Below are 72089 nucleotides of genomic sequence, written 5' to 3' on the forward strand. Positions count from 1 at the left end.
CCAAGTGGGTTTTGTTGTCATCAACTGATGTTTGCTGAGAGCATGCTTAGAGCTCTCTCATACTTCTAGTTTTTTCATAGAGGCTTTTCTCCACTTATTTGTACTGTTCACTTCTTGTTACAAAGCAAATGGTTTTGAATATCTTTGATAATTATTTTCAGAAAGTAATTACAAACTTGCTTGTTTCTGGTGATTTTCATATTTTCAGTCTGTGCCTCCACAGGAGCTTTGGTGCACAAAAGTAGCCTTCATAGCCAAATGTGCAGAGAGAGCCTCTTCACAGTTTTTCACTTTCATTACTCCTTTAAAGATTAAATAAGCAAAACATATTTTATAGAAGGATTGTACAAATGTATCTCTGATAAAGCACATATTGAGATGCAGATCATTTTTATTGCTCTGTATCTGAAATTGAGCTGGATTAATTTTGCAATAAAAGCAGGAGAAAGAGAACTTGGAACCATAAAATTGGTTTTTCAAGATTTGCCCATACCAGGCTGTATGCGTACAGCATTCCTGATTTTCTATTTTTACTTATAAATTCCTAATTCTCTCCTTTGTATGTGTAGACACAATTTAAAAGAAAAGTTTCTTATATGTCAATTTTTAAATCCCCAGCAATCAGGAAAGGGTTCTTCTTTGTGACTTAGAAACAGATCAGGAGCCGGTGCAGGTTCCTGTTCAGCTACTTAATTGTAAAGGGTCTGCGCAATCTTCTTTATCACTAGAATATATTGCAACACATGCTTTAACTGGATTCAAGGTCTTGTCATTTTGAACTGTTTCCAACAAGTTCCTACAGTTTAATTATACAAACTTCACCTGACACAAAGCTGATACATTTACAATTATTTATACACAATTCCTACAATAAAATAATTAAAATACTGACAAAGTGGGGGATCATACTTTCATGGTTTATTTCACATATACATATTCTGATCTGCACACTATATCCTACATTTCAAACATTCTTATTTAAAAAGTACAAATTATACTACAGAATCACTGGAAATAAAGATTGCAGTTTAAGAGATATAAAGCAAAGAAAGAAGTGTAAATGTTTGCTTTTTTTTAAAAAAAAAAAAAGAGAGAGAGAGAGAGAAGTATAATTTTTAATATGCAAAACATAGATTTTTTTATTCTTCTTTTCTTTGTTTTATATGACACATTTTATTCCTCTAGTTTACAGAAGCCTGAATGATAAGAAGATTCTTTTAAGTACTAGATAAGAACTTCAGATAAACTTTATTATGATGAATGAAGAACTATGTTGTCTGCTTATGAACAGTCACATGAAGCCAAGCAAAAAGAATTAGACGCAGAAAAGAAGACTTGGATCATCATTTCTTTTATTCCTCCCTGCCTCAATAACAACAACAAAAACAGCATCCAGAACAATTTGACTTATTAGTTATGATAATATGTAATACATATATATATAAAGAAATATCAAATGTTACTGACAGCATGTTTATTTCTACTCCATTTACATTATTGAAAGTACATTTTCTAAAGATATTGCAGAATTTTCAGTTACATTGATTTCTGGTTGATGGAAAAATAAAAAAAAATCCAGTGAGATATGCTGAGGTTGATTCTAGGATAAGCTTTAAAGGCAGATGTGCAAACTTTTATAAAACACTGATCTGAGGCAGATCACTAAATATTAAAATAATTTCAATGCAGTATTCTATTAGGAGTGTGGTAGAACTATCAGATTTATTTGAGTAAAAAGGTAAAATAAGTTAAAACTCATTAAAAAAAAATCCATACCTTTTACTTCAATGATACCAAAGGATAATGAAGTAAAATGTACTGCTTTATTGTCATTAGAGAGTTTTCAAGTTTCCTACAGACTCCATGCCTGTGAAGTTTGACAGCAACAACATATTGGGAAAATTACATCTTCAAAATGCAAGTGCAAAATCAAAACCATATTTTCTTCCAGTGCCAACAAAGATCAGTAGAAGGTGTTCTTATACATAAATCAAAAAAATTGAAGCATTCAATACTTACCATTGGCCTTCTCCACTGCTTCCTCTCATCCTCTCTCACTTCCCTGGGTAGACCATTTGCAGCTGATAAACATTTTATGTAGAAACAACATAGCAAGAGAAAAACAAAATAACAACTGCCACTGGGACAGTATCTAGAATAGGATATGCAGTCTACCTGTATACATATTTTCTTATGCACACCATTTTAAGAAAAGCTGTGGAACAAGTGTACATATTCAGCATATAAGATTGTCCATGACTATACATTCCTAAATCTCATGTAATTTATCAGTTAAATTTTATTTGTTATACTCAGTGCTAGACTTACTTAGCAAGCAGGAATGTTTCCATAAAATCAAAGGCAACAGAGAGAAAAACTGAGAGCAAGATTTTGGCAGTTCTTAACTCAGTGGGAACTTCACCTCTGTGTTAGACAGGATTTCACCCCTATTGTTTAACACTCTTTAACAGGAAATATACAGATGGTCACCATAAACAATACTATCCTGAAATTGTAATACATTATATAGTTTCTTGGCCATAACTTTACAAATTGTACAGGTTTTAAAATCTACCACAATACCAAAAAGTATTCAGGAGATACCTGTTTTCAATAAGGATATTGTTTCCTATGAACAATGATAAAATGGCTACATATTGAGGCATTTGATTAAAGAGCTTTGAAAAACAGTTTGTTAGAAGTAGAAATCTGATGCTGATCCAGTTCACAGTGAGAAGCATATGAATTAGCAAACAGCACCAATAGAGAAATAAATTTTTAGTTACAATCATTTTTTGGAAGAAAAGCAAGACAAAAGCAGAGCCATATGGACTTGCTTAATGAGAATTTTTGGTGTATAATATGCTTCTCTGATTATCTGTAGCTTATGTGACCTTTATTTTTTTTTAATCTAATGAATAATATATATATATATATATCACTCTCACCATCTGCATTAAGGACCACACCAGCAGAAGTGCTTCAAAGCTTCATGCTGGCTGAACTTCTTATAAAATAGGGCTCTAGTGATTGTCTGTTATACCAACAAATATAAAGAATTGAAAGGCACATGAGGAATTTTTCTTTCATGCAGGTGAAATACTGGCTAGCAGTATGTACTTTTCACAGTTGTTTGAAAGAAAGATATTTCAAATATGACTAGGAATGTTTATATTAACCAACAGTAATGGGGTACCCATGCACAGTAGTCATGATTATAACAAAGAAATATCTTCAGCAGTTGCCTTCTCATTGACTTTGACCTACCTTGCCCATAAAATCTCTGGAAGCAGTGACAGATTTTAAGAACAAAGAACAATGCAGTCATATGCCATTTACAACTGAACAGTTGTTCAGCAAGGTGTCCATGAATATTTGTTCAATTTAGCAGATAAAATTGCATGCATCAGTATTAATGACCCTTTTCAATTATGTTATCTAGGCTCTTGAATTCTGTTAACATAGCTCTGAATGATAAGCAAATGTTTTAATGCTTTGACCTTCAGCCTCAAATGATACAAATGCAGGTGACTCTCTCAACTGGAGGTTACAGATCATGGGAAAAAGGAAGTCTGTAAAGAGCTTGTGGAGCTAACAAGGTGAATGTAAAATCACTTGCTTGATCTCATTCCCTTCATGACTTTAGGCAAATCTTCCAGGTGAAGAAGCACAAAAAAGAATTTAAGTACATATAAAGGCTTTGGTCACTAATCTCTTTGTCACTTTGGACAATTCTGTAAACTGGAAGTGTTCTATGCCTTTATCTCACAGGAATTGTTGTGTATGATTAAATAGAGTATAAAAGAAGATCAGGTTTACATACACCAATGAGAAACATGAAAACATGCAACAAATATGGAGAGATTGGATTGGTTACTCCTTTCTCTAACTTTGCTTAGTCTGTTTACTTTGTAAAGCACCTGCATACATTTCACTCACACAGCAACTTGTTAGAAATTCTGAGCCCAGCGCACTAACCAGTATAGCAAAATGACCATTTCAACCAATTCCTCTAATGACAAAATGTATCTTTGAAAGCTTACTGGCGATCTCACTTATTTTAAAGCTTTTCAGTGCTTACAAGGTTTTTAGTCAGCTTTCAACTACCAGAATTAGGACAGAGATAAGTGCTTAAAAAGGGCTATGCAGGAAGAAGTGTGCCTCACTCTCCTCAGATCTTTTGAAAACTGACTAGATGTTTCCAAAAAGACAACAAAGTTTGACTAAATATGTGATGAAAAGTGGAAAAATTTACTTATTAGTAATAATCATATATTCAGTGGGAAAAACATTGGAAGCATAATAGTGCTCTAAAATGCACCAGCAAGCAATTAATATAAAGACCTACGCAAAGTTAAATGATATAGATGTATACAGTTCAATCATTCAACTGAATATCTAATTTCCTATCAAAACAATGTATCTGTAAATTCATATCACGCTGTCTTCTTTCTACTCTTTATGCCGTTGAAGAGAAAAATAACGAGTGAGTTTCCTTCATATTCATAGAGAAAACAAACCACCACTGTTCAGTTGCTTTCATTTTTATTGATCCCTTCTCAATACTTTTTATGCAAACAACTGTTTACCATACTATTACAACAGAATACAACCTTACATAGCACCTTTTTAATTACTGCCTTTTTAAAAAAAATCTGTATCATATAAGTTACCAAAAAAGAGACATGAATCAAAATCACATTAAAATGTACTGCTTTGTAGATATTGAACAGTCAACAGCAATTTCTAATTTTCAGTTAAATTTTATTTGCAAAACACCAGAATCAAGTTAATCCTGAGTACAAACACTTTGGATGGAAAAATGAACTTATCCTATTGATTGGAACAAAAGAACTTAGCCTTTTGTAGAAATGCAAGACATATCTCTCATTGCCCATTTCAAAGATACATTCTCACTTACAAGCACAAAGTGAAACATATGCAAAATAAAATTCTGATCCTTTCAATCTGGACTTTTTAAAAATGTGTTTAAAATGAGCCATTATGAAGGACTGCAAAGAGTTTAGGGGAGCCTATGACATTAAGAAAAATACTAAACAAAAATCAGTGGCACATTTTGTAAACAGCTACAATGTATTGCAAAAAAACAGAACCTTACTGCCTGGTGAGTTCAAATTTGTGAAAGAAATTCTGCTCCTGGCTTTGCTGAGGTGTCATTTCCATTCAATTTAAAGAATTATAAGTTTACTTTTTTCTAGCCCTAAGCTGCTGTAGATGTGCTATGATGTTCCTTCTGTCTAACTCATCCATCGGTCTCAGTCACCACAGGATAAGATGGGAGGGAAAAACCTATTGCTAACAGAAAGAAAATAGCATTTTGTAAGGATAGCAAAGCTGTATTTAATGGAAGAGTCACATAAACCTTTAAATTTCTTTATTTTATTTTGTTTTATTTTATTTTTTCATTTTTATTTTTTCTCTTCTGATCAGCCTTCTAAGGAAGTACAATTAGAACTGTTATTAAAACTATAAGCGAAGTCATCAAGATTTATCATTTTTTTGTTGAATAACCTGTGTAATGAAGCACTGAATTGTAACATAAGTTTGGGATGTTCATACCTGCAGATAATTAAATTACCGAAGAAGGGATGTAAATCTCTATTCAATTTTAATGGACTTTAGAGACTAACTTATAGAGATTAAATCTGGTTACATAACTTCACCAAAAGGTTCCCACTGGGGAAAAAGGTATTAGATTTCACAAACTAACTGTATATAACTGACATCTATATATGCAGCTCTTTAGGTTAAGAAAGTCATTCCAGTTTGAATACATAAGCTTAAAAAATAATTGCAGGGAACAGAAGTAATTTCTGGAGCTTTATTAATATCAGATTAAATATGTTGAAAATGAAAAACCAACACACAGGGAACTCCCCACATTTCTTTTCTCATTAGATCATTTCAATCTTTACTGTAGGTTACTGTAGATATCCAAGATGATCCCTGCAATCAGGAAAATTCTAAAAATTTGGGGAATGTAGGTGGAGTCATTTATGATTTTTAGATCATTAAGATTTTAAAATATTGATATATATGAAGAAATGGTGGTGATTAACTACTGAACAATATTAGTTAATGGTTCAGCATGCAGAGTAAAATGAAATTCAACATATAATATTAGTATATGCAGGATTTATGGTAGTAAATGTAATCTAATAGAATACAATTATGAATCCTTACTGGAGACTTATGATAGAGTCATAGAATCAAGTAATATTTTGGGTCAGAGGGGCCATTAAGATCACCTAGTTCTGATCCTCCTGCTGTAGGCAGGGACACCTCCCTCTAGATCAGGTTGCTCAAAGCCCCATCCAGCCTGGCCTTGAATGCTTCCAGGGAGGGGGCATTCACAGTCCCACTGGGCAACCTGTTTCAATGTCTCACCACCCTCACAGTAAAGAATTTCTTCCTAATGTCTAGTCTAAATCTACCTTCTTCCAGTTTAAAGCCATTTTCCCTCATCCTACCACTACATGGCCTTATAAAATGTTCCTCCCCAGCTTTTCAGTAGGAAAAAGTATGCAGTACCCTTCAGGTACTGAAAGACCACTATAAGGTCCCTCAGATGCTTCTCATCCCCAGGCTGAAAAGCCTCAACTCTCTCAGCCTGTCCTCACATGGGAGGTGTTCCAGCCCTCTGATTATCAACTAATTATCTCAAAGTGAAATCAGCTAGAAGGACCTTCTGGGTTTCTTGGATTTTGGATTTGCAATTTTGTTCTAGTCATCTGAGAATAATTTATTTAAAAATTTGTCTATTCCACTAGATGAAGTTCACAAATTCATCCATTAAGTTCATTAATTTAATACAAAATAGTCACCTTCAATGCTTTAAAATAATGTCACTAGCATTAATTTTGTTTTTAGGGTAATAATATGTGAGTATATTCCTTTCAAATTCTTTTGGCATTTTTCAGAGAAAAATCAGTGTTAGAATTAAAGAATTTGTGATTTCTAAATCTAGTCTATAACACATTGTAACCTACGAGATTGTATGTATGTATGACCAGCGACAAAGACTATCATCAAAAATCTTGCATAGTATCTGGTTCTTAACATTGCCATACAGTCTTTTAAGCATTTAAAATAACCTTAAACATGGTGTATCCACTGAGTTTCTCAGTGGCACTAATTTGTGTCTAAGTCAGTAGGTATTAAGTATCTGATAGACCTAGTTTTCATAAAATTGTCTTATCTTTTTTGAACTGTTGATAATTTCAGCCCTTATATCACTTTTTGGCAGAGTTCCACAATTCAATATTCTGATGTACGAAAATCTTTCTTCTGTTGTTTTTCAGCCTGACATCCAGTAATTTCAAATATTGTCCAGAAACTTTTTCCAATATGAGAGAAAAAGTCTTAAGGGTAATCTCTTCTCTCACTTCCTCTCATCCTCTCTCTTCCCCTCATTTTTTAATAGAGTAAATAAAATCTATTGCATTGGTATGCAAAGACTGCAACTAATACTTATCGGTACAACAAAAAATGCTATGGAATACTGGGTTGAGATTGTATTAGATCTAGCTGGGATATAGCTAGCTTACTTCACAGCAGCCTGTATGGTGTTGTGATTTGCATTTGGGACAAAAGCAGAGTTGAAAGCACACCAGTATTTTTTTGCTGCTTTTTAACAGTGTTTACAATGTTGAGGTTTTCTCCCTTCCTTCTACATTCCCCTTGTCCTGAGCCACTGGACTGGAAGTGGACTGAAAAATGAGAGGGGACAAAGTCAGGAGAGATGATTTAAAATGAATAAAAAGATATTCTATAACATACAATTGCATGGTCTGCAATGAAATCCCAGGGAAAGATAGAAATGATTAACATAGATATGGAACTTACGGAGCTCTTACGCTTGCTGAAGCTCTGTTCCCCAGTAAGGAGTTGCACATTTTCCTGCCTGTAGGAAGTAGTAAATGAAATTCTTTGTGCCTTGCTTGCACATTTAGCTTTTGGTTTCCTTATTGACCTGCCATTTTACTCAATGCACCAGTCTTCTCACCTTTCTATTTTTAACTGGCCCTACATCAGAGAGGAGGGAATGAGAGTTGTTAGGATGAGTGCCTGTCTGCTGGCCAGGGCCCTCCCACCACCATCTTTCAAAGAAATATTTCAAAAGGTGTTTCACAGCCTCCGAATGATCATATCATAGAAGAATAGGAAAATCCTGTAATAATTGCTCTCATAATCCTTGAAAAAAGAATCAAATTTCCTGAAACAGTTGCATGAGGGCAGCAGCTTAGTGAGACAAAGGACTTAAAGATCCTTTCTTCCAATCTTATATAAATATATTCTGTATTTTAACCCTAATGATTTCTTACCAAGGAAGAGTTAAGTGTTTTACGGTTTAATTTAATTGCTAAAGTCTTAAACTTTCCATGATAATTTCTAAAAGACAAAAAGCAAATTCCACTCTCCTGGGAATTCTTAATTCCCAGTTTTGGTGGCTTTTAAAGGGCAAGTCTTACTGGAAGATTTCCTTAATAAAGATCACTAAATTTTATGTCAGCTATGATAGTCTCTCTTTTTGGAGTTATCATCCCTCAAAAAGACCTTGGAAATATCTTTTGAAAGCATCCACTTTATTCTCAGCCCTACTACAGTGTTAATATTAGATATATATGGAAGTTTGTATTGCACAGTTAAATATTATGCCAAGAACTTAAATAATACATTTTGATACAAAGGATATGCTGGCCATTCTAGAAGTTTCCATCATCAGACCTTTTTTTATCTGACCTGATATCTTTTTTTGACAGTTTTCCTGTATTCTGGCCTGTTAATATTTTCCTATCTGATGTTCTGCCATTCTTCTATTTCTGCCAAGCAAATTGTTATTGATACAATTTCTCTGAAACACTGTGAAGACATGACAGGAAAAAAAAAAAAGAAAAAAAAACAACCACCACTATAATGTATGACGCAGTCATGCAAAATTGTCATAAACATTTACTAGCACAGGCAAAAAACTGACGTGCTTGCCATCAGTAAAATGATTGGCAATAATTAAAAAGGCAATAATATTTTGCCCAGAAACATGCTTCTATGAGGAAAAGTTGGTATAAATATTTAGTCTCTCAAAAAGTGAATGAACAGAAGAGATGTATGTGAAAAAAAAAAGAAACCTAACGACATTTTGCTTTTCAAATTTCTTTATGAGCAGTCATTTCTGCAGAGACAATTATTGAGCCTCCTAACACATAATAAACAAGTATTCCATATTCAGTTTTAGAAAAGGAATTAAGGACTTGTTCAAGCTCACAGTACATGTCTATCACCTTCTAAGCAGTAAATTGTCTATAATATTCATGGTAAACTTGGTCTTTCATTTTTCCATGCATGAGAAAGAAAACGTAGCAGGAGATGGAGTGTGTTCAGATTCCATCCCAAAATGATGTTGACTAATCAAAACCAGCAAACTAGAAGAAATCTAAGAGATAGAGTTTTGTTTTCCTTTTCTATCTACTTGACAAAAGTACTTCTTTAAAATGTGCAATAATTCATTTTAAATAATTACATCTGATAGTTAATTGTCTTCAGTTTTATTGCAAATATTAACATCATGAAGTAGACTGAAACACAAAACAAAATTTTCAGAAATTTTCAGAAATTCTAAACATTAAAATTAAGTTCCATATCACCTGTTGCTGTCATACCTAAGAGATATCTAATGTCAATGCTTTTTCATGGATTTACTGCTATTAAAAAAAAAAGAAAAAAAAAAACCACAATTTAAATACTATTGAATTTTCAAAAGATGTAGGGCACATAGTAGTTCTGAAAATTCAACTTAAATAGTATCATTTGAGCTGAAGACTTAAATCATGGAATTATAAATCATGGCATGGATGGGTTGGAAGGGGTCATAAAGATCTTGCAGTTCCAACCCCTGCTACAGGCAGGGTTGCCAACCACTAAATCAGGCACTAGATCAGGCTGCCCAGGACTCCATCAATCAAAACTCCAGGTTTTGAGCATCACCAGGACAGGGCATCAACAACTTCTCTGGGTAGCCTGTTTCAATGCTTCACCATCCTCCAAGTGAAAATTTCCCCCTAACAACAAACCTAATGCTGAAAGATATCACTGAGATAATATCGTCTGATTTCTTCAAAAGTATGATTTTTTCTTTCAAAAATATGATTTCTTCATAAATATGATGAGTAACTTGTTCCAGTAGTTGATTGCTGTCATAGAAATGAGATCAAAAAGTCTCACAAGAGGAGCTAGAAAGTTCATAAGTTATCTATAGATAGATGTTTCTGTGGGAGGTGCTTGGGCTAGAAGCAGCAGGAGCTACATTGGAAAATTCATCCTGTCTGTGAACTTTACAAGGTGAGAATTAATAGAATCATAAAATCATAGGATCATAAAATGGTTTGGGTCAGAAGGGACATTTAAGATCATTTAGTTCCAGCTGCTGGCTATAGGCAGGGACATCTTCTAGACCAAGTTGCTCAAAGCCCTGTCCAGCCTGGCCTTGAATGCTTCGAGGGAGTGGGCATCCACAACCTCACTGGCAACTACTGTCAGTAGTCTTACAGAGATTTTACTGTTACTTTTGATTTCATTTACGTATTTGGACAGCAAGAATACATGACAACACAACTTTCAGGCATATGAAACAGAGAAAGAGATAAAAGATGCATAACTCTTTGATGTTTTTCAACAATGTGTCTTTGGCAGTATTTTTTTTTTTTCCCATTTGTTTTCACTGTCATGACCGTATTATTGACTCTTCTTTTGGCATTCTTTTTCTTTTACTTACCCACACCTCCAATATGTCCAAATAGTCCCATCTTTGCAGCTACTTTTGAACTTCATACTTCCTTCAAACAAAAATTCTGTGGAGAACATCCATACTTTGTCTAAAATACAACCTGTTATGTCATTCGTTTTTTTTTTCTTTTTAGTTCTCAAGCTCTACACTGTCTAATTCTCTCTTGATTTGCTTATCTAAAGAATGTACATGTTCTATTAATAGCACTGAAGATTTGAATCAGGATTAGTACCCTTGGATTATGCACAGATTATTGGTATTTTAAATATATTAGAACATTCAAATTTCCATTCTCAGGTCTTTGATGAAGATAATAGAATTTTGGACAGGAAGACAAAGCAAATTACGAAAAAATCTCTGTTCAGTTAGGTTGTTCCAAAGTATATGTCTTTACCAGTCCTGTCTACATCTACTTTGCCTTGCTTTGTCTCAGCTGTACCTTAAAATAAACATTTCCATTCACTGAGTCAATGAATGAAATGAAGAATCATCCCTTTTCTGTGTTTCATTCCACTTACAGAGTGCTGCTGCTTTGCAGCCAGTTGCTAAAGAATATCATCTTTCTAATTTTCTTTTATTTTTCACATTGATCTCATCAATATGACTCCATTAATAGCAACTATTCAAGCACTTAATCAAATTCCCAAAGACAATGCCACTTTTAAGAACTAAAATAAATTCATAGCGTATGTAAATAATCATTACAGTGTAGGCTATCTGAAAGCTTACAGATATCAAAATGTGACCTGCTATGCCTAGGAAAACTGTAGGAGTGCAATAGTACCTTCTTAGACGTTTGCAGGTAGGAAGGTGTGAGATAAAAGAGTTGAATGTATACGATCTAATACAGAACCAAAGGAGATCTGTGTAAGGCAGTAGTTGTATTGTGAGGGAACGTGATCAGGAACTTTCCAAATATACTATTTCAACTCTACACACTTTTTCTGCTAGTGACAGAAGTTTGAGTGTGTGCCTAGTTTATGGACAAAATAACCTACTAATTAAATTTGCATCTGATATATGGATGACAGATGGCAATACACAGAACATAAATGATTTGCTATATAAACAACTGACTTAATTTTGGAAGTGATGCCAAGGCCTATGGCCACTATTTTGAGCCCAAGTAGTGGTCGCAAGACTCATGCTGACTTGTGGTTATTAAGTGGACAATTACAGCAAACTGCAGTTGATGCATATAGTGAGATAACCATAAGATACCTAGGATTAAGCAGAAGCTTCTGTTGTTTCAAACTATTACTTCAACACTAAGCTGCATGTTTTATGGCATTGCACAGCAGAATATTGTGACTCTGCATCATGTGCAATAGAAATGATGCTCAAGCCAGTAATTATAATTCTCTGCAAAACACACCCATTACCCTTGACTGACATAAGAAACGAGAACATAAGACAGTGATAAAAATTTTTAGCTCTGTAGACATATAATACATATTAAAGTAATTTATACATGTAATAGATAAATATTAATAAAAATTGGACATTAGGATCCAGGAGGAAAAGAAATCAAATCGAAAATGATGATACAATATTTACTTAATCATGGATCACAGTACATCACAAATTGCATTCTGTACATCACTGAAAATTTCCCATCTTAATAACTGTGGGATATCCTCTTATTTAATTACAGGGATCCATCTAATCTTTCCTGGAAATTCAAATCATGAAATGATAATCAGAAAATTCATATTTCTTTAAAAAGCAGCATTACAGCATTATAGAATTTCAAGTAATTTATGAGTTGAAATTGCATTCCCAAATTTAGTTATGTGTACATGTAAGAAGGATTTGGCCATCTGTTTTATTGTTCATACGTAAGTCTGCATGGATAAATGTTGTTCAGAACTACTTAATGCATTAATCTGACAAATAATTAAGTTGTATATGTATATTGGTTTTACTTATAGATTTACATTGTATTTGCATTTAGTAAAGAAGTCTGGCTAAACATAAGTGGAACATTTTCATTTAATTTAAATAATCTAAGCCATATTTACTCTGCATCTTCCTCAAGCTTCTGAATTTTCTTATCCTGAGTATTATTCCATTAATATTATCAACACAATCTGCTGTTGTATTGCAGGTAACTACTTTTCAGACTGCAAAATAATCTCTTATTAGGTTAAAAAAAGAAAACAAGCAAACAAACAAACAAACAAACAAAAATCCCACCTCCTTTGCATCAATGACACAAATATTTTCTGATAACTTTTTCTATGCTATAATTTGTGCAAATATCTGTCCAAATCAACAATTTATGAAACAGGATTTTTTTTCTTTTTTTTTCTTGTTAATATTCCTATAACGTCAATGGTGGATAATTTACAGTTGATTTATCCTACAAAGAGTCCATGACTGGGGGAGAGGTAGGAACAGGATTAAACATCTATTTTCTGTGCTATTCATCCACATCAACTACTTAATGTTGCTGTGAAAAGTAAGACTCAGAGAAGATAAATATAAAGGTATGTTTTATTTTCCTTCCTTCAGTCCTCCAAACACTTGGTTCTTTTTGCCTTCTCTAAATTGTCCGGCTGATCTCCATCACATGTTGAGAAACTGTCTATCAGTGCAGAACATGTAGAGGAATTGTGTAAGCAGACCATCTAGGAACCAGTGGAAAATAACAAAGCTTGTAGATTGTCATAGTGTACATAGCTCTAGGTTTAGAAAAATCTGGGGGAGGAAACAAAACAAAACAAAACAAAAAAAATTAATTAGAAAAATCCAGAAAAAACCTTCATTGGGGGATGCAAATGTGCCTACACAAAAGAATGAAATTCAGAACAATTTTTATAATACGAAGAAAACAAAGAATGTGAGGATTTTTTTTAATTTAAATTTAATTCAAATACTTTGGATTTTTTGAAGAAAATATAATCTAGGTTGATATTATCAGAAGTTAAATATTTTGCTACTTCCCAGTGGGAAATGAAAACACATAAAAGAAATGAAAATCTCTTTTGGAAAATGATAATAGTGTGAAAATTACGTTTTACTTCAGAAAATGAACTCAATAGAAAAAGCCTGAGGAACTATAATAGAAGTCTTTCTTTATTATTGAACTTTTAATAGGATTGAACTGTAAATATAGCCTTTTTTTCTTTGTTTGCTTGTTTTTTCCCATATTGCTATAGTATGTGAGCACTTTTCTAGTTATTGCTGAATAATTCTTTCAATAAGTATGCTGAAATGGAAAGCTGTAATAATTCATTTTTCATTTGAGTATGAGCCATGTCCAAATATTCAATTGGAAGTTTTTGGGACATAATTCTTTTTGTCCACTAAGTCTCAATTCAAAAATGGAAACAAAGGCTATAGTGACTGCTCTGAAAGTAATATCTCCTATTTTGTTGTGTTGACTTATGACATCAGAGGTGGATGTTGGTGGCATGGTAGTAGCGGCTGAACCTTCCTACCAATATTGTATCATATTTTGTTGCGATATGACAGGTGGCAACATAGGGGCAGTCTGACAGAATGACAGGTGACATGGAAGTGTATATGAAGCAAAGATGTATCGCTGAATTCCTTCATGCGGAAAACACGGGACCCATTGGCATTCATCAGTGCTTGCTGAACATTTATGGAAACAAACAATGGATATGAGCACAGTAAAATGATGAGTGGTGCACTACAGCAGCAGTGACAGTGACAGTGCGTCACCTCTGCTGGTGCCGATTTTTACAACTGCAGCATGTCCATGGCTGGCAAAAACACATAGCTAATGGTGGTGATTATTTTGAAAAACAGTGTTTTGTATCTGAAAATTCGCTCTATCCAAAAGTGTTATTGTGCTCTTTATATCTGCTGCAGTTTCCGTGGAATAAATAGGAGGCATTACTTTTGGAGGGGTCTGCAGCCATTAAAAATAATACACAACAATTTCCTTGGGACATGCTTTGAGAAAATGTCATTTGCTTTCACATAACAGCTGTTTTTCTCTTTGATGTGTTTCTCATTGTTATCAAATATAAAATAATCTCAGTTCTGAATTCATCATTTTAAATGGTCTTTATTTTCAGTTATGGTGAAGGAAGGAAGGAAGGAAGGAAGGAAGGAAGGAAGGAAGGAAGGAAGGAAGGAAGGAAGGAAGGAAGGAAGGAAGGAAGGAAGGGAGGGAGGAAGGAAGGAAGGAAGGGAGGGAGGAAGGAAGGAAGGAAGGAGAGGATGTGAGGAAGGGAGGAAAGAAGGATAAGAGGAAAGAAGGAAAGGAAGAAAGAAAATCATAAGTATTACCGATGGAACATCTTCAGGGACATACCCCAACATTTTGATTCATTGAGTTTTTATGAACATGAAATATAAGCTGCAGTTTTAAACCTGCTTGGCAGATATAGAGAGCTGATATGCAATTTGTAAGATAAAATTAGAAGTTACATAAAATATTTCCCTTCTACTTGCCCAACTGCAAGGTGATAATGAAATGGGACAAGGTCAGGTACCTGCATGCATGGTTTATTTCCTCCGCTCAAGGGAAGTATGTTGGCACTGGGGCTCTACTGCCTATGCTGCACCACGTCTTTGTCAAGAGACCCTCCATCCACTGACTTGCTCCCCCTAGCCATGTTGGCCATCCCACAGCTGCTTCTGACTCTGATTCCTAGCAGCAAGCAAGGCCTTCTCTACTTACTCAGGAGTTGTATGAACACACCCCACCTTCCTGCTGTCTGTGTCATCACCCATGGCTGTTAGTCTACCTTCATCATGGCTATATCTGCCATTATTGCTTGCTGACATACTATACCCAAAACTATTTTAGTGGAAAAAGCAACTCCCATGGAGTGCATGGGATCTCCCATTGAAACATGAAAAACACCAGAACACATATAATATATGAGGAATCTTTAATTTTAGACATACAGGCTAAGTATGGAACCTATAGCTATAGCATATTTTGACTACAGCATATTTTGTCTTTGACTATAGCAAATATGTTTCAGATATTCCTAATACAATCTTGTATGGGGCTGCTGAATCATGGCCTGAACCTCTGATGAATCACCTGAGGCGAGCAATGAGTCAGCCACAGGAGCAAAAGTGAAGGCAATTCACCTGTGCTGCAGGAAGGGGTGGAGCCTGGCTCCACCTCTCCTAGACCCATTTAAGAGCTGACTGCCAACAGGGAAGGATCTCTCTGGAGATTTGTTCCACTGGAGTCTACTCCGTGAGCCCAGGATAGGGTGAGTGTCTCTTTTTTTACTACTCCAATATAATAATTACATCAGCCAAGCTCCTGGATATACTATACCATCTATATATACATTGATTGTACAAATCTCAATGCTATATTGAAAATCATAAGCAGGCACCAGATATTCCCCTTTCATTACATATAATGAACTACTGTCAAAAGTATATAAGTATTTTTGAGGACTGAGACATCCATGACAAAGGGCAAAAGTACTTTCTTTTCAACTTAATCTGTGTCTGGCCAGAAGAAAATGGAATTAAGATGTAATATGTTATCAGAAACACACAAAGCTTTCACGTATCATTTGAGCTAGAAAACTTACAAACTAATTTACTAAATATAGTATCAGAATGCAAGATAATACACTATAATACATTATAACTAGAATTAAAACTAATAAATCAAATATAGTGAGAGAGAGTGTCTGAAAGGTGGATAGGCCTCACCATGACACTGAGGTGAGATGCTCAGTCTGGTTGAGCAGCAAGGAGAGCCTGACAAAGAGAGCAGATCAGGTGACCTTGCTAGGGATTATATCTCCTCTCTGACTGCAAAGCCCCCTGTGGTATGTAGTTCTTCTTTTTCAGACAGGTGCTCAGAACTGGAGCATTAACAGTTAAATTCCCAGTGCACTACATGATGTTATGATGTGGGACACCAATAATCAAAAATCATAAAACCATGACAGCAACAGTCTTAAATTTGCAGTCACTATCAATTGATCTATATAAATGGCCACTGATAATACTGTGTTTTCCATCTTTTTGCAGCAGCCAGATCATTTTCTTCTGTAATTTGTATTTCTTAGCAATGGAAAAGCATCGACAGCTTTATTCATAGAAGCTCTGTTGGAATTATTTTATGATGGACTCTATCGGCATATTGTTCTTCCTTAACTACAAGTAAGCGAGTATTTTCTTCTGAGAAAATAAGAGAAAAATCTCTGTATAATTACCAGTTCTGTATTTATCAATCATTTTTACATTCAGTTTGTTTAATCTGTTTTATTAAGGAGCTGCGTGTAGAGTTGTCAATGGAAGACTACTGTTGTAGACCTGCCACAATGAAATAACTGTATGAACACAGATCAGTGCAAAACAAGCAATACTCTGGTATCTTCTGTTGTAGCTACACTAGCTCTCCAGTTCTTATTTTCACAAGGTCCAATGTATACTATAGCCTACAGAAACATCATAGAAATCCTGAAAAAAATTGTGTTAAGTGTCTTTAAAAAATTTGCAAATAATCTTATTTAGGTAAGCTAAACCAGTTCTAAAGATTAGCATTAAGTTTTCAACATTCCTCTAGTCATTGAAGTAATTTCTGTATAAAATATCTATTATCTTTTGGATCAAAACTGATGAAAAAATAAACTGCTGTTTAAAAGCAAGCACTATAACTTTGCATTTAATATTTTTTGACAAATCAACAATAACAAAGTGAAAATCTATACATTTCTATTTCATCTAAGACAAAAAAGGAGCAGTTTTCTTTAATAAGAAAAAAATGTTTGTTCATTCCTTGTTTAAAAATTCCTAAGTGCAGTTGTGACAAGCAATCATTTTGATTAACTGTATTCTGATATAAAAGATTTTGCTAATTGTGTCCACCACCGGTCTTTCAGGGTTCTGATTTGCAGAAAATTACAAAGTTTCTCAGTACAATGCAATTGTATACTGTGCTGATGGACCTGAGCTCTTCCAAAGCTAAGTACAACTGTAGTTACCGCAGTCTGATAATTCAGGCAGCTTCTTTTCATGAGAGCTCAGCAAAGCAAATATTTTGTATTTTCAATAATAATAGTAGATACATTCCACTAAAGGGTTTTTTTTTTAAATGAAATTTCCATGGATGCATTAAAAATAGCTCTGGCTGTTGGAGTATGAAGGAAAGAAATTAAGTATGACCAATATGTTTTGTAGACAATATTTGTTTGATAAAGAGGCACTTCACAATGGCTATAAAAAATTATCCTGGCGTAGCTAGGGATTATTATTTGAAAAGAAGTTTCATTCTCAATAAAATAAGATTCTCTCTAGTCCAGGATTTTATTTTCTTTTTTTAATATTTTTCCTTCACAAGTATTTTCTGTAGGCCTTCTGTATAAATAACATAAAGATTAAGTTTATTCCTCTTTTATGCACAGGAAATACCCATAAATTTCCAGTCCATATCCAGCAGACTGAACAGCTTTAATTGTCAGTGACTCAGATAACAGAAATTTATGAAATTGCTCATTTTCTTTGACTAATGACAACTCTAGTGCCAGCAATTATCCCTGGAAAACATCAAAATATTGAGGAAATGAATTACACCCGTAAGCAACCAAAGAGGTTTGGGGATCACATGCCCTATGCAGTTTTTAAGTGAATTCACTCTATCTTTCCCCACCGAAAGTGTGGTATTCACATCTACTTTCTTTTTGCTTGCATTTATCAAAAGAACAACGGTTGCCAAAGATAATTTAATAAGTGCAAACAGAATAATATTGTCCTTTTATTGATAATAGTGAAGAGTAGTAAAATAATGTATTTGAATCAGACTGTGGTTTAGCATATCAGGTACAGTTGGGTGCCAGCTCTACACCCATGGATATTGGATACCCATGCCAATATGTAGGAGGTAGTTTTTCAGAAGCAGCATCTGGCTTTCTGGCAGACTTCGGTCCGTTTCACTGATGGCTTCAGTTCCCACTAAGTTGGTCACGTGGATATGGCATTTGTTGGGTGACTAGTCTGCTTTTTTCCAATGTTTATGTCACCTCTCCTCTTGATTCTTTGTGTATCTATAATGCTTTCTGCTTGTATACCTTCTTAATATCAAGTTAGTCTAAGGTGTTAACAATAACGTGTTAACTCATAATGAGTAATCGCTTACCGGTATATCAATGCTGACGTCATCATTCCAGAAAACTCTCTTCATACAGAGAGAGATTATATCAACAAAAAGGCATTTTTATGAGCTAGGATTAATATCAATTTCCCAAATAAATTTGAATCAAACACAAGTGCTTTTTTTCTGTTTGTGTATCTGCACCTCTGCTGTACTGTTTTCCAATGCAAGTTTATTGACTTAGGATTTCTGCCAGTAGAGTACATCCCAGAATATGCACAGGTGCCCTTTAAAATAATTTTATAGTCAGAGTAGCATACAATTTAATGAGGCAAAGGAAATCTTGTTCTAAAAGAGCCACTCATCCGTAGAATAAGAAGAGGATATTGCATGCCACAGAACAATCTTTTCCAGATATCCCTGTCCACAACACTGATAAATATAAAGCACTTGCTTCTGTTATTTGAGATTCTAGTATTTATTCCTATTTATTTATTCTTTTCATATGAGCAAAATAAACATATTATTGCAGAATTTCCTTTTTCTCTCCTGCTTTTTTTTCTATTAGATCTTTCTTTCTAGATAAAATGGAAATTATTTTTAAAACAAATGTAATTATTTATAGGGAAAGTATTTTATCAAAGTAATACTGACAGAAATTTAAGGATTTTTTTTTGTCAGCTTAATATGATATCGCATGAAAATACGTGCTTTTCCACAGCACTGTTACCATTAACTCTGTTATATTTAGATCTCAGCACTCTCTGGGAAAAAGAAAAGAGAAATTGAAAAAAGTAGAATTTTTAATAATGCTATTTCTTTCATGTTTTAGGACTATACACATGTTAAATACGCTACTTCCTTTAATGCTTGTGTCACAAAATATCCTGGAGATCTCTAATATATCGGTCCTGGCAGTGTGAATAGCAGAATGCTAAAAACAAGGTATGCTGCAGTACTGTATACTGCTGTATACTGATGAATACATAACTTCAACTCTACCATTGTAGGAAGGATTCAGTGTGCTCTGAAAACTTGCCATTTGAAATTGATGCCAATATATTCCAATATATATCCTAATAGCAAATAGAGCAAATAAATAAATAATGCCAGCACTGCTCTTAGCACATTTTACAAAGAAATGCTGTTTTGAGGTTGGGTTATTTTTTTAATGTGTTTTTTGTTTTGTTTAGATTTGGGTTTTTTAAGAAGCCCAGCATACAGAAAGACAATTTCTGTACCTCACAAATTATAAAAATGTTTAAAATTCTGTACCTTGTAGTGCCTTATGGCTTTTTCTTCAAGCAACTAATTTATGCAACTACAGGTTAGAAATACTAAATTCATTTTAATAGTGACTGACAAGCTGCAGATATTTTTTCTACAATATATTATGAAATTCTTTTTTGTGCAAGCCAATAAGAAGAATTTGATAATATTAGCACTTTATATATATGTTTATATATCTATTTAGAAACAAAAATTACCCATGAAGTGATAGATTTGAGATTAAAAAAAAAAAAATGGGATTCTTATTTTCCCATTTACTGCTGTCAGTAGTAAACTGGATCAATAGATGTCAATTGTTGCTAATCAATGGAATTCTTAACATGAGATTTGACAAAATATTTTTTTAAATGTGAGATTTCAGACTAAGTGTTTACACAGTGATCAAGAGATGTCCACTTAAATATCTTGTATGTTTACACCAATAGCAAAAACAAAACTTCCCATCAAATAAGAATGTTTGTATTGATCATGATACATGAGCGTGGGTTTGAATCAGGAAAAATAAAATATTTCCTAGAGATGCAAATCTGTCCTATGTATATAAAAACCACTGTGGCTGTGAATTTGTCTCTATAAAGCAAAGTTTTCATGAAGATGGGCAAAAAAAGCATAATTTGCATTCTGCAATTTTAAGTCAGATAATAGGATTCAGATCATCTGGGACAGATCTACTTCATATTCAGGATTATCATAAAATGTATTCCTGTTTATTTGGAACTATCTTTGCTGATGCTGTGCACAATGATGCAAAAAAACTAAAGGTAATGAAACTGAAAACCGAGATACATGAGATTTTGGAGGACCAGAATAGTACAATGACAGCAAGGTTCTATGTCCTATTCAATATGGTTCCTACCTAGCCATGAGAGTCTTATATAGGAATAAAATATTAAAAAATACAGAAAATAATTTTTAAAAGAATGGAACAGTCCTATTTTGACATTTTAGACATAAAACATTTCAGTGTCTAATTGCAAAAGGACTGCATGTAAAAATAAAAAGAAATGAAATGATCATCCTTTTAAAATTACTGTTATATTCTACAATCAACACAAAATTATTTTTTATTTTTCACTTTGATCAAAGTATCAGAAAACATTAATTGATACAACTCTAAGTGCATTACAAGCAAGCTCTATATATTTACAAGCAAGAACTCAATCTGAATATCTGTAAAACAGAAAATTCATGGCAGACTTGATTACCATTTTCATTATGAGCAGATACAACACAAATCTACATGGTTCTTTATCAAAAATACACTGGAATATATTCTTATGACTTCTGTAGGAGTATCTTGTTAGATGCTTACTGACACATACTCCTGCCTGCCTCAAACTTCAGATATTTAAGCCAGTGTGGCATTTTTCTTGTCTTTGAAAGTTTAAAGCAGTGATCTTGAGATAATTATCTTTCTTACACAAAATGGAATAATTAAGCAAGATAGTTAAGAAATGCAAGTTAATGCAAATGTATCACTGGAAGAGTCATTAGATCAGATAACATACAACCTCAGTGTTTTCAGAATTAACATACACTTCAGAGAAAAACAGCTGTTTTGGCATATTACATTAAGCAGATTGGATTACAAGATGAAACTGTATTAACAAACTTCAGTACAAAAACCTGAACTGCTCACAGCAGCATAATGGTTTATCCAGTACTGATCATATCGTACTGGCACATCTTTCCCAGCGATTTTATTACATATGCCTAAATGTATAATAATTTATAAATTCATATATTTGACCAAAAGCTTTTCCACTGAACTGAAAACCAGTAGTTTATTTCAATGTAGTTTTATTGTGTCCAAGCCCAAGATTGCCAGTACAGGAGAGATGTGGAGCTGTTGGAGTGCGTCCAGAGGACAGCCACAAGTATTATCAGAGGGCTGGAGCACCTCTCCTGTGAAGAAAGGCTGAAGGAGCTGGTCTTATTCAGCCTGGAGCAGAAAAGACTCCGGGGACACCTCACTGAAGCCTTCCAGTACTTGGGGGGAGCTTGTAAGCAGGAGAGGGACTGACTTTTTACACAGTCTAATAGTGATAAGACAATGGGGAATGGATTTAAACTAAAAGAGGCTAGATGTTAGGAAGAAATTATTCACTCAGAGGGCAGTGAGGCATCAACACAGGCTGCCCAGAGAAGCTGTGGTGTCCCATCCCTGGAGGTGCTCGAGGCCAGATTGGATGGGGCCCTGGACAGCTGAGTTGGTGGGTGATGCCCTGTCCATGTCAGAGTGGATGGAAATAGGTGATCTTTAAGTTCCTTTCCAACCCAAGCCATTATATGATTCTATGATTTTTAATAACGAAACTAATGGAGTTAAGTTCAGCCCTAATACATTAGATTTGGAAAAACTTCCTAATCAGAGTCCTTGAATATTATTACATATCAGTGCTGACATTAAAACCTGCAGTTCAGAGATTGGAATTTCTTAAGCGATATCCAATACAAGATGGGAATTTCCAAAACCCGAATTGAAAGTGCTGAGTAGATGTATGAGAATTTGAGACGGTAAGTTTTGCTAAAATCATCTTTCCCATCCTTAAGCCATGCAAATCCTGTTGATCAATGCTCAGAAGAGAAGCTGACAAGTTTGAGGACACATTAAAAAGTCACCCATTTCATTTGCCTGCTCTAAGTTGATGATACAATGACTGGCTTCATCACATAATTAAATTTACATGCCTTGAAGAAAGATAGTGTCCTTTTTTATAGTGAGAAAAATAAAGATAAGACTTGAAGGTTTAAGAAGTTTAAATTGTGTCAAAACATAGATTTATTTTAGAATTGAAGGTTTTACCATAGCTGTGAAATTGTATAAATAGAAGTCTTTCAAATTATTTTATAGAAGATCAAGAAAAAACTAATATTAATTCCATCACTGTTACAAATTACCAAAAAAGGAATGATAGGCTTAGGATAAAAAAAAAAATGACTATGAGAAGCATTCTTTATCAATTCACAATGACAGTGAATTCATATTTAAATTTTTAAAACAGAGAAAAATCTTTTCTTTTTTACACTGTTTTTTGAAATCACAGGCTGCCTGTTGTTTAATTTTCATGTTAATGCAACAAATAGAAAAGCATAATTTCCATGAGAATGCAATTTATTTTTTATTTCCAGCTGCTTGGAAATTCCACGTGAAGGAAGACATACATGTCTAGTCATTAGAATCCCTGGTAGCAAAGGTTTTCTGAGAAGCATGTTGATGGAAAAAGTCTCATGAGTACCCTGCTCCTGCAGGTTTTGTCCTTAGTATTTCAGACTGTGCATAGTGCAGTTCACCTTTACACAAAAATCACTTCCCGTTCCCACTTGTCCCTCTTATCATAAAGCAATATTTCTACTTCTATGAATACGTCAGAATTATATGCTGCAGCAGGACACAACTAGTGTTTCAGCTGCATTATATCTTATTCTTCCGTTTCATTTCCCTCTACTGTTTAGGAAAAGATATATGTTGAATGTAGCTGCCAATATTAGCAACACCTGTTAGATACTATATTTCGTGTCACAAGGAATGATTGAGAGGGATTTTACTGTTCTCTACTTGCTCTGAATTCTGACTGATCTACATCCCGTTTTCCTAATAATCACAAATAAACAGTTTTAATGAGAAATTATCACTCCGTAATCACTTTTCTCCTCCTTTTCATAGAATATAAATTCCATAAATGTGATCTTCCAAACATTTACTATGTGATCATTGAAGGGTGATCAGTGTGCTTATGAATCTGGTAGCTTGTGTAATGTCATTGGCATTGACTTGAATTCCGGCATAGTATTTAGAAGAGGTCAAACAGGCAAATTGAAAGTGTTTGAGAAAAAAGTCATGCCAAAGAATGCCATTGTAAAATCGTGTCTATGTGCATGTTTACTTTATATCTCAATGCATTAGAGACACTGAATTGGCATCAGAAGTTTTAACATAGACAGAAAGTGGAGGATAACTCAACAGATGAGTTAAGAAATGCTCTGGACAGTTGCAGAGTTTTGGCTAACTCATTCTGTCAAGTACTACAAGCAATGCTGAGTAGTCTGTCTTGGCTAAATCCTAATTATGCATAGGACACTCCAAATTTATTTACACATTCATTTTCAGATTTTCAGTTTCCAGGATTATTCACTACATCTTCATCTTCTCTTCAAAACATATAACTAGCAGTACAACAGAGATTGTGCTTGGTGTTATAGAGACAGAAAATACAGGTTGTTATCAAGATATGTTTGTATATTAGACTTGTGTGTAATAAGTTTATGTGACATATATGATCATTAACTAAAATCCTAGTATTGTTTGATTGATGCACATTTGCAAGAGTCTATTAAATTCTTCTATTTTTTCTTTAATACTCAAAATATCTAAAGTGTATCAGTTTATAATTCAGCTACATGTTGTAGTATTCTCAACAAGGACAGCTAGTGTTTGATTGTGGTTGAAGGATAAATTTTTATACCTTGCTTTTAAAACTGGTAGAAGAGAGCTTTGTTTAAATATTGTTTCTGACACATCTACAGTTATTATTTATAGTGTTCCTTCTCTAAAATGGTCTTAATTATAGATTAGTACTGCCACTGCAGGTAGAACAGTCAATAGAATGGTTAAGTAACCATTCTGATGTAAAAAATGACTTACCAGCAAGCAAGCACATCTAGTAAAGCAGTAGCAGCTCACCCACCAACCATTGGCCAAGTTCAGCTGGAAGAGATGATGACTGTTCACAACGACCACAGAGGTTTTCATGATATGTTCATGTTATGTCACATGAAGGAAGGTCAAATTTTGTAACTTAGTGTTTTGAGGTTCAGTAGGATTTTGCCCTGAACTTCCTAACCTTAGCACTGACTATGCTAAACACTATAAGGCAAAGATTTTGTCTTCTGCAAACTCATGGTAGATATGCTGCTTTATTTACACACAAATGCTAAAGGAGTAGAGTATTGCAGGTGGCAGTTAGGAAGGATACAGAAAATAGCAAGGGAACTTTATTCACAGTTACAGGGAAAGGTTGATCATCCAACTGATGAAGGTACTCCTCTTCCTGAGAATGTCATAGATCCTACTAGCTGTGTGCTGTTTGAAGTATAAATCCTCTGCAGTCATAAAAAGATTCAAAGATTTCAACAAATTCTTTTATTTTTTAACCTTCTGTACTCCTACCCTTTAAAAGCAGATCTCTTGTACATTACAGATGTTTATCTCTGTGTGGGCATCTGTAAAATCTCACTGCACTGAGTTATTTTGCAGTCTCTAATGTGATCATTGTTTTACTTACAGCCTATGTATCAACACAGGCTCTGTGTATTTTTACATCTCAATACCTACATTAGAAAAAAAAAAAAAAAAAGGACATATTTCTAAATGATTTTAATAAGAGTGAATTTATTTGGGATATAGAATTACTCTTCCTTCTTATGGGTAAGACTGAAATTGCAATTTGAAGTAAAATGAAATTCCTTCTCCTTATGTTCTATATGGCTATATAAATTTAGTGGTCATTAAATGTCTTACAAAACAGATGGAATACACTTATACCTCTTTCTAACCTTTTGATGGATAACAGCAATGAAAAGACTGTGATATAGCTTTGCTTCCACTTTTATGGTGTGAAGTGTATTTCAGCACCTTATATTCTCATCTATTGGCTTTAGCTCAACAAAAAAAAAAGAAAAGTTTTTAGTATAAATCAGTGTGTTGTGCCGTATTAAAGTCAGCTGTGTCTATTTAAATCCACCAAATGTCTGGTCCTGTCAATGAATAGTTCAGGCAAAGTGATTTCCATATTTCATTTGGATCTTGAACAAACAAACAAACAAACAAAAAAAAACAAATAAAACCTCACAAATTTTAATATTAAACTGCTTAGATTTGAATGTTTTCAGGAATCTCATGATTTAAGGTTTCAATGTAAGATAGTATTATTTTTATTTCAAAAGGTATAGAATGAACATAACTTAACAAATCGAATGTTTTTAACCACTGATTTGAAAATAGGCCTGTTCATGTTTTTGTTGCTTTCCTCACTGTTTTAATATTAAATATATAAACAAATAGTTCCTCAAAGAGAATATACATAAAATATTTTCATTACAAAAGGAGAGAGATTTAAGAGATGTATCTTCTACCAGGGAAAGCAGGAGAATATATGGATGGATTTTCTGATCACTAAATGTTTATGTAGTTTAGCAGTATCAAGGCTACCACAAACATGCAGAACTTCTTCATGGTGAGGGTAACAGAGCACTGGAACAGGCTGCCAAGAGAGGTTGTGGAGTCGTCTTCTCTGGAGATATTCAAGATCTGTCTCAATTCCTAACTGTGCAACCTATTATAGAGTATCTGCTTTAGAGGGGAGGTTGAGCTGGGAGATCTACAGTGGTCCCTTCCAGCCCTGCAATTCTTTGATTCTATGATTCTATGAGATAGCATACCATATTAATACAACATGTGAAGGTATGTTGTTACCTAAAAAATACTTCTAGGATTTTAAAACAAATTCTTGTCATAAATATTATAATATTCATAGGCATTATTTTTTTGGACACTATCAGAATGGTAGCTAGCTTTGTGGATCTTGTTTATGAAATGAAATAAAAGGCTCCCTACATAGAAATGTTTGTTTTATCTGAAGTAGAAATGTTTTCTTATGTCAAATTGTATTTCTACTGCATGTAACTTTATACTGAGAATTACATATAAATTATGAAAGCTGTGGTAATTTATGGATAGAAATTACACATATGAATAGCAGTAATATAGGAGACTTCTCTAGTAAGAAATGCCAGAATGATATGATGTCGAATTACTGGTCTGAGGACTTAGCAAAAGAATTGTTTCTGTAACATGGCTGACATAAGGGACTTAGAATGGTGCTGCTTCTGCTGCTAATTTATGCTGAGCAAGTTAATACAAAAGTACTGATGGTGCAAAAGTGTTGAAGAATCACAAGCATTTATTCTAATGTGTATGGTATTTAAGAAAGGGATGACAAATTAGGAAAGACAGCACATTTAGTGTCTTAAATTCAGCCATTCAGTGTTTAAATTCAGAATGTGATAAGGACAAAATGAAGAACGTTCAAATATATGGCACTAAGCAAAACAAAGACTTGAGTGACACTGAGTTCAAGTCACCAAATTCTGCCTTCAACTCAACTCACTCAGGAAGAAATGAAAAAAAAAAAAAAACAACCAACCAACCAACCAACCAAACAAACAAAAAAAACTGGAAAAAAAAAAAAACCTGAAAAAAAACATTCTATGATGTTTAACTTGAAACTTTTTGAGAGAAAAAAAAAAAAAGTAAAAAAAAAAAAAAAAAGATTGTACAAAGTATTCTCCAGCTATTAGTTTCATTTTTATCAGCTTAGAGAGAAATTAACCAAAGGGGAAAAATTCTCTGCTGCCATTGTTCTAATTTTTGTTTGTTTGTTTGTTTGTTTGTTTCTTTGTTTTTAACTAGATTTACAAGAAATACAGTACTCTCTGGATACCTGGTAGAAAAGTGAATGAACTAACAGCATGTCATTCTACTCTTCAAACTGACAGATGGAGGAAGAAAGGGAGAAAGGAAGAAAGGTTTCTCCTAAATATAAAAGTATAAGCCACCACTCCCATAACAAAAGGCCCTGAAGTATATGACGGACCCTGCATTAGGATTTGTCATGAAGTTTATCGAACTAAATTTCAATTTGATGATATTTTCTTGACTGATAGACAGAACCAAGAACAGACCATCAAGTCTCAGCCGATGGCACTACCCATACAAATCTACATTGTAGCTGACGTTTCTAAGGTATTTAAAAGAAAAAAATATGAAATTACTCAGTCATACAATTTTTTTTTCCTGAGCTAAGACTGTATGTAAAATTGCTGATAGTGACATTTGTAGGATAAGTGCATTTGGCAGTGAATTTTGGATATTGTTCTTCATTAAAGTTTAATGAGCACTGTGCTGGAAGACTGCAAATACTGCTTTGTGCTAATGTGTCACTGTAAAAACTGTCATGTGCCAGACAGCTTAAAGATAACCATGCCCAGGGATAAAATTTCTTTCCATCTTTTTTTCTCCCTAAAATTTTGTGGACCGGATAAGTCATCTCAGGTGTGTCCCCACACTCCACTTTCAGAAAAAGCTTTCATTAAGACAAATAAGGAAAATACATTTGTTAAATCTCTTTAACCTGTTAACAACATCCAATCTAATTCTTCTGTCATTGAGTGAGCAGTCTTTATACATTGGGTATTAATGTAGCTGGCAGCTCTGTAATGCATTGCATTCTTATTGGAAAAGATTGCCATACTACCAAAACATAAAAATGGCACATGTGTGTCCTCGTGTCTTTGTTTTAAACCAAACCCCACAGTACTTAAAGATCAATAGAATGCTGCACTGGGAATTCTGTGTGTATTTTTGGAATTTGCTTTATAAGTTTTTGCTATTATTCATTCAGGGAGTTAGATTTAAAAGGCAGCCTTCCTGCTGCTTTCTTATATCACTTGCAGAAAAAAAAGAGTTGTCAATATGTGGGATAATGGTACATTGCAGTTATTTCACAAGTAATGTAGATTACCAGAAAGTGGAAGCTGTTGTCAAGAGACCTGACCAGATATAAACAGGATTCATTTTTCCTCCTTACACTATTGCATGTAAAAGAATTCAAGAAAGAAATGTGTATTTTCTGATAATTTAAGGATATATATGTATTGTTTTAAACACACAGACTGTGAGTCTGTTTATAGCTATATGAATCAGGCAGTACATAGTTTAAGACCAGCCTGCTTCATCTTGTAGTAGGTTAATGAGTTGGTTCCTCAGGAGTTGCACTATCATTGGACTTTCCTTAGGAGAAAAAATGATAGTCGGTAAGCTTATGTTATACAGAGCCTGTGAATTGATGTCTTAGACATTTGGATTTAAATAATGATTTTAATTATTTAACCATGAATTTTTAATAGTAATTAGATTTTAACACTTCACATTCTTTAAAAAATTAAACATTGATAATTTTCAATATTTTCTTACCTCTTATTAAGCATTAATATTTGATTTGTTTAAAACACTTTCCAGTAAGATATGGAATTTTTAAACTAAATGCTAAAATGCTAAAAAGGAAGATGGAGTTTACTCAGTAAAATACATATTTTAATAACTGTCAGGTATAGATAGAATATTCCTGTAAAATATATTAAAATGTAACATTTTCCTCCAGAAAAAAATAGGAAGAAAAGTAAATGCAGTAAATGAAATCCACCATATGTTTCTCATATGACGTACTGCTCTAGACATATTCTGCAGGAGCTTTCTGCTGCATGGCAAGCACTTCTTTATTTCCAAATTGTAGTGAGTTTAGCAGAATACATATGTAAATACACTGCATATACACATATCAAGTACATGTGCAAATGTATATATACACAGATATATCAGTACTCATTTTCTGATGTTATGATATATCCTCAGTATATCCTCAAGGTTGTGATTTACCCCTAGCTTTCATCCAATACTACTTGAGTTGCCTGAAAGGACTGAGGACTGTCATGGAAATGATCTCACAACAGGAGGCTCCCTACAGTGCATGGGAGCTTAATGTTCATTACAGTGATATTTTTCCCTTTCTGTTTTTTTTGTTTGTTTTTTTTTCTTTTGTGATCATCATCATGAAACAAAGGTAAAATTCTTGAATCAATCAAAGTGAGTGCTTTATTTGTATAAGGTTGAGATGATTTTTAGTATTTCAGGAGCAGTTGTAGCAAAGGGAGAAGTTTCGCTTGGTACTGACACTGCCTAGGGGTATTGAATGTTAAGTCTTTATCTTATTTTTCAGTTTGAAATGTTCTGAATTCTCATGAACATGTACACAAAAAGTCTATTTCTGTCCTTCCATTTCTATCAGTGACATTTTCTTTTCATTCATGTTTACTTCAGAGTTGCATATAGCTAAGTATAACAGCTCACATAACTTCCAAAAGCAAGCTGGATTCAAATCTTTGTAGATGCTTTCAAGATTGGAGGCAACGCTCTCCAAATTTCTTAGCAGCCCTATGCCCTTCATGAGAGACATCATTCCTGTTGATATGGAACTGTTGCCACATTTCTTCAGAAGCAATTAGCCCTGCTTGAGACCACAGTAGAGTTCTCATACATTGTAGAGATAGTGGAGTAAATATTTCTGGAAGCTTTGAAGAATATTTTTCACAGATTGCATAATGATTTTGATTTGGTTTATATTATTAGTGACAGAGGCAGAAAGTGTGGACAAAGGCAAAGCAGAGGATATACGAACATTTCTTAGATACTTGGCCCTGCAACATCCCTCTCGCATGTGCTGAACAGCCCTGCATGAATACTGTCTCCTATGTATAAATATCCGTGGAAAGAAAACCTGAGTATGAGAGTTGTGTTTAGTCACCTCAGAGAAATACCATCATTGCCTTAGCAAGGATTTTTGTCAGTATGATAATTAACAAGGTGATATCAAGGTCATGTTATAGTAGAATCATAAAACATTCTGAGTTGGAGGGGACTTATAAGGATCATCAAGTACAAAACCTGTATGTATTCATACATCAAGTTCATTGCTGTTCTACTGACTTCTTAAGGGTACTGTTTAAGATTCAGAAACGCTATATACATATTACAAATTACTTTTTTTTTTTTTTTTTTTCCCCAATATCCAAATGCATTTAATGTAGTGGTGGTTAGGAATCCAATCATGCCTAGCTCCAATCATGAGCTCTAGTCTAGATTTTGGTTTAATATAAAACAAAAACAAGCAGGCTTCCAAAATTTTCTATATTAATATAAGAAGATGATGATAGAAATAATCATCACTGCATTCAGTCCTTATATTAAGTGTGTGATAGCTTTAAAGTAATATTTGGAAATTGAAGTTTTGCAATTCAGTTTTGAAAATAGATCTGTGATTTACCTGGTATACAAGAATCTTCAAAACAAGACACCTGGCATGCTCAGGTTTAAAACCTTGAATTATTTAAGTGTTTGAAAAATGCTTAAGTAAAACAATAAACGTTATAAAAATTATATATGTTGGTGAAACTGCATTTTTGCAGTTCTAACAGAAATATATTTACTGTAGATTACGTGTTAACATCCTACTAACATCTCAATACGACTTTTCAAATAACAATGTAAAAAATAAGTTGTTTAAAAAGCTGTCTTGGGACCCAAAAAGAAAATTGCCCATATATATGTGGCATAACATTGTCTGTTGTGCTGGTTAAAAGGTAAACTCTGGGCACAGGCAATCAACCTTCTGCATGATTTGCATCTGACTAGAAGTTTTTGTACTATTCTACCTAGACTGCAATATATGATGTTCTTATTTATATGACTTGATCAATCCAGGAGAAAATTCAATTGAGGAAGGAACATTTAATCTACTGATAATAATTTCTCTAACTATTGATTTTTGAAATCAGACAAGTACCTCCTGTTGAACTCCTTGTAGAAGAGATTTTGAGATGTATTTATAGAGAGACAGATATCTACATCTCCATATTTTCCATATAAATTGTGGAATTTACAAAATATCTTGAAACTAAAAATAATGAAAGTTAGAAACAGTGAGAATAACAGCTTATTTTTTTGAAAGTCAAGCAATTATTTGACCAATGTCCAGAGTCTAGCTGGAGTCCCAGTAACTATAGTTCTTTTAAGATGACTTGCAGTACTTCATAGGAATATGTCAACAGAATCAAATATCTTAGCCTCAGCTGAAATCAGTTTTTGACTAGATAAAAATGGTAAATATATATTAAGCTAAAGATAAAAAAAACTTATGTTTTCTTCCCCATCCTCTCTCAAAAAAAATATATTGTATTTTTTATTAAGTAGAAACTGCAGGCCAAGAACATGTATGCACACCACTTCAGCAAGAAAAAAACTGAATGCTATAAAAGAAAAAGACAGTAGCTTCAGTAAACATTTATTTTTCAGTTTTCCAACACTTGTGATCTGAATCAATTGAGAGTCTTAAAATATTTTAGTAGTAGAAAAAAAAATATGTCTGCCTATCAAATAAAAAATCCATATATATTTTTTAGTATAAATCATTCATATATTTTCATGTTTCATTTAATCTAATGTACTTGGAGACAATCGCATATATCAGTATTCTGTGTAACATAAATTCCCCACAGTTCTCTAGAATAAATGCTTAATGTAACTGAGAGCAACAAGATAAATCTCCTCTAGATACACTGGGTTAAATGAAATAGCAATGTTTTCTGCAGACGATTTTTTACATCCAAATTTGAATGCTTTCTTATTATAAAAGAAATGTAATTAACACTTTGAATTTCTAATCTTAAAGGATCTTGAGGACATTAATTATTCAAAGCTATGTTATTATGTCTCTTCAACATATAGCCAATACTTAACATGGAGAGCCTGAAGGTTCCAACACAACTGGCCACACAGACAAAAATGTGTGCAAGAGAAATCTTTAGTTCACGTTCCCCAACATATGTGCATGGAAGAAAGGTTGTGCTAACAAGCTGCCACTGCCCATGTAAAACAGTGTAATAGACAACTTTACAACCATGTCTTCTTTCCTTGTACTGTAATGAAGATGAGCTGGTAAAACAAGATAATAGAAATTCCTAAACCAGCAAGTTTTTATATTTTATCTAGACCAAGGCCAAAGGAATAAAGATTTTAAACCATGGACACCTAAGCAGTAGATTTTTGACTAGGAACCAATTGAAGATTTATAATGTAACGTTAAGTGATTTGTGGGGCAATGAGTGATGAGGGCAATAAGTGGGTAGATTTGGGAAGAAAAAAAAAAAAACAAAAAAACAACTGAGTTTTGCAGAATACCTACTCTACCTTTATTCTTGAGATTATTAAAAGTGAGAATTTGTTTAAAATAAAATGTTCATATTTGCTTTCATAAATAAATAAATATACTCTTCTTGATGACATCTGGAATGTTCTTCGTCCTGTCAGAAATCACCTCACTTTTATCCTGTGTAATGTCAGCAGGGGCTTGAACAGAATTTTTTTGCAAGAACGATTTATACCTGTGACCTTGATATAGTACTAGCCTTTCTATTTGATCTTTTTTCTTCTTTCTGTGACAGATTTTGAAAACATGGTGTAAGAGTTTCAGGTGAATGCAGTGATCTTTTCTTGCTGAGATCTCAGCCTTTTTTGACAGGTAAGTGAGTCACTTTAAGAAAATCACAATGCTGCCTAGATGAATCATAGTTACCTTTATTGCAGCCATTTATTTCTACTTAGCAATAGATGAATCAGTTTCATTCATTCAGCTAAGATCACAACAGAATTGATTTCTTAATGTGTACCTATCAATAAAATTACTCTATTTAGAACATTATATCTGAGTCGACCTGAGTGTTATATAACTAATTATGGCTTGTCTAATGGTCACTAGCAAGAAATAGGCTTGTCGTAATCCATGCTGGCAGCAATATGGGAATTCAGACAATCTGAATGATCTCTTAACTTCTTGACATTGAGCCAGTGAGCTATTACAACACCTGATGGTACAAAGCTTGATTTGAGATGAAAGTGTAGAAGGTATCCATTCCAAAGATAGAATATTGTCTGTGGACTGTGCCTTAAAACTAGAGCAAGGAGAGAAAAAAAGAAGGTGGTGCTGGGAGAGTGAGCAAAAAGAAAGATTTGCTAAAGAGAATATTTTCTTGATGTGCAAATCCAACACCTGCAATGGAGCAAATACAGAATATCCACCAAACTCATGTAACAGTACTGATATAATCTTATGTCCAAAAAACAGTTGTATCAGTGTTAATCAGTGGAGCTGCATTCAGATGCAGAAATATTTTAAAGTGATGTGTATAACTAAGGAAAAAAACAAGTGCTGAACTGGCAATTTCTGTACCTTGCTTTTTTAAGAATGTAAAGTTCTGAATGAACAGTGGAAGAAATGTTGTCACAAATACTTGTACTGCAATGCTATCTTGGGGTAAATTAAAAAGTGCGTGACCAGCATGTCCAGGGAGGTGATTTCTCCTTCTACTCTGCCCCAGAGAGGCCATCTGGAGTGTAGTGTTCAGTTCTGGGCTCTCCAGATCAAAAAAAGACAGGAATCTCCTAGAAGGAGTCCAGTGGAGGCCCACAAACATGATAGAGGCCCTGGAGCATCTTTTGTATGAGGAAAGGCTGAGTAACTTGGATCTATTCTACCTGGGGAAAAGAAGACTGAGAGGGGACCTGATTAATGTTTATAAATATCTAAAGGGACGTGGAAGGCAAATGGATGAGGCCAGACTCTTTTTGGTGGTATGTGGTGATGACCTAAAACTTGAACATAGGAAGTTCCATACAAACATGTGGAATACCTTCTTCATGGTAAGGGTGGTTCACTGGAATGGGTAGCCTAGAGAGGTTGTGGATTCTCCTTCTTTGAAGATATTCAAGACCAGCTGGACACCTGTGCAACCTATTGTAGGGTACCTGTTTTAGCAGAGGGCTGGACTTAGTGATTATCTTTTGAAGTCCCTTCCAACCCCTGCAATTCTGTAATTCTGTGTAATTAATCCACTGTAACATATCTTTTTCTAAATAGTTTGTTATTCTTATGATTTGACTGGCAAACATCTTCAGACTAAGGGATATAGGACTCTGGTAAAATGAACTAAAGTTCCAGATCTCAGTACATCTAGATCTGGATATTTCTATTTGAAAACATCCTGTAGTTCAGGATGTTTACTTTTCATAAGTGAGATTTACTTTGAAATTAACTTTTAGTCTAAAGACTTTTTTTTTGCACAAGACTTAAGCAAATAAGGCCATTCTTAACTATTGTTTCTCTGTAATCTTCTATTTTCAATTCCATAAAATCCCTGTGTACCTTCAAAAGTCTGAAGATAAAGTAACTCTAGTCTTGAAAATGATTTATTTCTGGTATTAGTGAAACTGTGTTGTATGTTTTACGGCACATTGGTGGTAAACTTACATACTTATTTCATTAGCATAGATATATGTGGTATATTGGTGACAGTCATTAATATTCATTAAATTCTAAGTAGCTCTCTTTTAATGTATCTATTTAGGAAATGAATAATTCATGCATGTATAGGAAACTCAGTGCTGTCACTTAAAGAACAGACCTTTAGTGACCTAAGAAAGTATTTGAAGTGAAGGACACTCTAAGGCATGCGCAGCAATTGAAACACTCAATACTACTGTTTCCCATCAACAAGGGCATGTTTTTATGTTGAAATTTCCCCGAATCATCACTTTTCTTAAAGCACATTCTCAAATATACTTCAGTGAAATTGGACATTTAATTTACATAGTAACTCATACTTTACCATAACTTAAATAGTTTTGATTTGTTCAATGTATAAAAACAATGTGAGATACTTTCAAGGCTTCATGTCCACATGGTTGGTAAGTAGCGAGAATGTTCTGGAAAACATGATAAACGTGGTAGCTAGTGTCACTGAAGGTAGATTTGCATTACAGAAGATATTTATGTCGGTTTTAGTGCTATCCTATGCTTTGAATATGTCTTCACTTCTCAGAGTTTGGGAATTTCAAAATTTACGTTTAATCCCAGGTCCAAAAACACAAGCTATATGTATCTCATATGTATTTAGGAGTGATATTTAAACCTTTGCAGCAGTTTCTAAGTTTTTTTTAATACTCATGTAGTTAGCTTCTGGTTTTATATTTAATATGATTGAGACTCATAAAAATGATTATGAATAATTATGTATGATATGGAGTTATGATTAATCCAATAACATTTCTGATTAAGTATCTGTAAAGTAAACATACTAAAAGCTGCTGATACTTCTATGACAAATCAAAAGTTATGTCTGGTGATATATTCATATGTGAACAAATGACAATCTTGAATAAATTATTATTATTCTCTGCTGTCTTACATACTTTCTTATAAAGAACAGCAATCTCAATGTGGCTTCAGACGCTCAAGTGAAGAAAGGAAAGCTCTGTAGTCAGCAACCACGAACATCTCTAGTATCATTTGAATACGCAAACATTATTAGAAATCTTTGAAAGCTCTTCTGAAGTACTTTCATGTGATGATAAATCAGAATTTCCAGAAATATTGATACTTAACAAGGAAAAATACACTATCTAAAAATATTGTTCCAAATTATAGAGCTCAAAAAATGAATTGGTCATGAATGTACAAAATTTGATACCTCAGAACCTCTTCTCTTCCCTCCTTCTCCTCCCCTTTTCCCTTCTTTTCCCCTCTTTTGCCCCTTTTCCTTCCCTTCCCTCCCCTTCCTTTCTCTCTATGAAATAACAGCTTTTGTTAGTGCTTGTGAAGAATTAAAATTTAATCTACTCTTATTGTACAAAATATTAGAAATTATCTACTCCACATGAATGTACTTATGCACTTATGCTGTTTCTGAAATATGCTTTTCTCACAATCACAGTAGAATAAGTTCCTCAATATTTTCACTTTTGAGAGTTTTGTTAGCAAATCCAGCTTTGACATCTAAGCTGATGGTACACAGAGCGTATTTCCATGGTTAGTGTGTAAAGTTTCTAACTTCAAATGTTTGTAGTTTAGACATGTCTAAACATGTCTAAGAAACAAAGTAGAAGTATAATATACATGTTTAAGTAACTGAAACAAGAACAGCAAGTTCGTAATATAATAAAATTCATTTTGTGAATGGAGAACAAGAAAAAAAAAAGATTTTTTTTTTTTTTTGACATATTGTGAAGCAGAAAAAGAAGAGAGAAGAAAGAGCTCCAGAATACCTGCAGTATTCTTGTACTTTCAATTTCTACAAAAGATTGACTGACTTTTCTGGACTGTTCTTTAACTCTTCTTAAAACAGCCTCCCACAATGTGCTATGATCTTTCCTGTGATATTAATGGTAGTCTCAGAATTCCTTCAGCAATCTTTGCATGGCTTTTTAGCAAATAAACACCTGTGTTATGTCCCAGTGAATTTCCCACAACTGTGTCCTGTTATTTGCAGCATTTCAGTCAGATCCATAAGACCAAGTATGAAAAAAGTATGCGGCACTTCTGTGATGAAGCTCAGAAATTGAATGAAAGTTCTCGTGAACAGCTGAAGGGTAAGATGATGTCCAGGAATGTATTTGTTTCCTAGAAGAAGACAGAAACAGAGAAAAGGTCTGAAACCACGAGAAATTTGATAAAAAAATATGTGACAGTTCTGTCACAATTCACAGAGTAACCAAACTGCAGAAAACATTAGTCCCTAAAAAAATTATGCTAATTTGACTTGGAATATCTGCAGAAACTACTGCAATAATAATGCAATGTCGAATTATCCTGGGGGAATTTCTATTCCAGCTCTGCTGAAAACTTCTGTCAGATCATTAGAGGCTTTCAAAGACAAATCTGACCTCTATGCCTTATATAGCAGTGCTATAGAAAGCAAACTAGCTAGGCAAAACCAGAGCAGTACTTCAGAGGGATACATTTTGTGCCCTCATCAGCAGTGCATAATTCATCATATAAGGTAGTGTCAAAGTGTTTTTATTATTGTTACTCCTTGCTTTATTAATTTATTAGTTTTGTTGTCTTCCCTTTTGATCTTACGTGTACGTGTGTAGGGCAAGGTTCCTAACAGCTGTGTGAAACAGAAATGTTTAGCTCTGGTAAAACTAAAAAATAAAAATCAGTCAGTCAGTATAGTTCATTATTATTTTTTGTTTCTTTTGGCATGTAATGTTCACGGGAAAATGGTCACTTCCTCATGAGATGGCACTCTGTTCTGTAAAATACGGCGGCCCACAATTTTCTACAGCACCACTTTATGATTACTGCATCAGTGCAGCTTAAATTGAGAAATCTTTCTTGCCTGAGTTCAGCCTGACTAGTTAGAAAGATGTAAGAAAACAGATTGCTTCACAGTGCCTATTTCCTACATAAATAGCTTGGAGGCAGACAGGTTGCTTTGGGAAAAACTCAAATGCTATGACTCTGGTGGACCAGGGCTTGAACTACTGCTACCGGGGACAGAACAGTCAATGCACTATGCCCATGAATGCTTCAGTGTCTTGTCTGGCACTGCAAACTAAAACCTGAGTAAGAACATACATCACCTTGAATACAAAGAGGACAATCGGGCATTTTTTTCTGACCTATTGTTAAAAAAAAAAAAAAAAAAAAAAAAAAAAAAAAAAGTATGTCTGGTTTTCAGTTCACAGAGAGATGCCACCAAATTCAACATCCTCCTCTCCCTCTTGCAACTTGTAGAAGCAATTTGCATTCTGTCATGTTCTCTCACACATGGTGTTCAAAACAATTAAAAGAAAATTGCACCCATTTTGCTCAGTGTAGCAGGCTGAAAATTTCAAAGATAAGAAGCACTTCTCAGCATGAGTAAACTGTGAAGTGCTTTTGAAAATAAGGTTTTTAATGATAATTGACATTAAAACCTTTATTTTCTAATACATTTCATGGTTTGTGCTTGTCAGGGAATGCGTGTTTTCTTTGAAACTTTCTGCTTGCTACAGTGAGCAGAAGTGATACATTTTCATTCAGATGAAAACTAGTGAAGCATTTTTTTTCTTATGAACAGAAAAAAAAAGATGATTTTCCAAAGAAACTCTCTCAACCTTCCCTCACACACATCCCAAATTCATATTCATCTGACTAGCTGTAAAACACAGAGAACAAGCAGCTCATATAGAGTGCAGTGCAACTTCTTTCAAGTGCTAAAGAGAGGAAAATAACTTCTTTACTCCATAAATCTAACTTAGATAGCATGAATAAAAATATGATTCTTTGTCCTCCCTTCAGTCAGCAGCCCTCCTTGGCAGTGCTGTGATCAACAATGTACATTGATGACTGAGTAACTGTAAAATCCATAGCAAATGAAGAAATCTTTTGAGAGAAGTTTTGCAAATAAGAATCATCTTTTTTTTTTTAAACAAAAAGTGTTAGCTTGTATACATAATCTCAGCTGTGTAGGTAAAAAGCACCTCTCACAAAAGAGACAAAGTTAACATCTTCTGTGCATAACTAGGTTTGATATCACAAATCAGAAAAACAGCAATTGAAATCTTTAGCATTCTGATAAAGCCAGATGAAATCTTTCAAAATTTGGTTTAACTGATAAAGAAGACAGCAATAAGAAGAAAATCTGCAACACTGCAGTGAGGGCTAGACAAAAGGACCTATCATCACCAAATGTAAATATCATTGTGAATAAAGTTGGAGGAGGAGTGAACAGTTCTTTGATTTCTTTGTCAAAATACTCAATGATCTTAATGAATTAAGGAAATACTTTGAGAATGAGAGCATGGAAACAGTTGTTCCTATTTCCATTTAAAGCTAAAATAGCATTTGCTTGAACAGACCTTCATTTTCTGAGACAGAAGACCTTGAAGAAAATTACTGAGTAAATTAAGCTATAGGACATTCAGATGTTGTGACAACAGAGAAAAAAGTGCTTGCTGAAGATTATGAAAGCTAAAAAAATGACCCTTTCACATTTGTGTAAGTCAATGGTTTTGGTGTTTCACAAGATTGAAAACATCACTAAAAACATACTTAACTAGCCAAAAACAAATGTTAGATTTATTTTACTTTTTTTCACTCCCTTCCTACTAACAAAAAGTCAAAGTAAGCAAGCAGTGCTTATCTCTTTGTTCTGCATTTTTCTACAAGACTTCATTTGTACCTAAATTTTTATTTCTCTGATGGAAATAAGCATTCTTGGTGTGTCTTTTATATAAATGTAACTATAGCTTTTCACACAGAATCACACAGAATCACACAGAATTGTAGGGATTGGAAGGGACCTCTAGAGATCATCGAGACCAACCCCCCTGCTGAAGCAGGTTCCCTACACCAGGTCGCACAGGTAGGCGTCCAGGCGAGACTTGAATATCTCCAGAGAAGGAGACTCCACAACCTCCCTGGGCAGCCTGTTCCAGTGCTCCGTCACCCTCACCGTGAAGAAGTTCTTACGCACATTCGTGCCAAACTTCCTGTGCTGCAGCTTATGTCCGTTTCCCCTCGTCCTGTCTCCACGCACCACTGAAAAGAGACTGGCCTCACCACTATGGCCGCCACTCCTCAGATATTTATAAACCTGGATCAGGTCCCCTCTCAGTCTTCTTTTCTCAAGGCTAAACAGACCCAGTTCACTTAGCCTTTCTTCATAGGGGAGATGCTCCAGGCCCTTCACCATCTTTGTGGCTCTCCGCTGGACTCTTTCCAAGAGATCCCTGTCTTTTTTGTACTGGGGAGCCCAGAACTGGACACAGTACTCCAAATGAGGCCTTACCAGGGCAGAGTAGAGGGGGAGGATCACCTCCCTCGACCTGCTGGACACGCTCTTCTTAATGCACTCCAGAATGCCATTGGCCTTTTTGGCCACGAGAGCACACTGCTGGCTCATGGCCAACCTGTCGTCCACCAGGACGCCCAGGTCCCTCTCTGCAGAGCTCCTCTCCAGCAGCTCATCCCCCAGCCTGTATTAGTGCATGCAATTATTCCTCCCTAGGTGTAAGACCCTACACTTGCTTGTGTTGAACCTCATCCGGTTTCTTACTGCCCAGCTCTCCAGCCTGTCCAGGTCTCGCTGAATGGCAGCACAGCCTTCAGGCGTGTCAGCCAATCCTCCCAACTTCGTATCATCAGCAAACTTGCTGAGGGTGGCCACTATCCCCTCATCAAGGTCATTGATGAAGATGTTGAACAAGACCGGACCCAGCACAGACCCCTGGGGGACACCACTGGTTACAGGTCTCCAGCCAGACTCTGCACCACCAACGACGACCCTCTGCGCTCTGCCAGTCAGCCAGTTCTCAACCCACCTCACTGTCCACTCATCTATCCCACACTTCCTCAGCTTTGTTATAAGGATGTCGTGGGAGACAGTATCAAACGCCTTTCTAAAATCAAGGTAGACTACATCTACCGCTCTTCCCCCATCCACCCAGCATGTGACAGCATCATAGAAGGCCACCAAGTTGGTCGAGCACGACCTCCCCTTGTGAACCCATGCTGACTACTCCTGATAACCTCTTTTTCTCCCAGTTGTCTGGAGATGGTATCCAGCACAAGCTGTTCCATCACCTTTGCAGGGACAGAGGTGAGGCTGACAGGCCTATAATTACCCGGATCTTCCTTCTTGCCCGTTTTGAAGACCAGAGTGACATTGGCTATCCTCCAGTCTTCAGGGACCTCCCCTGTTGTCCAAGACCTCTCAAAAATGATGGAGAGCGGTTCAGCAATGACCTCCGCCAGCTCTCTCAGCACACGCGGATGCACCCCATCAGGTCCCATGGACTTGTGGACCTTAGTACTGCCTAGGCGCTCACGCACGTCCTCTTTCCTGACTAAAGGGAAGTCTCCCATTCCCCAGACCCTCTCACTAACCTCCAGGGTGTGGGATTCCTGCGGAAGAGCCTTTTCACTGAAGACGGAAGTGAAGAAGGCATTCAGTATCTCTGCCTTCTCAGCATCCCCCGTTATGAGGACCCCCCCCTCACTTAGTAAGGGGCCCACATTCTCTCTAGTTTTCCTTTTGCTATTAACATACTTGAAGAAGCCTTTTTTATTATCCTTTATCACTTTAGCCAGATTCAATTCCAGATGGGCTTTAGCCTTCCTCGTTGCATCCCTGCAGGCCCTGACTACATTCCTATATTCTTCCCAAGTGATCAGACCCTTTTTCCACATTTCATGGACCTTCTTCTTTCCTTTGAGCTTGCGCATGAGCTCCTTGCTCATCCACAAAGGTCTCCTGCCACCTTTTCCCAATTTCTTGTTCACAGGGATGCACCGATCCTGAGCTTAGAAGAAGAGCTGTTTAAATGCTGACCAGCTCTCAGAGGCCCCCTTACCTTCTAACACCCGAGCCCACGGGATAGCTCCAAGTAGGTCCCGGAAGAGATCGAAGTTGGCTCTCCTAAAGTCCAGGGTAGCAATCCTACTTATTGCTTTGCTTCTTCCGCTCAGGATCTTGAACTCCACCATCTCATGATCACTACAACCCAAACTGCCCCCTACCTTTACTTCCTTAACAAGTCCATCCCTGTTGGTGAAAATAAGGTCCAGTAACACCCCTCCCCACGTCGGTTCCTCCACCACCTGCATCAGAAAGTTGTCTTCAACGCACTGCAAGAACCGTCTGGACCGTGCGTGCCTGGCCATGTTGGTCATCCAGCAAATATCTGGATAATTGAAGTCCCCCATAAGCACCAGTGCCTGGGAACGTGACGCTACATCCAGTTGCTTACGGAAGGCCTCATCAGCCTCCTCATCCTGATCAGGGGGCCTGTAGTACACCCCCACAACAGTGTCACCCTTACCAGCCTGCCCCTTGATTCTCACCCATAAGCTCTCCACTGCTACATCACTCTCCCCCAAGTGAAGTTCAATACATTCTAGCTGCTCTCTCACATAAAGAGCAACTCCACCACCCCGCCTAGCCAGCCGATCTTTCCTAAAAAGCACATAGCCCTCCATGACAACATTCCAGTCATGCGAGCTGTCCCACCACGTCTCCGTGATCGCGATGAGATCATGACCTTGCGACCGCACGCAGAACTCCAGCTCTTCCTGTTTATTCCCCATGCTACGCGCATTAGTATACAGGCACTTAAGAGAAGCAGCATCCCTCCACCTCTCTCCAAGCCTTTGAACTCCACTGTCTCCACCCATCAAGTTCTGTTTGGAGCCTTGAACTGCCCCCTCAGTCCCAGCGGTCGTCATTTTGTCCCCTTCCCCCTTCATACCTTTTTAATAGACGGGTGTCCTATTTCTGGTATTCATTTGATGTATCATAACTTAGAGTACTGAAAATCTTGGTATATTCATTGAGGGATATCCTAAATGTTATATCATCAGTGTTCAGGACTATTAACATAATAATTTACAATTTTATTACCTTTTGGCTTTCTTGGTGACTTTTAAGAATGAAAAGGGAAGCTTATAAGGCTTAGTAATTAAGTGTTTTTCTCTACCATGTAAGGATTGTAATAATATTAGTAATCTACCCTGGATATAAGTGATAAAAATTACCCTTTAGTCTTTCACCTGTACCTACATATATATGTGATATAGATACATATGTGATATAGATTTTTATTGCGTGTAGATACAGCTAAAGTCCATTATCTTCCCATGAATATTATTGACTCTGTCTAAACCATTTGTGCAGATGTTGGTCTAAACTTCTCTTAAAACTCCCATAACAGGAATTTTGGAATGTCCTAGGTGATCTGTCTCCAAGTTTAACTATCTGTACCACCAGCCTTTTTCTTGATTTCTGGCCCAAATCTCCTCACTGAAGTTTATATCTGTTACATCTGATCCCATCTATAGTGGTCACAGATTTATTTCCATCCTTTTTAAAAGTAACTTCCATGTGTTTGAAGACTCTTATCATCTTTTTCCTTCAGACTTCTTTAGATTAAATCAGCACCAACTCATTAACCCCTAGAAAGTTTTCATGTTTCAAGCTCTCTTCTCACTTTACTGTGTAGGAATGAATCATCTTTCTCGAAATATGGTGTCCTGAATGGATTTACTGGTGCAGCTGGGGGCTATTATGGCCCATCTCACTGCATGTCTTTTTCTGCCTTATCTTTCTGGCTTTTTTCCTCCATATACTCATATAATTCTTTTATATTTATTCTATACTGTGATTTCGCCTTGTTTCTCTCATGTGTGCATTTCATTAATAAATCTTAACAAGCATCTCATGAGTTGACTATGGGCTATTCCTTCCTTATTTTCATATTGTGCTATGTAGCTGCTTTTTAAGTGCAAAAACAGGGAATTTTTTGATACTTCATAGTTTCTAGTCTCTTGATTTATCTGACTATATTTTAATTCAGATTTTCACATTTAATTATTGTTTAATTTACTTTTGCTTGATTCTTCAAATCATAAATTTAAAAAGTCCTTTCAAAATACAAAATAAAGACAATTCAGTCTTAAGATTCTTACATTTTTTTCTTTTTTTTTTTTTTTTTTAATGTAATTCATTTAGGGAGGAAACAGAAGTTCAACAATTTAATTGATATCTATCTCAACATTATAGAGTCATAGAATTGCTATGGTTGGAAAAGAACTTAAAGATCACCAAGTCCAACCCCAACCTAACCACACTACCCTAAATCTAACAACTCTCTGCTAAATCATGTCCCTGAGCACCACATCCGAACGGTTTCTAAACACATCCAGGGATGGTGACCCAACCACCTCCCTGGGGAGCCTGTTCCAGTGTTTAACAACCCTTTCTGTAAAGAAGTTTTTCCTGATATCCAACCTAAACCTCTCCTCATGCAACTTGAACCCATTTCCCTCCATCCTGTCACCTGTCACCATGAGAAGAGACCAACACTGCTCTCATTGCAATCACCTTTCAGATATTTGAAGAGAGCAATAAAGTCTCCCCTCAGCCTCCTCTTCCCCAGATTAAACAGCCCCAGTTCCTTCAGTTACTCCATGGGGCATATTCTTCAAATCCTTCACAAGCCTTATCATCCTTCTTTGGACCTGCTCCAGTTCTTCAATGTCCTTTCTGTATTGAAGTGCCTGAAACTGAACACAGTACTCAAGAGCTGGGACCAGCTTCATGTTTAGTAATTAATATCTATTTCCATATCTCTTCTCAGTTTTTCAGCGTGCTCAAGTATTCCTAATGTTTAAAGTGATGACAAATGGTTCCAGTGGCAAAGAATTGTGAATGCTGGAAAAACATCTGCTTAACAGCACATAAGAATTCTGCAAAACATGAAATTACAAATGTTACAGCATGTGAAAAGAGGACACTTCAAAGAATATAACTCAGCTTTCATCTTTGGACAACAGACAGTCTCCACAGTCTTTGAGCATCTCATCACTGCGAGTCAAGGAGAAGAGGCAGCTTCCTGGAGAGAGCACAGACACTCCAAAAAAGCCCCACAGCTCCAGAGAAGGTCCCTGTGTCAAGGACTCAGAAAGCTACTTTTCCATTTGTTACTTCGCAAGGGAAGGGAAGAAAGGCAGCGGCCTACTAACTAAATATCCAAAGTATTTCTATAAATAACAATGATAGATCCAGAACACCTGCCTGGATTAATTTGTTTAAAGAGAGAAGAAGAAAATTAAAAAGAGCCATCTGTGTTCAATTCAAGCAATTTCTTCAAGGAGTGGAGCCAAGGCAGAAGTCATTCCACAGACAGGAGGCATGCTTTCTGGGGAACAAGTATTTCCTCTGGGAGGATGCAATAAAGAACTCGTGTCTGTCTCTGAGTCCTACAGTCATGAGTAAATTTTGCCAGTCAAGAAATTCTACATACAAAGACTAAAGGCTGTAATATTTTCTAAAAGTAATGACTAATTCAGCTTTTTCACACCAATGTTACAAAATAATTATTTCTTTTATGAGGCAGGGTTTTTGTATCAGGAGGACTGTAGAAGTAGTCATTGTGATCAGGGCTGATCAGTGTGAATTCATCACAATAATATAATACTTCTGGATTTTCTACCAGATCTGAACAAGGAGATATGGCAGCCATATTCAAAATATGTCTGAATGCAGAATAGGAATATGAGGATTTTTTACGTCTCATGATAAAAAGACAATAGAAAATCATAGCCAAGATTGAAAGCAAAAAGAAAAATAACTAAAAATAAAAATTTAAAAAAAAAAAACATATAGTAAAGACCATACAGAGTAAACAAGTGTTTAGTACAGTTAAAATAATTTTACAAACTTTGAGACTGTTTGCTTTGGGATAGGAGAAGTTGGGTACTTTTAGCTTTAGTTAATTAATTTGTCTCAGCAAAAGCAGCTGTTGGAGGGGGTTAATGAAACTGGTAATCTTGGAGGTAAACCTGCCGCAACGCCATACTATCAGACCCAACCAGTACTGAGGCTGATCATGTGTTCCTGATAGATATACACCCACGCACATGCATACGCACACAGACATGTACGCCCAGACAGTCCAACAGATCAACACCGACAGGCATAATCAGCACCCACACAAACAGCACCAATGACCTGATTCCTGTTCGTACCTGTGGAGGATCAGAATGGACAATGTGGATCCCTTCAGTATTCAGGCTAAGATTTCTAGTCTACCAAAGAGCTGACTAAAAAGCCTCACCAGTAGAATCAATGTGGATTTTTCACACCAAGGTCCTGATGGCTTCCCAGGTAGGGGCTAGGGCTTTTTTCCAAACCCATTATTGGAGTTACTCACCTGCCTCTTTACTGCTTGTGTTTGTGGAAATGGGGTTGTATGGGCTAATCATTCTCTTGTGATGGCCATGGGAATTGGAGGGTCAGAGTATCATTTGGATTCCCCCACCTGCTATTGTTCCTCAATGCTTCTGTGTGTATGCGTTTTGCTTGTATCTGAACAATAATCTTTGCTCAATGAGTAACTTGTGGAATTAAAAATAGTAATCTTTATTTGAACAAAGTTTGCACCTATATCTTTGTATTGGAAACTATTAATTAGCTGCAAGCCCGTGAATAATAGCTTTTTAGGTAAATGTCAAAGTCAAGTTTTTTTAGTTGGTATACTCCAACAATCAAAGTGGTTTTTCCATGCATTTTTTTTATTCTCTGCATTTATATAGGAAATATGAAATCAGTCTGCATAAAATAAACAAACAGATATTTTTATAGAAATGGATTCCGTGTGTGTGTGCTATTTTTTTTTTTTGTTTGTTTTGCTCGATTTTTGCTGTCTTCTGTCTAAATTAGAAGCTAATCATGTTATTTATCAAAGTCTTGGCAGGTTATGATACTGCACGGAACTTAGACTGAAAATCATTTCAAGAAATCCTAAGTATGAACAATAGAAATGCAAAATTTCTATACTTTGTATTTAGCAGGTTTTTTGCAATCAAGTTATAAAAAAATTAAAAACAAGAAGCTAAGGAATAGACCATATTGCACAAAACTTGTAAAAAGTTTGTATAAGAACTCAAGCAATTTTCTAATCATATTTATTCTATCTTCATTTTTCTGCATAAACATCAAGTATACTCAGACAGTCATGCAAGAATATGAAATGTTAGACAAATTATCAAAATAAATTGGCTGGAGCACAATGCATGCTTTTTACTGACCTGTTGTTTTTCTTTATGTTTACTGACTGGATGCACACAGGCATAAATCAAAGTACTTCCAAATAAAATTATTTTTTTTTCCTCACTCTACCTGTACACAGAGAACTGCCTTTACATCTCATTTTATTCTTCCTCAGTATAAAATGATTGATTGATTGCTCACAGCTTGCATGACTCCCTGCCGCCCTAGATCCATCTCTGCTCTTCACACTCCGTACAGTTCTTGCATCATTGACTTTCTGCCAGCCATTTTGCTGCCAGTGCATGAGCTGACATTTAATGATCTTTAGATGCAGTAATGTCACATTTATCACTCTTTATCAGTTGTGACAGACCTAAATTCAAATGCAAACATGAAATGCAGACTGAATCCAATCCAAACAGTGATATATGTTTGAGTGGCACCCATCAAAATGTGTTGAGAAAGAAGTGAAAAATGACCTGTTTCCTTTTATTGTATGACTGCAGATATCAGTTTTCTAGGTTTACTTTAAAACATTTTTCCTCGTAGTTTTCAGGGAAATCCCTTTCAGTTTATGTCATATCTATCTATTTGGATATTCAATGTTACTGAACTTTCAGCATTCCCAGTCTTTATATTCTCAATTTAATTCAGTCCAAAGTTTTCCATGTAGAATTCTAGGAGCACATTGATTGCTATGATCACTTTACCTTTGTCTGTTATAAAAAGTTTCTCCTTTTTGAATTTAAGCAGTGCTATCTGACACAGTAGCTGACACAGCTTCTTTTAGTGCAAGTTCCAAAGAATAATTATGTACATATTTAATCTGCTTTTATCCTCTGTCTTCTCCATGCTAGCACTTAAATTTTCCAGAAGCATCCAGAACTGTGTTGGTGGAAGGACCTTTGCATTATTTTGCATGTGGTCCTGACTAGTAAAGATTAACACACATTTACTATCTGGACACCACTTTCTAATTATTACCATGCCCGTCAAGAACAGATTCAGGTTTCCAGGTTGCAAATATGGCAGTTAGTATTTTGAACATTTTTCAATGGTAGAAAAGAAAAAAAGAAAATTAAGCTGAAAGGAGAGAGAATGGAGGCCAGCAAACACTTATTTCTGATTTCTCCAGCCGTAGAGAATGCCAGTCACTGAAAGATTTCTAAAGAAAGCATGATGGTTGAGCAATCATGACTTGTGCAAGAGGCTGATCAAGCAGTACTACTGCAAGTTTCAGCATCTGCTATGGCTTCTTCATAGTATCCATCACTGTGGCATCTCTGTTATACCGCTACCATCTGAAATCAATCCTTACCAAGACTTCATGGACATGTCCTTCATCTCAGATAGTGAGATGAAAACATTAGTAGTATTAAAATGCTTACTTACAGGTTAGTCATAAGTTTACAGATATAATCGATCACTGTTAAGACAGAGTAGAAATGCATAGCTTCCTGATTTGTTCTATAGATTTTCACCTGTACTAGAGTAGTTTGCATTTGATCTCTGGTATAACTAGTATGTTGTCTGTGAGAAAGAGCCTTAATAACATACTTCAGACAAAATTCTCCTCAAACTATGTATGTTTTACCAAAGCATAACTAATTTTAAAAGATAATATTATAGAATAAAATAAAACTGTATGATGGATTAAGCAGATGTATTTGTAACCAAGTAAAAGCTGGATCTCCTGGGGTAAGTAATGTTAAAATTATCTTACTGAACTAATTTTTGATAGAACTCAGTGTTGTATATTCACTTGTCCTTTTTACAGCGTGCATAACATACTGCATATGCATTGGTTAAAATAGTTTTCATTCTTCTCTTCATGAAACACAACTGCACTTTAATTTATTTTTACATAGATATCAGAGCTGACGCTGATGCACAACAGAGACATGGATGTTGTCTGAGATCACTAGTTCTATCATGCTATGATTCTGTGATTATATGAATAAAATTTTTTCTGAATATGTTTCTTGAAACTTAGTGGTACTTCAGGCTGCCATTAATTATAATCTATATTTTCCTACATTTTAAGGAAACTGTACAATAAAAACGTATTATTTTTTAAATGAGTCAAAGTGACATTTCTTACTTCTAGAGAATAAGGGAATGCTTTAATATTTAGCTCTTATTCAAAAATATCCCATAGCTATTTCCCATTTCTCTATAACTCCCTGTAAGGAGGTTGTACTGAGATGGGGGTCAGTCTCTTTTCACAGATAATTAGTGATGAGAGGTAATGGATTTAAGTTGTGCAGGGAAGGATCATATTGGTTATTAAGAAAAAAAATTCTCAGACAGAATGCTGAAGAACTGGAAAAAGCTGTCCTGTGATGTATTGTAGTCATTGTCCCTGGGAGGTTTCAAAAAATGCATAGACATGGCAATGAGAGACATGGTTTTCTGAGCGTGATGATGATGAGTTGATGGATGGACTAGTGGTCTCTTAGTTAACCTTAGTGGTCTTTTCCAACCTTAATGATTCTATGATTCTGAGAGTAGAAAGCAAAAGATACTACACTAACATGAAAAGATGATGTCCCCTAGCAGCTATATACAAGTGATGACAATTACTGTAGAACTGTATAAGTGATACGAATTTGGATTATGTTATTTTATTATTGTTTACTACAACAGATCATCTTTATTGAGGTGTGAAGTGAATACATTCTGTAAAATGATGACAGGGTTAAAAACACAACATTTACTTCCAGGGAACAGAAAGAAAGAAGAAAAACTTGTCTGTTTCAAAACCCAAAGAAATCAAATTGTCAGTGTAATTCTATGTTCCAGGCATCATAAGATTTCCCCACTCACAATTTCCCCCACACATCTCATGAAAGTCCATGGGAAAAGCTCAGGGTTCAACTACAGGGCTTGGGAATCTCTACTCTCTGCTCAGAATAGATCAGAGATGAATGCATCATTGTAAAGAAACTCTTCTTAGGGCAGATTTACTTCAGAAGTGTTTCCCTCACTATATCAACATCTTGTTCCACTTGCCCTTTTACTTCCTTCTCTTCCTGCCTACAACACAGTCACCGCTTTTCAGCTTTTTTTGATCTTCCTATACTACAGGATTTCTTCCAGCTATTTTTCAGCTTATCTGTTTGGGTTTAAATTTTTCTAAGGGAAGAAATACCTTCAATCCTTTTTTTGTGCAGTGAAAATATATACAGTTTTCCTCATAGCTGTTGCATAGATAGCAAAAGAAATAAAAACATATTATTTTTCAGAGACCCAACTTTTATCAACCAGTCACTGGTTACAATCTTTACCAGAATCTTAAAGTTTTCGAAGAGCAAACAGCTGTCAGCTTCTGATTTCTGTATTACTATTATCATATATAATATATATAATCATAACTATTGATTTTCTTATATTCTGGCAATAGTTACATGTTTATTCATTATTCATTTGTTATTTTTTCAGAAAGCTTTCCTTCTTATGTGGTTGGGAAAAAAGTACAGAATTCTGGAAGCATTGGAAATTTATAAGAAATAGTTGTGTTTGGCACAAAATTTCATCTCTGAAGATGTCATTGTCATTGCCCTCTGAAAGAAGGTATTTGAAATGATTCATAGAGTATTCTTGGAAGAAAAACACATCTCCCCTATTGTTCAAAGTTGACTGACACTTCTGTTACAATATCTTAGTTTATCCAACATCAAGACTTACATTTTCACATCAGTGATCACCAGTTGACCAGTCTTCTCCAGTTCTTCATTTGGAAACCAGAATATTCACATGATCCAAAAGAACTTCTGGAAAACAAGTCTGAAAGCCAGGAACTAATCTGAGATTAAGAGACACCAGTGCAGACTTCCCTGCTGTTTCTTGAGGACTCACTAGTCTTCCCAACTTTTTCTCCTTTATCATGATGATTTTACATCATCTAAAAATAAATAAATAAATAAAGTATTTTTTTTCATCAACCTGTCTGGTTCGTGAAACTAGTTTGGGCATTTTAAGAAATATTTCTCTTATGTCTACAGAACAAAGTCTTGTAACTAAGCAGACATCAAAAGGATCTTGTTTTCCTAAACCTATATTTATTTAGGTTAGTGATTAATATGGCTAAAAATATTTACAAAGTGCCCCATACCAGCACAACTGATGATCCTTGGCTATCCAAGGAAACACCACTTTGCTTTTCACACCAATTATTACAAGTGTGTCTAACTCACTTTTGCAATGCCTGTTGATAATGATTGCCGTAAATAACAAAATAAATATATTTTGCATTGGCTGATTGTGAAGTTTTGATGCCTATAGTATTCTAAATAGAATGTTCCTAAAAACGACTTTGAATATGTGCTCCTGAGGTTTTCGTCAATCTTTTCATCCTGTAGTTACAATAGTCTACTGTAAGACCAAAGGATAAAAAAAGAAAAGAAAAAAAAAGACCTCAAATAATGTCACTGTGGACCTCGGTTTTAGCCATGAAGCTCAAACACCTGTACTCAAAATGATAATAAAGCCTTTTTTTAAGTACTTTTAAAGAAAATTTGTAGGTAATGAACAATCATTTTTTAAAAAATACATAAATAGAGACTTATCAAAAGAAAGTAGAATCAAATTCTGAAGGATATTTCCGTAATCACTGCTCTGACAGCCTCGTTGATTTTTGGATTTAACTGTTCTCTGTTAATGAAGTATGGATACAATGTTAACTTCAGGTAACAGCACTCATGATACTTAATTCTAGAGGGTAGGTTCCTAGGTTTTTTTTACTTTTTTCATAATGACTAAATCATTAAAATATTCTGCTTTGACAATATTCTTTTTATTATTATTTATTTATTTGTCTGTTTGTTTGTCTCTGCATCCTCTTAACATATTTCATTATACTCTGTGAGGAAAAGATTTAGTTCAAAACTATGGTTTGAGTGTTGACTGACATATTCCACTCTCTTCAAACTGGGTTCCTGTATCTTCTCTCCCTGCTGCTATCTACTGTACCAACTGCAGGATATATATTTATTTTATGAGGAGAATAATTATTCAGTCTGAATATTTATTCTCCCCATAAAAATATGTGTTTTCAGTATATGACTCGATTTTAAACTATAAATGTTAAAACTCACCATCATTAATCCTATGTTTAACACAACAAATTCAGTAACTGATAACTGTGAGTTGGAGTGCTAGATATCTACTGTGACAATGTGCTTAATTTCTTCAATCTAGCTTCTTCATTTCCCCTTTCTTTCAGGATATGGCATGCTGTTATACAAAATAATTTCTGCTTTGTAATGACAAGTAAATTGATCCAGTGACCTAAATACTGGAAGTACCATCTCACTACAATGGAAAATTCTAAGAAGTGGCATTCAATATTAAAATGTGATTATGCGTATTTTATGGTGCTGTTGCACTTTGTGTCTGATGCATATTGTGATGATTTAGCAGACTTTAAAACATGTTTCTGTTGGTTTTCCAGGGTCATTCAGTGTATTGTTTTCAAGCTGGATTAAATCTAGTCAATTTCAGCTGAAATGTGTAGAAAATTTTTGTATATATTGAAGTAGACTCATAGTCACAATATATTCTGACAATTAAAATATTTGCTTAATTGTATAATTTGTTTTAAGACAACTACTTAATGTGATTTCTAATGAGGGGTACTTGAGGCAACCCTAACATATGATGTACAGTTTCTGACCTCAGAAATATGAACCACTTCTATTATTTTATGTATATTTTGGAGAGAAGTTCTTCCCCTCTTTTATCACACTTTAGGCAATAAACCTTTACCATGCTTGCATATGCCAGATGTCTAAAGCCTCTCTGCTGGATATAAATATTTTCTGAATACAAAAATCAACAGCTCATTATCATACAATGAACTTTACTTAGTCTTAAAGTCACTGCAAAGATGTCTATGATCTATTTAGTCTTGGAGAATAAGTGTGCATAAATTTTCTTTCTGATGTTTCATTTAAGATCTTATTTTCCCATTCTACATGCTGGAAGCAGCTTACTGATACTGAACTGAACCCTAAAATATTGAACAAAATTTGTATATTTGTGTTGAAATGTTAGGGAAATGACATCTTAGCAACATGGAAAATACTTTTTTTTTTCCTATTGATCTTACTTAATTTAGTTTTGTCATGCTTTTTCTATTACAGTGATTTAAAGATAATCTATCAAATTTATATGTGCATGAGTGGTATTAAAAACAATGTATATATATATATTTCATATGTATATACATACACATACACATTTATGCATATATATGCATATAATAATATACAAAATTACTATGTTATATTTGGCTTACATGTACATTGATTGCTTCAAAAGTAATGCCTCCTATTTATTACCATGGAAAGTACCATAGATACAAAGAGCACAATAACACCATTCGACAGAGCAACTTCTTAGCTACAATAAAAAACAAACAAACAAACAAACAACAACATAATGTTACAATTCTGATGCTTGGCAGTATACAGAACTATCTGCAAGGTGGCTACTACTAAAAGGAAAATAGTAATTGGATATATGGGAAATAAACTTGAGATGTGTCACGGAGTTAACTACATCAACCTATGCCTTGACAGGGGGTCAGTAGGCCCCTGGTCTCCCCCACCCCCCCAGCCCCACAAAATGGGAAGGAAGGAAGGAAAAAAACAGCGGCAACAATCTATGGAGGAAAACTTATTTTACTAACTATGATATCGGAATGCAAGATAACACAATATAATACAATCTGATTGAAATTGAGACTAATAAATCAAATAAGATAGGAAAGAGAGAGTTCCTGAGACCGAGTCAAACCTGAAAAGCTAGGAATGACTAGGAAAGCACCCTACAGCACCCACTGCCAGGCAGTAAGAGACTGCCCCACCTGGAAAGGCCAGATCCCATGACTTCTGTAATGTATAGGGATAGGTACCTGGAATTGGAGCATTAACACTTTAACTCCCACTGTACTATGTGATGTTATGGTGCAGAATACTGAAAATCAAAAAACACAAAACTATGACAAGTTGTAAGAAGAAATGGTTATGCCTACTAGCTCACAGTAGAATGGACTATCTGAATGGGAAGTTTTTTCTTACAATTAGGTTTCATGAATGTCTGGTTTTCTCTCTCTCCAACTGTCCGTCTCTATCCTTGTATTACTACTGAAAAGTATTTCTGAAAAGGAGATTAGTGGTTAACCTGGCTGAAAATGGAAAAGATTGATGAATGCTCACATTCTGACTCAAAAATTGGTGCATAATATTTCACCAATAATATTTCATATTATTGCTGCAAAGACCTGAAAACAAGTTTATAATTTGTTGGGATTTTCTGTTGTCTTTTCATGCAGCTCCTCACCTGTTAACATTATTTTGACCATGCAGGAGCACAAAATTATGTAACAGACATAAGCGCACATGAGAGACCTTGCAAATAAGGACCATAATTTTGGTTTAACGTGGCAGCGGCTCAGCACCACACAGCCAATCACTCACTCCCCCTTCCCACTAGGAAAAAAATGAAAAAAATAACAAACTAAATATAGAAGTCGTGGGTAGAGATAAAAGCTTTTTACTATGACAGAAATGAAGAGAGGGAAGAAAAAAATAGCATCTCTGTCTCTCTCTGTCTTTCTGTGTGTATATATATACATAAATGTATATATATAAATACAGTGCAACATCTCACCACCCACTGTCAAGCATAGCATCATACCAGACACTGTGAAGAAAAATCAACTCTATCTCAGCTGAAACCATGATGGCCATTTTTCTATGCTGACTCTAGGAAGTGTGAACTATAAGTGGTCCTTTCTGTGTGCCGGATATGACTGCACATCCCTACCTGCAGTACAGAGCTGCTTTTTTTGTTCTTGATAAAGAAGAATATATAGCCTCGTTTAAACAAGGCCTCATACCTCGTGCAGATAGCTTTAGGAAGGAACATAGAAACCATAGGAATGCGATGTCCATTGAAGATAAGTGAAGATAAGTAGAGCTGCTGTTTGCAACTCAATGTGGTTGGTCTCCTGAAGATAAGGGGGCAGAATTGCTGTTGCGAGACAATGCAATCCCTTAAATGTTTCTCAAGGATGACTAATAGCCTTCATCAAACGACCACCAGATGGGCCCAGAGACCCTCCCCACAATCTAGGATGCAGACTCAGCGAGTCATCCGATGTATATGTAACCGATTTACCGGAAATGTGAGGAATGTGTATACGCTATGCCTATAAATGTGTAGTCGCCGCTTTCCTTGATGTGCGTGTTAGGTGGAGCGATTCGCCGTGCACCCAGCGCTGTAATAAAGTGAATCCCTGCTGGATATAACTCACAACAAGTTAATTTGTCAGATTTCTCGACTTCAGTTCCATGACCCACTCACAGGCGTAACAGATCCCCCACCTCCCTTGTGTTGGGACATCAGGTGGGCTACGAGAACAGAAGAAAGTCTTTGATTTGGCCATTCACAAGCACGAAATGCTGGCATCAGGGTGTAAGTAGTTATGTTTATTTGTCTCTCAGTGAGACAAACAAAATATAGAACAGGGATGCAGCTTCAGTCAGTGAGGAGGAAAAGGGACACTGAGATGATCTGTAGTGCAGAGGAGATGCTTGCTAATTACTCCTGCTAGTGGCAGGAAGGATGAAGAGAAGACGGGGTGTGAAATATTCAAAATCTCACACGTACAGGAAAAAACACGCACAGGAACTTGCTGGCCTGAAGAAAACTGCTGGTGGGAAGGACTGGAATTACTAAGCATGTTACTGCGGACAGGGGGAGGGCAGGGTGCATGCCAACTTCCATAACTATCCCAACTCATTACAATGTTCCCATAAGGTAATTAGCACAAGAAAGCAAATCAGTTCCCATTCATTTAAAGACAAAGAAAACATAAGCAGTCACAATGGTTTTCAATAGCATATTCTCCAGAGATCATCACAGTCTTAGCTCCTGATGGCTCCTTTGCTCCTTCCCTCAGTGGCGAGGAGGTCTGAGGTCTTTCTTCCATACGTTTTTATTTGCTGTAAGAGACATTTCTAAAACATTTCCTAAGATTATCCATTCTGTGGGGAAAAAATCTTATTTGCATATTGGAACATTTAAAATGTCATCTCTTCCTTACATTACATCTAATCAGTGTCACCTACAAAACACAATATCCAAGGCTTCTGAAAGAGCCAAACTCTATTTGTCAGCTGGACAATGCAAGTAATGTCCCCTATGACGGTATTCACAAGCTTCACAACATAGTAGCTACGGTAATTAGGAGGCAACTTCAGTGAAGAAGCATACAGGTCACAGATTTCAGACAACAGTTCAGCTGGAGCAGTAATCTATAAAGTGCTTCAGTTCTTCCCACCTGAATGAAATACTTCGCTCGAAGTAAAATAAGTCATAACCCATTCTTTCGAGCACAGGACATACGGTTCCCTGCTCTCTTGAAATGCAGAGAGACGCTCATTTTGCTCACATGGTTTTGTAGAGACACCTTTCAGAATAAAAGAGGCACACTGGATTTGTTCAGATAAACTTGCCACTCCTGGCTTGTGGAAAATATTATAAATACAGGGAACAAGCATCACAGTGAAGTCAAAAGAAAACCGTATGACATGCAGAAAATGGCAGAGAGAATGGGTAAAAAAACTGTAGTAAGAGGACAGGAGATCAGAGAGCTGGATTATAGGATGAGAAAAGATTGTCAAGTAGAAAAGTTTAAGTGGTAAGAGATTTCAGAGGAGAAGGTCAGGAATGTATTAACGAATGAAAAAGGGCAAAAAAATATTACAAAGAAAAAATGGTAGCTCTCCAAATTCAGAATTTCTTTAATGTTGAAATATTTAGAAAAAAATATTCCATGAGATTTTCCATTCATGAGACAACTTTTAATTTTTGCCTTCCAAATTTTTATGTAGGTCAAAACGCAGATTTGGTCAAAGCACATGACTTGGAGAGACTGTGTATCAGTTAGGTTTTCAGATAAGTATATTTGTAAAAATTAATGATGTGATATTATTACATTGGCATTGACTTTATTTAGTTAACTAATTATGCTACCAAGGGCTCCAGAAAAGAATTCAAATGCAAATTTTCAGGACATATATCAGCTATTATTTAAATTCCAGCATTCCTCTGTGACATCAGAAAGTCACGTAATGACAGGTTTCTGAAACATGTGTCTGTGATTAATGATCTAATGATATTTTTAAAATTGTCTATAAACTTTTGTGTCTATGAACTAAAGTGCCTGTAGACTCCATTGATTTGAAATTATTGAAATATCTTTAAGAGTTAAATGTCTAGGTGCCGTCTGCTTTTGAGAAACCATATTTTTTATCTTCTGACCTCTTTAAAAATCTGTATTTTAGCTTTGTGATTCATTCTATTATTTCTAAATGAGAAGTACTAACATTTCTCTAACTCTCACAGGCATAGAGAGATGGCAAAATCCTCAAGAATGTATTGTGTGAAACGCTTTTATCTATTTCTTCCTCTGTGAAATCAAGTGTAGTACATAAATCTCTTTACAAACTTTCCTTGCAAAATTAAGCCATACACACTCTATAGCATTTTTTTGTTTGTTTAAAAGATGTACTAGCTGCTTTATAGCCAGCTCTGTTGCTTTCGGAGCAGTGATAGAACTTCCTTTGGATTTCAGCAGAAGATGCTTTGGAAGGAGAAACTACTTATTTTTTTCATCTTTTTTCATTGATCAATAATTTTCTTGCTGGACTAAAAATATTTTCTCCGTACCAAACATAGGATGTAGCTTTTTTTTCTTTCTTTTTTTTTTCTTCCTTTCCTCAGTTATCCCTAATCAATTTCCACTATAATTTCTTGACTGATAGTCATTCAAGTATGTAACACTCACTCTGTCACAATCTCTCATTGATATCTTGCTGATAACCCTTATCAGTGAACACTGACAGGCAACACCACTATGTATTATTTAATAGCCACTAAATTAATTTTATTTCTTTTACTGTTTAAGCATACAAGAAGCCTAAGTTGAATTTGAGAGCAGGAGAATACACTGTTGTTGCTTGTGATGTTATTAAGCCATTGCTTATTACTTGGATAGAGTGACAACACTTTATTGTCTCATGGCATTTATGGCATGTCAGAGCTGCAGCTGTGGCACTGAGCAAACACCAGAAGTAATGCAGGCCATTAGCAATTTTTAAATCTTATGAATAATTTCATTACAGAGATGGTATAAAGAAAATTAAATATTTTTTATGATATCCAAATTCAAGTCTTCTTTTTCATAATAACTTTTTAAGCAAGAAGTTCAATGCATGTCTATTGGGATTCTGAGAGATTAAGTGCTTATGTACCACAAAGCAAAAGTAGAGCTCTACGGCACCAGCAAGAGATACAAAGAGAATAAGGCAGAGATTTAAACAAATCATATTTTGACTTAGCAAGCTGGTATATCTAACAGAATCTTTTTTACTTGTTCATGAATTAATATCATGAGACAAAATTCAGAACGTGTTGTAAACCTGCATTAACTGTTTTTTGTACCATAAGTATCAGTCAATGTGACACTGTCCTCTCCACTAGAACAAGAATTGGTCTAGTTGTGTGATAAACTGGATAGAGCAACTTATCACCAGTCACTCAGAAATCTCTGGGGGAAAGTATGCATGCAGTTGAGCTAAATCAGCTTTGCTACTTGTTTGTTGAACGTCTGTATCACTCCACTGAATGAAGACATTAAGCTATCTCTGAAATGAGCATACATATATTATATATATATGTATATGTATATATATGTGTGTAAATATATATATTTTTCTCAATGTAAGGTTGCTTTTTACGTTATATTCTTATTTCAAATTAAGTGCAATGTACCATCCACAGCAACAGTTTAGCTTCAGAGACATGTGTTTCCTTGCCAAGTATTCAGGCTTTCAGTTCAACTTTTAGCGATCTGTTTGCATTATTAGTCATAGGACAAGAAAATATTATGACCCATGTGATAACGAGCCTTTCCAGCTAAAAAGTGAAGAGGAAGTCACTGCATTTAAACCCAATGTACAAAGTACCTCAACACAATAGCTGAAAATAATTAATCATAGAAATGAAAACTCATTCTTATGGAAAAACATTTCCTGTTGTTCTTAGCACTTAATGGGAATGAAGTCCTTGTCTTAAATGAGCTTTTCAATCAGTTATATGAAATGTGAAAAATTCGTATTTCAGCCATTCTCCTCTTTTTTCCTGTGAAGATGAAACTAAGAAGTGGAAAAGATTAAAGATTTTGTCTAATCTTAGGATTTGATGCTTTGTTGCTATGAACAAGAATAAATATCCTGCTCCTCTAAAGAATGTTCATATTGACACTGCACAATCAGAAAAGCAGAAAGCAGAGTTTTCTTCCCATTTTCACCCTGATCTGAACCATTTGTGACACAAACTGCTTAAAGTCATAACAGTTCATTGGAGGGTATAAAAGAATCTACCTGCACAGAACCATTTTTGGAATGAGAACAGTAGATTGCATGAAAGACAGAACTTAATTCCTTTTTCTTGTCTTCCTAATCATATGAAACAGAGCAAGCCTTTGAAGATTTTATTATCTAAACTATTGATTCTGCAAATGGTTGGCTTCAAAAAGTAGCTTTATTCACGGAAATACCTTGTTGCTGTAAGGTATTTATAGGATCAAGACTAGCCCTAGGTAGGCAGGGAGAAAAGTAAGAGTTCCCCTAATCAGATATATATATATTTTTCAATTTCCATACAAGATCAATAACAGCGTATGTCACCTGGAATATATCTGGTAATGGAGAATGAATTGAAGTAACCACTGTCTGTATCTAACATATTTATTTTTTTTCACAGAGATATTTCAACCTGACAAGCATAGATGTTCCTTTCTGGAACCCAGCCTCAATAGCAGAAATGGGATGGTGGTTATACTGTACAAAATTACTGTATAGAGCTGTAAAGACTTTCGATTTATTTTATTGTCTTTTTATTTAATACATATTTATCTTGTAAAACCTATTTGTTCAAAGACAATGTTAACACATCTGAGATTATTTTCTTCTTCTTTTTAAAGTATTAAAGCAAAGCCCTTCTTGACATTTCTCCTTTTACCTTTCCCACCTAAACTGTCAATTAAAGCATGCATTTCATGTATTCTCAAAAGCCTCTTCTACGTGGGCAGGCTCAAGCATCTAGGCTACTGCCAAATTTAATAATTTCATTAAGATAGTATATATTGTCACCAGTTTTCCTGTGTGTATATATCTGTATCTATTCATGTGCAATCTATGTATAGGTTTTCAGATGCTAATGTACAAAAAGAAAGTAGCTCTTTACAAAGGACTTAAAGAGCTCCTTGAAACAGTGTTTCTGAGACCAGGTTATTGGTAATACTGATCTTTCTTCTAATATCAGAATACATTCATTTTGATATTTTTTAATTTATTGGTTGTTGCTTTAACCGTACATCACAGGTGTGTATTTCAGTAATTCACTGACATATGGTCATCATTAACTCCAAATATCTTTGATAGAAATATGAAATACTCCTGTTCCATAGTTCTGTCTAGGCAATGTGCCTGGTGTCCTGAAAAAGAGTCAGGATACTGGCTCATAAACTCAGAAAAATCTTAACAATTAAAAGGACTTCGGAACGTTTCTATGGCATTTACTAATTATACAATGAAATAGCTAACTAGATTCTACAGACTCCTCTCCTTCTGCTCTTCCTACTCTTTCATGAGAAGATGCTATTGGTGGGCCAATATTTCAGTAAGACTTTCTCCAGACCTTTTTCCTTGCTTCCAGTTTTCATTGAAACTACTGGGATTCTGACTGTAAGAATCCACACATATAGGAAGCTAGTGATAGTTCTGGAGGCTCATTTCAAGATACTAATGCCTCTGAGAATGTTCAGCCCTAGCCCTGTTCCAGTAGATGATTGGATAGGTGCTATAGGTGCTATCTCTTAGAAAATGTTATTTTTTTTTTTTTAATTGTTAGCATTTTTACTTCCTCAGAAGGAATTTTTTTGTTTTTATCTCTTGCTTTGTATATATATACAGATATATAGAAAGCTGTTTATCATCTCATAATGACTTACTATTTTGTATTGCAGAATATGTGCTGAAAAGTCTACCATGGCGAAACACCGAAGCATCATCATTAGCTCAGGTGTGTGTACTCTGCAATTTAAGCTTGCAAGCACATCATTTTACTTTGTTCTTTGCATTCTCGAGGAAAATTAATTTTCAGCTTTTTCAGGTACTTCAGTGGATACACCAGCTGCTGGAAAAATATAAAGTCCTATGAGAATTAAATAAAGAAAATTCATTTTAGTTGTCTGGCATGTCATTCTAGAAACTGAAGTAAACTTTACTTGCAAATTCCATTTGGTTTAAATTAAATGAAGATGAAATATTATTTTGCTGAAAACACATTTAAAATGGGAGGGAGCTTTTCTAGTAACAAGAATCATGACAGCTCAATTGGTTAGGTATGATTAGAGGAATATTCTGAGGTATAAAGATATTTGTAAAAAAACAGCCTTAATTTACAAGAAACAGACAAGGTAATTCCAAAAGGCAGATCATAAAACATTTAAGTGGCATGGAAGTGATGCTATGATAGAGTAGATATGAACCTAAATCATGTTCAGTTTTCATGCTTTTCAGACATCAGTGAGAGACAAGCAAGCAAGCACTGAGGTTACAGTTTGTTATTTACCTGTTGGCAATAAATCCTGACTTCAGTCAAATAATCCAGGTATACAGTGAAGAACCAATGATGCCTTTTGTGGTAAGCAGCATGTTCTTCTGCAATGATCTGCTTTCAGTCAGATTAAACGGACTTTTTCAGAATTCCAGTCTTCTGTGAGGTTTAATCCAATTCCATTAGATGCTTACAAAGATTTATGGCACCTTCCACACTTTGCTGCTGGTTTATGTTTCTTCTATCTGAAGACACTGACTAGAAGGAAGCTTAAGGAATTGTTTGATAATGGATGAGATGCAGCATCAATTTTAATACGGTTACAATGATTGTAACCCAAGGTGAGATTTAGAATAATTCTCAGTACCTCTGACAAAATATGTGTGTTTGCACACCACGAAAACCATCAAAACTGAAATAAATTCAGAAAACCAAGTCATCTATAGACATACTGTTTATCTTAATGCCTGACAATTATCTCCAAACTGCTAGGAGATACAGTAAAAATACGCATGAAAAGGAGGAAAAAGTTTGAAAGTGACCTAACTAAATATTTGAAAGAGTGCCAAATTATTCCATAAAACATAAAGAAGAAAAAAAAAAATCACTATCAGTGAGGACAGAAAAATCTGTTGCAGAAAATGATTAATTATGGAAGTAGTCTTAAATGCACATTCCACATTAATTTAGAGGTGTGGCCATAACAACTTGGAGAAATTTAGTACCATTCAAAATACAGCTGTATTATTGATGTTTCTAGGAATGCAAATCCAAAGATTTAAATTGAAATCTTGTAGTGAAAAATTATCAATACATTCAGCACTTTGTCTTTTATTTAAGTTCCCAGTGGAATGTATATATTTTTGTTGATCTTGTAATTCTGCATTTTAAAAGAACAATTAACAGGAGACTAGTTTATGCATTACAGTGGATGCTAGTTATTTTTATTTCCTTGCTAGTTACTAAATACACAAATGAAAATTTTTAAAATTTATATGGCACTTCTTGTTATTAATGTTCATACTGTTCATACTCAAATACTTTATTGGAAAATGTATTGACATGAATGTTCTGTTAAGTTACCCGTCTACTCAGAAGATAAAAAGCAAGGAGTAAGATCTGGAAGCCCAGAGAAATCTGTAAAAAATCATGAGCTCAAAAATGCTTCATCTAGGTAAGCAATAAATAAATAAGGCAAAGCATAACAAAAGTATAGAAAAATGTAGAAAACCATAAAACCAACAAACCAAAACCAAGCAAACAAAGAGAAAGGAGAAAGCATTACCAGGCAAAACAATCCTCATCAAAATTAGAATGAATAGCTTTTCTCTATTGTTACCTGATTTTTCCTTTGTAGCATTGCTTTTGTTTATTTTACTTTTTTTTTTATTTTTAATTGAAGTTAGAGCTTGTGTTTATAGACTGAATTACACACCTACACGTGCTGAATCTGCACAGACTTGGCAGCATCAGCACATACTTCCTCACAACTGCTTTACATTCATCCATTCTCAATCTACTTGACTACCAGCTGAGCAAACGACCTGGTTTTCTTTGGCCTCTCTTTTGATACAGCCCACAAGGATACCAATTAAATTCAGTGTTGATGACTTAGTCACAAAATATGTTTTTCTACCTATTTTTTTTATCCTCAGAGAAGAGAAAAAAGAAAGGCAGATAGAAAGTTGTTCTTCCTGTTTTGTTTTGTTTGTTTAATGAAAAAGAATCTTTGTTAAGAATGAGAAAGCAAAAGTTATTTCTTAATACACACAGGGATAGTTATTTCGGAAGTGTTGATATTTCAGGGCCAGATCCCAGTAGGTGTTAATCATTACATTGCCATTCTCCTCAGTCTACTACAGGCTGAGGACTGGTCTTTGAGTTTTACTATTATCTATTTAAGAACTCAAGAAAATTAAATGCTTTAAATATTTTTTAAAATGCCATATTTGTGCAGGTTCAAGTCTTTTTGAGCAATAGCAAGAAAGAGGTTCAACAGTCCATGTTTCTTTGAAAATGAGAAAATATTTTTGCATGTAGACTAGCTGAGGAATCTGATTTGTAATGTAATTAATTCTTTTCTGATAGTTGCCCCTGCCAAAGAAATATATTTGTAAATATAGAAAAGAACAAAAAAAATAATGATAGCATGATAAGCCTATATATTTCTACTCATCAAATGTTTTTCATATAATGTGTGAGTTTGTTGTGGTTTAATCCAGCATTTGGCTCAGCACCACACAGTCATTCACTCACTTCCCCCTACTTTCCCACTGGGATATGGGAGAGAATCAGGGGGAAAAAAAAAATATATATATATATATATATATATAATATATTAAAAAAATACATATATGCACGTATAGTTTTGACTATGTATATAACAAGTGACACACAAGAAATTACCCACCATCCCAAAATTCAGCTAGTCGCCTGAGCAGTAGAAGAGAACAAGATGAACTCCCATTCTCCTTCTGCTTGATGTCAAATGCTATTGAATATCCCTTTGGCCAGTTTAAGTCAGCTGTCCTAATTCTGTTCCCTCCCAGCTCCTTGGGCCCTTCACTGCAACCCGCCTTGGCTCTATACAGCACTGCTTAGCAGCAGCTATAAACATTGGTGTGTTATCAATATTGTTTTTCTCCTAGAATCAGAAACATAGCATCATACCAGACACTCCGAAGAAAACAATTCAATCCCAGCTGAAACTAAAATAGAGTTTTCAGGTGAAATAAGATTATTTGCTCAAGATTGTATTAACATTTTCAGTGTTACCTACATATCCTCTCATGATTCCCCCTAACATCAATGTTTTTGATTTTTTTAATTAAAAAAAAAAAAAAAAAACAAAACAAAACGTAAGTAATATACAATCATGTGGATGAAAAGAAAAATCAACTTTAAGGAGTCAGGTGGAGTTTATATTCTAACATCAATGAAGTGAAAACTAATGGATTGTCATTTAATCAACACACTGGTGAAACACTGAAGTTCTTACCACAGCAGCAGTTAAGAGGAATCCTTTTAGACATGACCCTTTGTCAGGTAAGTAAGTTAACCAAGTTTCAAAGATTCCTAAATGTCTAGTTCCACACAATTTGTTGGAAACAAGGCAACTAAATACTTCGGATGTATCAATTTAGTGTCCAATTGGGCAACCACAGAATGAAATGGAAATACTTCTAGAAATCACCACTATATTACACACTGCTTTTTTTATCTTGTAGGAAATTCTGTGGATGAAAGGAGAGTAAGATGTAGAATAGAAAATCAAACTTCTTCCAGTTAGTTATACACCGTAGGAGTTAACTTTGAATGCCTAAGTTTTCAATTTATCCTCCACTGAAAAAAATATGTGGCTAAAATAAACATTTTCAAACAAGGTTAACTCAAATACACTACTTTCACACAGAGAGATAAACAGCACAAGCCATGTAACAGGAACAAAAATTTAATCATTTACCTCAGAGAATTTATTTCTGAACTGCTCTAAAGATGAGCTTTGTAGCTTGCTTACTTTATGTCTATCTTTTTTTATCAAGACTTCCTACTGTTGAGGTTACTATGACTACTATGATGTTTAGGCCATGTGTAAAGTTTCTTTTTGAGAATCATTCTTACCATGTAAATAATTGTTTTCATGAGGGAGAGAGAGGGAAAAAATGAAAATGTTTGGGATGATGCACTTTTTCTGCTCCAGTAATTCAGGCCTTAGGCCTGTTTGATTTAAGCTGATGTCAATTTGATTTTCATTTTGCTCTAACTGTTGAATGTCTTACATTTTTTTGTGCAGATCATATAAGGCAATTTCGGTCTGGATAATGATCTGAATAGCTTGAGTTTTGTGAATTCCTATTTTTCTCTTCTCATTTTGATTATTTCTCTTGTTTATGCAGTGAATGTATGTCTGTGTTTCCCTCTTTCTTCTCTTAGTTTTAAAAACATAATTGAAATATGGCTCGAGATGGGCCTATGACAATAATCCACATCTGAACAATTTCAGACTTCTTGAGAATTTATGTCTGCTTTTAATAAATTTTGTGACTGGCCTCTCTCTTTCTGAGATTATATAAACAATCAAATAAATTTTGTTATGTTATGTTGGTTCTTCTCAGATTTTTTAGCCTCCAGGTGCTAGAGGCAATGCCAGAGGTGAGTACAAACTGGGAGAAAAACTCATTGAGAGCATCCCTGTGGAGACCTGGGGATTCTGGTGGATGAGAACCTTGATAAAAGCCAGCAGTGTGAGCTTGCAAGCTACGTTAGAAGAGAGGGGGCCAGCAGGGAGAGGGAGGTGATTGTTTCCTTCTGCTCTGCCTTTGTGAGGCCCCATCTGAAGTATTGTATCCAGTGCAAGAAAGATGTGGAGCTGTTGGAGAAGGCCTAGAGGAAAGCTACAAAGATATTTAGCACCTCTGAAGAACCTCTCTTTTAAGAAAGGCTGAGAGAGCTGGGCTGTCTCTCTCCAATTTATAGGAGCAAGAGGAGGTTCTTTTAATACATACATACCCAATGGTGAGATTAAGACACAACTGGTCAAATGTTAGCTCAACCAGTTTACTCAAATCCTAATCACTAAGGGAGATGGGGAAGGGAAGACAGGCAATAGAAAAGAGATAGAAAATAGAACCAACAGGTCTTCGTAGAAAGCAAGAGAGAGATAGTCACCACCTAGGGTTCCAACACTGCTCGTGGTTTGGGCATTAATCTTCTGTGGTGATGATGGGTCGTTGATCTTCAGTAGTGACGGGTCTTTGGAGGTTGTTATTTGGTTGACGACTACTCTTTCCAGCTACAGTACAAACTTATTTATAAATTCAGAATGGTTGAATCAGCTCTCTTTGGAGTGACAGTTTCTGGCTTTTGAATCTCAGCAGGAACTCCTTTGTTCCCAGCTTCCAGGGCTTGCAACTTTTAAGTCAGCAGATAAGAGGAAGCTCCGGTTGTATCTTGTCTTCACAGGACACAGTGATATCATTTCCCAGTCTCCCCTATCAAGCTGGAATCATTTGCTCCCAGGCCCGGTCTTCAGGCAATTAACATTCCTGAGCACTGCCTTTTGAAGGCAAACCGCTCCAAAAAAAAATGCTTTCAAATGTAAAACTTTCAACAAAATGATGCCCACGACCATGGTTGATGCCCACCTCTCATCTGCTAGATAAGTCAGAGTCTTATCACAAGAAATGCCTCAGAAAGCAAGCTTTGAGCGAGAAGCAAAGAAGGGTTCAGACATGTGCATTTTCAGTTTAGAGAAGAGATGACTCCAGAAAGCCTTTCATGGGGAAATTTTTTACTCAGAGTGTTGATGCACTGGAACAAGTTGCTTGGAGAAGTTGTGGATGCTCTATTCCTGGAGGCAAGTTCCAGGAACGTGCTGGATGAGGCACTGGGTGACAGTGGTGACAACTCTGCCTACAGCGGGGCAGTTGGAAATAAATGATCTCTAAGGTCCCTTTCAACCCAAGCCATTCTGGGAAATGTCTTTTGCTAAGATCAACACAAGTAAGAAAGTTATGCAAGAAGATCCACTGAAAGGTACCACCTATTCCTTGAACTATGACACCCTGTCTTTCTACTTCTGTGGAATGAGTGCAGAGTTTGAGTAAATTTTATGGTAGGCCTCTACCACATAAGTCATAGTAGCTATATTTGTCTGGTCACAAGGAAGTGACTGAGATGTAAAAATGTCTGAAAAGATGCATTTTCTTCCCAAAGCAAGGAGGAACATTGTGATTCCTTATTTCCTCCTTCCTTACATCAGTAATGAGCTTGAGAATATTCCACTGAGATGATATAATAGAAAGGTAGGTAAGTAGAGCTGATACTATTTAACATGAAAATTTATCTATTAGAATATCTTGAAAAGTTAACAAAGCTACATGAATTGTGAAGGCTTGTAAAAAGAAAGTGACAAGTGACTCTGGTCCAAAGAATTCAACAATGTAGTCTTATTGCCTACAGTAATGCATCTTCTCTACTTGAGAAAATTCTGGCCCGTCTTTAATTTTTGGTATACAGTTCTAAGTGGTGTTAACATAAATCCTTTAAATTTGAAGTATAGACTCATTACTTTCATGTTCAAGGAAGACATTACAAGTTAATATAAAATCACTAAGGTTAAACATTTTCTTAGTAATATATATCATTAATAATTGACAGTAAGAACCTCAAAATCATAAAAAATTGAGTATGGCAACTAAATTTTCACATATAGCCTTTGCACTATCTGTGAGTAATGGTACAATTTACACCTCATTATGAGTACAATTTGAAAAACTTTAATAAATAATTAATATAGATTAGAAAAGGTATACTGTGGATTTGAGCTTATGTGCTTTAAGTACATATAAACTCATCAGCAAAATGTGTTGCAACTGATTATCAATCTGTTTTAGAACCAAACTATCTTCAGTCAGATGCTGTTACATGAAAATTGATAAGCTACTCATAAATGTAATCTTAACATAAAATATGCCTAAGAGAACATTCGTACTGACAAAGTTATTAAAAAAAAAAAACAACAAATAACCCAGTTTCTTTGATTATTTAAAAATCTAAGCACAGATAGTAGTTTAGACAAAATCAAATGTACAATTTTATATATTTTTGCTGCAATATATGTGAAAGTGGTATTTTTCTAGTCTCAGTTGTTGCTAGCAAGGTATGGAAGCAAAATTTTGCTGATTCCAGAGGTCTTTCACTTGGTCAATATCATCATTTTTTGTAGCTATGACAGATAACATTTGCTGCCCTATTTTTGGAAATTTAGTCTTTTCAGTGCTTTCTGCCAGATCAGAAGTGAGTTTACTGTTTCCACCAAAATAAAAGGTTTTCAGTACTGATAAGAGTGGATGCCATACCAGTGGAGAGAAATTTCCTTTGACAGATACAAGCCTATATCTTCCTGCCAAGTAGCAAAATGGGCATAAAGACAGCACATAATTTATACAATATTCTTTTTCTTTTTCTTTTTTTTTCTTTTTTTTTCTTTTTCTTTTTAATGGATTGTTTTACTGTAAATTCTGAGGGCCAAAAGCATTTGATTTGAATTTGTACTCAGTTACCTACTACTTGGCTTTTGCAAAACCAGAAAAGAAACTGAGCTTGATGATGGGTATCTTCTAACTTCTAGATCAGTGTAGAAATAAGGACAACTAGATTGTTTCAAATAAGAATGACTAGTTTCTTCAGTGAGTTTTCTATCACTGTTATGCTGAAATGACCTATAAGCATACACCTCAGAAAGAAAATGAAATAACTAGTAATATTTCTGTACATACAAATTTTAATTTCTCTTGGTGAATACATGCTATTACTATTTTCATTTCCATGAAGAAATATCAAAGATTGACATATTAAGGGACTAACTGTCTCTGCTACACCGTAACACTAACAAAATAAGAGTAAATTTTGGGCTACTATGACTTATATTTTCACAATTTATAAGTTTGTTTGTTTGTTTGTTTGTTTGTTTGTTTGTTTGTTTCATAAAACCAGAACCAATATAGAGCTCCTGCAATCTGTTACTCTGGTTAATACTCACCTTTCACCATTTCTGTCATCACTGGCCAAATCAGTTCAATTTGTTCTGCTGGAAAGAGAGATAGAAAGAACTTACTTTTAACTGTTTCTTAAAAAACATGTCCAGGTGACAATTACTTAACACATAAATACACTGATATGCAAACAATCTGAAAAAGATTATTTGAGAAGTAGATTGGCCCATATTTCTCAGCAGAATTTTCATTCTAAAATAAAATAATGACAGTTTAAAATGCCTACATTGTTAACATCTCTTTTATTTTTTGCACACTAATATAACTTAGCCTGAAAGAACAGAAATTACTATGCTGTAAAAATCTAAATGTTCTGCTGGGGCAATAAATTTTCAGGACATACATTAGTGGAGATTATGTTTAAAAGTAGTTTGAGGAAATATTTATTTTATAATCCCAGTCTGTCATCTCTTCCAGGCTATCTGAAAGGGCAGTCATCATCAGGGATGGTATAATTTTTAGTATCTGAAGTATGTATATTTTATCTTCACGTTTCAAGCCTTACTGTACAGAAACTGATTATAGCTTAGAAGAACACACGTACTGTTCTTTGCTACGGCAGAAATTGTCAATACATTTATTTATTGATTTTCTGTTTTGTTTTGTACTGTGCACATTATTAATATTCATTATGAGTATGACTATTTTAGAAATGTTACTGATATTTGAAATTTCTTATGCTTAAGTTAAGCTTTCTTGCAGTTCTACTACAACTAATATCAATATTGACCTTACATCATTCATTCTTTATTTTCTACTGAATTTAAATTTACAGTGCCCCTTCATATCTCTTTCAAAAACCTAAATTGCATAGGAATATTCTATTTAGTATTTCAGAGTCTTTGGATTGTTTTAGTTTCTTTTGTTTTTTAAAGATTAGACAAAATCGAAAGTGAATGTTATAAACTTTATGAAAACATTCCATTTCAAAATAAGTCAGATTATTCTCACCACCAGCTGAGATAAAAGTAGATTTTGTGTCACTGAAATTCCTCCAGGCTAAGGACATATAACTTCTCTCCAATTCTAACAATAGTCCTAAATGAACTTGAATTCAAGGACAGACTTTGGATTGATGAGGTTAAACTCATATACTCAGGGAGTACTTATATTTTACTGGGAGAAGGGGCCTAGCCCTTCTGTGATCTGGAAACTCATTTCATGCCCATGACACTGTGGTTATTTTTGTTTGTTGAATGTACTCTATTCCAGCTCCTAGTAAGCCAGTAAGTAAAATGTTTCCTGATCAGAAGATCTTGTAAACACCAGGATTAATTTTGTTTTCAGCTTTCCTATTTTAAGAAAAAGTAGACAGCAGCATACATCTGAATAATTGTAAAATTTCTAATAATGGTAACAGGACTCGGCATAATAGGAAAATAAATAAAAATGGTTATAAGATCCAGTTGGGGAAAAAAAAAAAAAAAGCTTCAGTTAAAAAGTTGGTGATCACTTACCTATGAGTGAAAACTTAAATGTAGTTAGCAAAGCTGTCTAGATATTTTACCTCCTCAACTCATCCCTATGCTTTCTATAGAAATGCCAGAGCTAGCTCTGAATTCTAGTTCTAAATCCACTACAAGATCAAGACATGCGATATAAATGAAGCAAAGTACTGCTCTCTTACAAGGAAAGAAATAGGTTCCATAAAACCTTAAAATCATTGGGCTATTCAAAATTAATAATGATTTTGTGGCAGATGAGTCTTGAATATGTCTTATTTTAATTTTGCTGAATAAAGCTATCACAGAGATTTTTCTTGTTTAATACGTTTATAAAATAGTTTAGTACTATTTTTTTTGTCTTTAACTGAAAGTCTGCTTAACATACTACTTGAAACATACTACCTGATCTCTCAAAATCAACTTGAAATCTCAACATTAATTTGGATAAATGACATTAATGAATATTTTGACACAAGACAGCAAGTTATTTTATTCACACAAAAGTACAACTGAAGTCTGTTATTCCCCCTCTACATGGTTATGAAGAGGGAAGCAGAGCTGGGACAAATGCTCAATTAGTTTTAATTAATTTTATTTGAGTGGATTTCATTTAAAGCTGATGAATCACTGGTGAATTATTCAAGTATACCCTAAAGAATCATATTCATTAAGACAATATCCTTTTTCACAAAGTCACTGTTTTAATAAGCATGGAAGAACAATATAAAATTAAGGTTGATTTTTGGATTTGGCAAGGAAAAAGTACTAGCATCACCTAGTTCTGTGATATATCCTATCCAGTTTTGTTAAGAACTATAAAAACTGTCATGAACAGTATTGTATTAAAGTCTGTGCTGCTTGTGCTTCTCTAGCACGACATTTATTGCTGAATGTACATCACTGGACTGTTATTCTTTCTTTTCCTCTCTCTCTTGCTCTTCTTTTAAAGGCAATTTCTTTTATCGTTCTCTCCTTAGCTAAACAACCCAAAACCAAACATCCTGTGATCATAGATCTTTACTCACTGGATGGGAGATGTAGAAATACAAGATGTGTGCAAAGCATTTTACTAATGTTACCAACCCTGAGGTGGGGCAGTTAAGCCTCTCACTACCACATGGGGGTGTTGATTGACAGATTCATATGATCTAATATTATAATTGAACTAATTCTTGCATTGGACTGATATGTTTGTACCTTCAGAAAGT

At 35.0% G+C, this 72089-nt stretch overlaps 1 long non-coding RNA gene across 1 annotated transcript; it reads left to right on the forward strand.

Annotated features, from left to right (window-relative positions):
* Positions 1 to 15950: 15950 nt before the first annotated feature.
* LOC146544672 (uncharacterized) lies at positions 15951 to 33289 on the forward strand. Its single transcript, XR_014882211.1, has 3 exons — positions 15951 to 16011; positions 16793 to 16924; positions 33261 to 33289. It is a non-coding gene; the product is annotated as an uncharacterized LOC146544672 (long non-coding RNA).
* The last annotated feature ends 38800 nt before the right edge of the window (positions 33290 to 72089 follow it).

This window comes from Meleagris gallopavo, chromosome 3 (genome assembly GCF_905368555.1).
Source record: "Meleagris gallopavo chromosome 3, MGAL_WU_HG_1.1, whole genome shotgun sequence".
In the NCBI taxonomy this organism is placed as follows: domain Eukaryota; kingdom Metazoa; phylum Chordata; class Aves; order Galliformes; family Phasianidae; genus Meleagris; species Meleagris gallopavo.